Here is a 72,089-nt window from a genome sequence, read left to right as displayed (position 1 = left end):
ATGGCTGCCAAGGCTTTCTGGTTGAATTGTTGGCAACCAATCAGATATCTGCAAAGGGACAGTCATATCTGCATCTCTATATATCTATATATTTTAGAATCCAATTTCTCCAAATCTCAGGCCCTGCTTGCCAGAACAGCCCCAAACTTTCTAGAAAGCAGCTGAACTGACCAAAGTATATGTTTTAAAAAATTTGTGAAGATTCATCAAGCGGCACCAAAGTTGCTGCCAAAGCAAAAAACACTCTGCCTATTTTTTAAAAAGTCCTAGCTATACCTACCTAGTGGCAACTGCCAGTAGGTTATACACACATATATATATGATCCAATGAATCGCAGTCCTCCACAGAGTTCCAAAAACGCTTTATTGGCAACATGAACAGACTCTCAAACTCTATGTAAGAAAACAGACTCCTCACATACTCACTAACAAATGAAATCTACCAACAAAAACCATCATAAATACATGTATAATAGTCAAAGTGCAAATGCAGACATTTCATTATTTCAAACAGATATCAATTAAACACGATAAAGTGCAAACATTTGCTCTTTTTTCATGCATCAGTCATTTCACACTTTTGTAACATGATAGCATGTTGCATGTTCATAACATCAAAGCCAAGTGTCTGAATCTCATCATCTGTATCATGTCTGCAATCTTCTTTTCTTCTTTTTAGTCCTTATCACATAATATTAATAATGAGTATGAAACCAAATCAAAGAGAAAGGGAAAAAGCAATTGAAGAAATGATATCATAGCAATTATCTTCCTCATTTGTTCTCTTAAATTAATCAAATACATCAATCCCCCAATCATATTTATGTAATGACAATTAACACCAGTTCAAATGTGCACAAATGTTTCTTCATCAGAGTTCAAACCTCCTTAGAGTCAGTTCTAGAAATATTCTGAAAGAAGTCTTGAAGGACATCTTTGGACCCTTCCTAAATAATAACAAAAAAATCAATGAACCTGGTCCAAAAGACAATGTGCTTGGTCCACTTTTCATTCACATCAGTCCATACAATCTGTTGTTCCAACCAACCCATGAAAATTCCAGCAAAACTAGCAGCAAGGCACCTGCCCATCGCAGTCCCCGTGCATTGTCAATACAATTGGTCTTTAAAGAGAATTTTTTTATTTTCTAAACAAAATCTTGGAATATCCAGTAACATCATGGAATGGTCATAATAACAAATGGTTTTGTCCCTGAAGAAGTGTCTACATGCAGGAATGCCCTGATCGTGATTGATACACATGTAAAGAGAGGTCACATCCATTGCAATCATGAGATAAGTGCTCTGCCAGGATATATCAATAATCTTCGTGATAAAGTCTGTGCTATGTGGCAATGGGAGGGTAAACTAAGGACATATGATAATAAGTAAAAGTTCAAATACATAGATGTCACCTCCAATAAACTATTATTCATATATATATGAATATATATGTATTTAGACCTGCCATCCTTGGTGTGGGCTTCCCTGTCTTTTTTGCCTCTGCTTCCTATGACTGTGTGCTGGACTTTGTTTTTGCTGGTTTTGGTACTCTGGGCACTTTACCACTGATGATCAGTGCTAAATTGCAACTGCTCCCTGTGTAAACCGGATGTGTAAGTGACTTTTCCATGATTACCATATTTAATTTACTAGTAAGTCGCATGTAAAGTGCACTAGAGGTGCCCAGACCTGTAATTCAAATGCTACTAATGGGCCTGCAGCACTGGTTGTGACACCCACATTAGTAGCCCTGTAAACATGGCTCAGACCTGCCACTGCAGTGTCTGTGTGCAGTTTAAAACTTCCAGTTCGACCTGGTAAGCGTACCCACTTGCTAGGCTCAAACCTTCCCTTTCTATACATGTAAGGTACTCCTAAGCTAGGCCCTAGGTAGCCCCATGGGCATGGTGCAGTGTAAGTTAAAGGTAGGACATGTAGTGATGTGTTTTACATGTCCTGACAGTGAAATACTGGCAAATTTGGTTTTCACTGTTGCAAGGCCTATCTCTCTCATAGGTTAACATGGGGGGCTGCCTTTAAATATAATGTACGTGCAGTTTTTCTTTAGGAGCAGACAGAGACTTGGAGTTTGGGGTCTCACAATTTAAAAATACATATTTTGGTAAAGTTAGTTGTTAGATTGTCGGTTTGAAAATGCCACTTTTAGAAAGTGGGCATTTTCTTGCTTAAACCATTCTGTGACTCTGCCTGCTTGTGTATTCCCTGTCTGACTCAGACTGACAGTTGGCTGTTTTGAATCTCCACTAGACAGTGACACAAAGGGAGTTGGGGTGTAGCCTGCATATTCTGATGGGTCATCTGGGCCAGAGCAGAGGGAAGAGCTGACACTTACACCTGAATGGGCTGTGCCTGCCCTCACACAATGCAGTCTCCAACCCCCTTGGCATGTGTCTGTAGCCACGCCTGGGCAAGGCAGGATCTTGTGAACAACAGAGACTTTCCTTTGGAGTTTACCTACTTCAAAAGAAGAAAATAGTGGACTCAGAACCCCAGATTTTCAGATTTCTTATAGAACCAAGAGGAACCTCTACCAAGGAGAAGAGCTAAAGAGATGGAGGAGGAGTACTGCCCCTTTGCCTGGGACTGTGCTTTGCTGGGTTGGCCTGCAGTTGCTGCTTCTGTCTGAAAGAGGACAAAGACTGGACTTTGTGGTATATATTTCTGCTTGTTAGGTGTCTCCAAGGGCTTGGACTCAGCTTGCTTCCTATTTTGAAGTCTCAGTGCCATCAAGGACTTCCTCTGCCAGCACCTGAACTCTCTACTGAAACTCCTACCTTGCCATGTGGTACACTATCTAGTCCCTGGGCCCTTGAAAGGTGAAGCTGGTCGAACCAAGGTGGAAATCCATGCACGGGAGCCAAGCAGGGAAGATTTCAATGCACCACCTGCAACATGGCTGTAAAAACTATGCACCGCCTGCATCACAGCTGAAATCGACACACCACCTGCATCGCAGCTGGGAAATTGACACATAACCTGCATCCAGCTGGAGAAATGATGCAACACCCACTTGTGGCTGCTAAATGTGGTGCAAACCTACGCAGAGCAGGTTTCCATCACCATGTGGCCGGATTTTGCATGCATCATCGCTGGGCATCAAAATTGGCGTGAACCTATACAGATCTGAGGTGCCCGTCTGGAAATCGGTGCATTGCTCTCTTGCAGGAGAGAAAAACAAAGCATTGCCTTCCCGACTTGAGAAGAAACGATGCACAGCCTCACTTGTGAGTAATGAATCAAACCATTGCTGACTTTTCAAACGCACGCTTGCCCACACAGCTTTATTTTTTAAGCAAAGCAGGTACTTTTTTTAACAACAACGTTTCAATTTTTTTCTATCTAGTAAGATCCTATTATTTTAAAAGTTCATAACTTGACTTGTGTATGTTGGATTTTTTTCATGTTGGTCTTGTTTGATTTAGACAAATATTGGCTATTTTTCTAAACTAGTGTTGTGTCCATTTATAGTGTTTTCATTGTATTACTGTGTGTGTTGGTACAAATAGTTTACAGATTGCCTTTGAGGTAAGCCTGACTGCTTGTGCCAAGCTGCCAAGGGGGTGAGCATGGGTTATCTAAGTGTGTATCTCCATTGCCCTGACTGAGTAAGGGTCCCTGCTTGGACAGAGTGCACACTGACTGCAAACCAGAGACCCCATTTCTAATATAACAATGAACCGGTCTCTTCTCAACATCTCCTCCAGACGGGCGGCACAGGCATAATCAGCACCTCAATCCACTATGATCCGATCAATCCATTTTTTTGCTTTTCTTTAGGTGTCACTGTACAGTTTCAAAAGGCTGCAAAACACATTTAAAAAAAGAAACTGCCTATGTGTTTCGGCCTACGCCTTCAACCAGGCCTTGTAAAACATCCTACCAGGCTTCACAGTGAGCTTTATAAAGTCCTTTCTTCCTTTCAATGGCCCAAAAGACACTACAGCTGTAACATTAGGTACGTACTTCGTGATAATGTGTCTGCCATTTTTTCTCCAGGTAACATACTAAAGTATCATACATTTCATTATTTTAATCTTTTTCCATCATTATTTTCTGACATTTCACCTATTAAATAAATGCAATTCAAAGACATTTTACAAATTACACTAATATAAAGTCTTAGAGCATGAACTCCAATTTCAACAATTATTTCAACGTTAGAAATGCAATAAAACTCCAAATAATGTCCAAATTATTAAACATGTTCAAGAGTATTAATTTAAAGTTAAAGTGCTCATGTGCTTGACTGTTCCTGAGGGTACCAGGTGATGGACCGATTTATCAAATTGATACATGTTTATCTGTTCTTTGCAGCAAATAGGCTCAAAGTAAAGTATTCATGTGCCTTACTCTAACATCCTAGTCATCACATGTTATTATACAGAGATCCAAATATAAATCCACATTTACATTTTTTTAAATTAGAACTGTAGTATCCCTATATCTCGGTACATAAGATAATATTACACATAGGAGTGGAATAAAGTACTAATGGGCAAGAAGACAGAGTAAAGTGCTAATGCTCAAAAATTATAAGTTCCTCATACAGTTGCAACCACCATATGAATTGATCATTAGAAAGAATATGAATCAAAACCTTTTTACTATAATCTCTAAAACATCTCAATTCAATACATACATTTCCTCAACACTATCATCAGGACACATTTATGTCATATGTGTTCAGCCGATATTCAAGTCTTTCAAACTAATTAATCACATTTCCATATTTTGAAAATATAGGTCAATAATTAAATATCCCAGGGAGCCCTATAGAACAAATTCAACGTTTTTCATTCCTCATCAAATTTTCACACTCATATTGATCGATCATATCCAGAAGGTGTATACTACATGTACCCTGAGTCAAGTGCATTAGCATAAAACTGCTCAAAGTGCAATAGTGCATATTGTTACAGGTGTACATATAGTTCAGCATCCAAATTATGTCCATGAGGGGCTTCAGTTTCCAACATTAATATCAACCTGGATTCCTCCCTTCGTAACATTTTCTCCTTATCACCACCTCTTGGATGGACCTTAATATGCTTTATCCCAAAGTACTTGAGTGGTTAGAGAGCAAGCATGGTATTTCTCAAAATGAGTTGGTAAAGGATAGCTCTTATCACCATTCACAATGGCTTTCATAGGTTGGAGAATCCTGATCTTTAACTTTTTAGTGGTGCTCCCTACATGTAACTTATCACATCCACATTTTAAAGCGGTGACCACATAATCTGTGCTGCATGTGATCTTTTCCTGAATTAGTACATTTTGTCCCTCGAAAGTACGATAAATGTTGCAATTTAGACCATATTTGTAGGCTTTACAAGAGAGGCATCTATAAAAACCCAAGGATTTTTTAACTAACCAATTTTCACCCCTCATATTCGTATCTAAGAAGGTTGATGTTAAAATGTCCCCCAACAAATTGGCCTTCTTAAAAGTTATTTGCGGTCCAGCTTGCACTATTGTTTTTAGATGTTCATCTTTGCTTAACACATGCCAGTTCTTATGTAATAATATCTAAACACTAGACTGTGCTAAATCATACTTGAGAAACAGTCTTTTTAATTTGCCTTTATGTTAACCTGAGTCTCCTTCTACTGGATATAATAGTTAATCTCTTAGTTTCATATCTACTCTTTGTTTTGCATCATCAAGTACACTCACTCACACTCTCTCTCCCTCTCTCTCTCTCTATACATATATATATATATATATATATATATATATATATATATATATATATATATATATATACAGTAAGTGTATTTTTTGGTTTTGGCTTGCTAATGACGTTGGTCATTTTGAAGAATTTGGCAGAAAGCTGGATGTTGATCCAGACAGCATGCTGTTTGTGATTTGGTGTAAATCTGTTCAGTAGTTTTTTTTTTTTAATGTAAGGCGCAAAATTTGTTTGTATATTTCTGCTACAGTTCCACTGCAAATCCATGACTCTGGATCATGGAAGTGCAAGCTCAATCATGTGTTGTGATTGGCTAGCCGCAACCTAAAGGAAAAAATGAAGCTGCCCTCTTAGTACTTGGGGATGTAGTCCCTGAGTCCTACAAAATAAAATATTGAAATATCTAAGGTGCAGTGTAGGGGGTACCCTGAAACCCTTGGCTGGGGTCAAGTTTAAAGAAAATGTGTTTTGGGGGTTCCGTGGATCAGCAGATCCACTGTGAGCCCCAGTGCAGTCTCTTGGAGAATCACGGCTAATGCCCAGATACATGGGAAAAAAATAAAAATGGGGGATTTGGCACCCACGGGGTGGGGGGAGGAGTTTGCATAAGGCCTGACTACAGGCCATGTCCTGTGGCCAACCCCTAGGTGCACACGGTGATGGAAATTTAACTTTAAATTTTAAAAAAACATAGAAATTGACCAACTAAAGCAAAGGTTATAGTGACACTATAGTTAGGAGTGGTAATAAGATCTTAATTTATATTTTTTTCAAAACCTTATAAATTCAGTGAAAAAACAAAGGTTAAAGGTTATAGTAGTTAGTTGAAAATGTTCATTAAAACACCAGAAAAAACACCACTTATAATTGTGTCAAGAAACTATTGCTTGCGCCCTAAAGTAACTTTAACTTTCATGCTTAATCTTACAGGCCCTAATCCCTGGGTAAACTTTATACCAAATACTAGGGGATTACAGGTAAGGTGTATATGTCATTTAAGAGTATAGCCAATTTCAACATGTTTTAGGGTCAGATGACATGCATTGGACAGCACTGTCCCAGTTGGCAGAGTCCAAAAACAAGCAATTAAATCTATCAAGTAGTGTGGTTGACCACGCTGAAAGAGGTGTTTTCCATCAGTAATTATTCCTCTTTTTTCCACCTCTCTGCTTGGTCCCTCACACAGTTACAACTAAAACATATACCTTTGTGTGCAGAGATCGCCACCACTGTTGTAGAGAGCTTGTCAGGTCACAAGACACTGTTAAACACAAGAGAAGAAGGACACACCAAATATAGAAGATTTGGCACCCAGGATAATGGAAAGTACACAATGTTATATGTAAAACTACATGTCCCAGATTAAGATAAACTTTGCCAGCCACAACAGGATAAGCAGACCCAGACTTCAGGGTCAACAGCGGCAAATAGGTTGAAGTGAGCTCCCTTGTTTGAAAACAGCAGTTATTGCAACTCCTAATTGCTCGTGTTAGATTATCCTTGTCTTAACTCATTTTTTGACATTTGCTGTTTTCTTCATTGTTTGGTTCCCCATGGTCAAATTGACTGCTGGCTGTTGTTATTTGTTTCCTGCTTTATTGCCATCTTTTTTAGTTGATCTTCTCTGTCTAGGCTTCTTCCCTCCCAGTGCTGCAGCGTTCTCCATCTTTGGCTTCTGAGCCCAGTTTCGCAATAAACCTGGGGTTTGTAACAGTGTGCCATCTGGTTGCACTGGGTAAGTCCCTAACAGTAATACATCCATGTTCTATTTCCCTCCGGTTACGTGACCCTTTAGTAATGTGTGTTCTCTCACTCTTAGGGGGAGCCCCAAGATTGATAGTTTGGACTTGAGATGCTGTGCCTAAGGAATCCAATCTTAATCTTCCAAATACTAACCTGAAGTTGTTGCTTTTCCTCGCTCCCACTCCTCGCCCCCCTTTCTCCTATGTTCGGTCTCCACTACTATCCATGACATAATCCAAGGGAGTGAGTCAACGTCGGGGGAGACCAAGGAATTGGCCCAGCCTCTTCATGCTTGCAGTGTGTGGATGGGGCCCAGATTTACAATGTAGAGGTCAAACTGAAACTCTCTTAAACAAGAGCCATTCAGCCAAGTATAAGATGGCCTGTAGCGACCCAATTTGCCCAAAATGCCCTTTGACTTTCACAAAATAGCATGATAGGAAAGACCTCTTGCAATCTGTGACCACCGTTTTAAATTTTTTTTTATCAACTATTGGTGGACAACCTTGAGTTATAATGATGCCTTGCTTCCAGGCTCAGCTAATCATTCCAGAGAGCCAAGAGATCCTGTAGGTCACAGTAACTGCTTCAAATCCTCAGAAGTAAAATGTATAGTGCACATGGGCCAACCCCATAGCACACGAGCATACTGAATATGCAGCTTACTTTTTTTTATTTATTTCTCGTAGTAAACATGATATGAATTCATTTGTTTTTAATATAACTTTATAAACGAAGCACATTGCCATTTTAAGGATAATTTGAGATTTGTATACCTAAAATACTCACAATTTAGAAAACGCCTCTTTTAAACTTGTAATTCTTAAATGAACAATCTCAGATAAACCTTCCACATAAATAATCACATGTATTTCCACAATCGCCATGTCACCTGTCTCTATAGTTATTTGTTATTCTGTAGTAATTGGGACCGGCGCTGGGAAACTGATGCAAAGCGCTTTCTGTAATTGTCTGAATCGATTGTAACAATGCTTGGTGATTACATTTGCAGCTCCCCTACAAACTGAAATAGCTATTAGTCATTGCAGGTATTGATAATCATGCTACGTTTCAGCCAACCTTAATGATATTACGTTGGATAGCCTGCAAGACCAAGGGGATTATTCACTTACCATAAAACACTGCAGCCAGTGGAGATGCGTGCAGGGGCACAGCATGCTGGAATGCGAAAAGTTATTGCGAAAACACAGCAGTAATTGCATCCGTAAATTGGTTTCAAAGTTGAGAAATTGCATAAATCCTATGAACAAACGTAATGCAAATGTCCGGAAGGAGACCTCTGAAGCCTAACTAGCCAGAGACTTATCACCAGGTGGCAGTATCGGACTGGCCTGTAGGGCAATCCGGCAGTGCTTGATGGGTTGGCCTTACAAGACGGAGGGTGGGGCGGTTTTTACTATTGATTTCCTTACTACAGCCACAAACATTGCCTGCAGCAGTCACTGATGCCTTGCAAAACACATTTAGAACGTGTTTTTATAAGTAAAAAACTAGCTTGATTTGCAAATATGGGCCACTTTATTTAGCTATTTGGTTCACCAGTGGGGCTACATTTATTTTGGTACCCGGGCCTATTTTCTGTTTCAGTCTCTCCCTGCCAGGCGGATGACACTCTGACCACTTGCTGGTGGCCGGGATTAACATGTGCAGGAACACCAGGCCAGGAATTACATGGTGCAGAGACACACCCTGTAACATCACCGGGCTCCGTGGCCAGCAGTGAGCAGAAGAAAAGGCTGGTCCCCAACATCCCATAACCCTGAGGAATGGGGGTACATGCCCTCTTACACTTGCTCCACCTCACCCTGAATCTGAGCAACATGAAGAGCATGCCACTAGAAGCCTGCCCTGCCCGGACCAGCTCCCCACCACCCTCCCAAGATCACGGACCCTGCTTAACAAGCATTACTGGCCCTCACTCTCCTATTTTTCATCTACACACAATTGGTGTCAAAAAAGGATGTTAAACGTCTGAGAATCAGGGAGAACCTGTATAGAAGGGCTTGCTAATTCAGCATCCGACTAGTTATTACACACAAGAGCCTCATTAAATCACAGAAGGAGATGCAGGCCAGAGTCATTAATCGTGCCCTTGGTTATCTCCTGTAAGTGTTACAGGGACCAAGAACCAAAAGCTCTGAAAGACAAGTTCGCCAACACACACGGTGTCCATAGTTAGTTGGCCATCTGAATTTAAATGCTGGGTAGTTTCTCTCCTTTTATTTGGCAACAAGTAATAGTTTACCAACATACCTCCATTGACAAATTTCTAACAATAAGGGAATAAAATGTGTTTGTAACAGTATTGGGTATCTGTAAAACTCAAGCTCTTTGTCCAACCATATGGTCATAAGCGCTCCACAACAGCACAAAATGCCAACATCCATCACTGAATACAACATTCAAGCCATCCAAGAGCAATTCCACCCTTCTCACTCAAAGAACAGAGCAAAATAAAGCACGAAGGACACTGTTTTATCCATAAACTGGTCTAAACACCATGGGTCTGATAAAAAAATAAATACATGTTTAAGTAACTAAAATAGTAGTACAGTAGTACCACTTACTCACAATAAAACGCAGTTCACAAACCTACGAGTGTAAATATCCAACTCCCCTTCTACTATCATTTTCTTTGGAAAGATCCTCCACATATAAGTTTACTATTTAGTAGTAATATGAAGGGACATGGAAGACTAAAAAACTGTTACTAAATTGGATGGGGTTATACAGGAGTAAGGAAGAATTTTTGACGAGTCAGAGAGTGGTTTAGGGAGGGGCACACACCTGCTCACAAAAGAGGAACTCCTTTACTATGCACAAACTGTACTCATTAAGATACTCCAGCAAAAAAGGACCCAATACAATAATAAATGCACTCCATTTCAGAGCTGGAGTAAGTCTTGCACCACCTATGGTCACCCAGTGGTACTACAACACCAGCCCATGGAAATGAATGGAGGTTGGAGGTATACACATGACATCAAACCTCATAGTAAATAATTCAAATTTAAAATATTTCGGCTAGGTAACATATCATTGAAGATTTATTTTAGATTTATAAAAAAAAAAAAAAAATCTACCTAAAGTAAATTATTAAAGTATGAAATATTACAAGAGATTATTTATAGAAATCATTCAAAACAATTATTATTTTGTTTAAAACAGAAATGTGCATTTAGTTTTAAATTAAAAAAGAGTTATTGAAAAATTTTACATACAATAATATTGATTTCTAAAAAATGTTTACATTTTGTAACATTAAATTGTGTTATTTAGATAAATATACATTAAAAATAAATTAATTTAACTTAACATTATTTCCTGTGAAGTTCAATGCTAAGTCTCTGCCTCCATTGAGATAGATGCAGAAACAGTGGCTGGCCATCATCTTTGGATTTCCATCCTTTGCCACCAGACACCATCAAATACACTTTAAGGAAAAGAATAACAACACCCAAATCTCGGAAAGACAGAGCTCCGCTGCAGCACCACCCATAGGCCCACATTTCACGGTGAGTGAGAATACCAACTCAGTATCCCACCACCTCGAATTACTGATACTTTGGTTATCGGTAGTTTTGGGATGCAGGAATACTTCAGGATTCTAATTTGTTCTTCAAGCAAACCCTACACGTTACAGCAGAAATCAGAGTTACCACATTAAACTCTTTGTTAACAACCTCATTGTTATCTCTTCCCATCTGAGAATTACAGCTGCTTTTAAATGGTGAAGTTTCTGGAAGAGAGACAGCCCAACAGCTGGCCCAATGGTGGGCTAGTAATTTGAGTATGACCTACATTTCTAGAAAAAGTAAAACCTACCTTATCCACCACTTAAAGTTGAGACAACAAAACTGGAGATTAGACCTTTTCAATGTTTATTTACCCCTGAGAGGCCAATAAGAGAGTCTCCTGGCACTAAAAACTTTTGAATCATTATTGAAGGATACCCAAATTGAAACAGAAAATATTCACAGCCAAAGGAAACCTTTAAAACAAATGCCATCTCCCAACAGAGCCATAAGACCTCTGCAGAGCTTTTAATACCAGCCTGTACCCTGTCTTGCTAGAACAATCAGTGCAAGATGAAGATAGCGGATGGGGTCTACCGCCACCAGCATAATACAGTTGTAAGCCACTGATAATGGAGAAGTACATATGGAACTGAAAAGTTGATGCACTGCTTAGATCATTGAATGATTGCACAGAATTAGACTTTCCCCAAAAAATCCAAATTTAGAGAGAGGAATCAGGAAAGCTTTATTGATTATGTGATATTGAACATGGAAGCCTTGCTTCAAATAATTGATATGGAGGTGGTGGAAAGACTGGACAGTGAACACACTCGATAGAGCTCCAGTTGTTACTTGCAAATCCCTTATTCAGCCAACTGTAACCCATCCAGTGCAAGATACACCCGGATACAAATAGGAAAAACATCCACCTAACAAAGGGACACTGGAATTCAATCGACTTTCCATTGAACATTAAATGGAAAACTTTCCAAAGAATGTTGACAATCCCTAATATAAAGACCGGACCTACCACATTATCAACCGTTGTCAATGTGCTTGCAGTTGCTAGATCAATCTTAATAAAACAGAAGGGGAATGCAGAAAATAAAGATCACCCCTCTTACATGGATTGGTATGATGAAAATTGCATCATATTAAAAAGAGACTTGGCTGCATCGCTCAGAAACCAACATGCAGGAGTAAACAGGGACCCCACCCTCCCTCTGTGAAGCAAAGAAAGCTTGCAAAGATCTACCCAAATTCTAATAAAGGAACCAATGTCAGAGGGCATGGCGAGCCCTGAAAACAGCAAGTGATGGAAAAAACACCAGGAGATTTTGGGAGATCATAATATGGGGCAGCGAAGGCATGGCCAAAAACATGGAAGCAAACATAAGCCCAGGAATATGGACTCTGCATCTTTCTGCCATGTATCAAAAAATCACTCAGCCAGGATGCGGTGAAGGAGCTGAAGGGCAGAAAACAAGTAAAACCTGGCAGCACCATATGAAATGATACGTAGGACGAATTTCAGGAAAGTGAGGTAGCTGGATCTATCATAACCCAAAAATCACATAAAGCCCCAGGCCTAGCTATAATTCCATTGAGATGCTCCCGAACAATCAAGATATGTGGTTTTAAGGTGGCTTCAATGCAATCTGTATGTAACTATGGGCCAGATGTAGCAAAGGTTTTTACCCATTCTGTGTCTATGGGAAAAAGTGTTCGTGCATATGGCCCTATGACACAAGAGCGACCCAACTGTTCACATCAACCAGGAATAAAATTTCCTGTGTGGATTGCGTTGAGTGAGGCCCTGTGCGTGTCCCTGATCGTTGGTCTCAATTGCTTGCAATGTGAAGCTTTCAGGCTGCTTTTTCATCCAATTAAAAGATAATCTGTGAGTACCTTCAATAGGATACATACTCCTCAAAATGGTGGAATGCATTGAATATCATTGATAATACTGTCCTTATTAAAATGTTGATTATAACTTGAAAATGATGAGACCCTTGTATTCTTGATAAAGGCTTGAAACGTCATCAACATTTAAGAAGACAGACCCTGGTATCATTGGTTCCACAAGGGAGATTGACCCTTTGGATACATTCTTTGGAACAACTAACTGTAGCTGTCTTTGCATTTATAACAATACACCAACAAACGTAATAATAACTAATTCTTGTTGCAAATTGTGGTGTTTTTGTCACATGGAGGGTACATGTCGCACTTTCGTTTTTTTTTCACCAGTGAAGGTGTTTTTTTGTTCTCTATGATTGCCTTGTCTTTTTAACAATAAAAACCTTATTGGGACAACGTAAATCAATTTGTTACTGGTTGTAATATGGTTTAATTTTCACATGTTGAACAGATTGTCAATTGTCTTGGTATGCACACTTTGGATTAATTCAATGGCATGATATTGTTTGTGCCTTACTGGATATTATGTTCAAATGAGCTTCATGTGAGTGTTCTGTTTTTTTAGATGTAATTCAATCTGGTCCCAAGAAATCTAACCTGACTCATGGAAGACCTCCATCACTGTGCCAGTCTACAAGAAATTGAGGCGAAATGATCTGGCCAATTATTGCCCTATCTTGTTTCTCAATGGTAATTACTCCTGCAGCGTTTGGAGAACTGGATGGACGACCAACATATTATATCCCACCTACAGGCTAGATGTCTCAAAGGCACAGTACGCTAGTCAAGGTGATGAGGTTGTACTTGTGTTGCCTTACCTATGTGGTGCTGCAAAGTTCTAGATTATACATGGTCCTCATTCACTTAAAGACTGCTTTTGATAGTGTTGATATACCTACATTGTGGAATATCCTAGAGAAACATAGTCTAACAACCAAACAGTTGATATTGCTGATGGATTTGCACAGTGGCAATAAAGCGAGAATAAAGTACGGAGCTAAGGGAGAATGTACAGATGAATTTGAAATACATACTGGAGTAAGACAAGAATGTTTTCGTGCTACGGCATTGTTCAACATCTATATAAATGAGATATACCAGTCCTTCATCAATCTTAATCTTGATGTGGCAAATACAGAGGATGATTGTATGCCAATGTAACTTTCCTCAGACAATGCGGTAATCATGGTATGTACAGAAAACCAAATGCATGAATTATTATTGGGCTTCTAGCGTTTCTGCTGTAATAAGAAACTAACCTTCAACATGGAAAAAAACAAGTTTATGATTATCAAACCTAGAGTAAAGCTCACCTCCATTTTCAAATTATAGGGAACACCACTCAAACATTTCTATGATTATTTGGTTATCCACATTGATAACCACCTTAAATGGGTGGAACAATTAGCAAAAAGCAAAGTAACCCTGAGCCAACATGAAGGTGCAGTTTTAAGATTACTAATTAAAACTGGTAATCACTTGGTCAATCACTTGGTCTCCTATAAATCAAAAGCACTAGCAAAAAGTATGTATGGTTCAGAAAAATGGGACTATAAGAAGACGTCGTCCTTACAAACCACTAACAATTCAGTTTTGCAACAAATGCTCAAGGACCCAGGAACGCCATTGGCAGCATTGATATTAGAAGTGGGCATGGCCAAACTAGAAGATCACATAACCCTAAGCTTGGTTTCTTATTGGATTTGTGTATGGGCCACCCCCCTACCCTGAAGGTGTTCTGAAAAGATTTGCAGGACTCATGAAGAAGCAGGCAGAATGCCTCCCTGCCATGGTTTTAGCACATTAAGGACATTCACACCGCAAATGTGGGTGAACATCTATGGCTGAACCATGAGCAGATGAAAAAGGATATCCTACTAATTGTAAAAAAACAGTTTTAGGACCATGCAAAACCAGAGAATATGGCTGATAAAAAATGTCTTTAAAATATCTACTGAAATCACAAATTAGATCCTGGTTTTGAATCTTACATTGATAGGATCTTTCCTGCAGAAAATATACCTCTATATATCCAATTCAGACTTGGGGCCTGATTACGAGGCTGGAAGCCATGAGATCGCCAGCCCGCGGTGACTGTTGGACCGCCTCACTCTAGATGGTCCGACCACTACATTACACTACAGGCAGGTGGGACCACCTGAAGATCGACATCCCCACAGGAACATTGTTCCAGATGGGCTGGCAGTGGTCTGAGTTGTGGTCAGCCATGGCGGCCGTGCACTCAGCACTGCTGTGCTGTTTACAACTCAACTTTGCCACAGTGCTGTTTACAACTCAACCTTCCCACAGCCCTTTCATGGCGGGGGCTCTGAAAAGGCTGGTGAAAAGCCAGTGCCAGGTGCCACAGGGGGGCCTCTGTATTGCCATGCCCTTCCCCTTCAGAAAGGCGAGGCAAATACTATAGCACTGTTCCCACCAGGCAACCTAGTGGGAACTTTGTAATACAAAGTTCACGCCGGTCAGCCCAGGGGGAACATTGTAATACGTCTGGGGGATGCCACCGGCATAGCGGTGGTGTCCTCCCCGAGGCATTGGCGGTATTGGCGGTTCCATGGTGAGACTGCCATTGTCAGAAGGAGGCCCTTGGTACATTGCAGGCACTGTCCGTCACTAACAAATTTCAAAGACTGTGGACAATGTTTCAAACACCTGTAACTGTGCCCTGTGAGGTCCAGAACCAATCGCTCACCTCATGCTTTTATGCACCAATGACTTGCAACACAGGAGGCAATTTCTACATCCCTTGTTTTTAAAAAACAACATAGGGCACTGCAAGGAAGGCCTCAAACTCTGCTATGGGATGGAGTCAAGGGAAATATACCACATAGTAACAGCATACATTTACTCAGCATGGAAAGTAACAAGACCCCATCTGAGATGAGCCAGGATTACCTGGCTGCTGCAAGGTATAAACTGTTTTTTTGGTGGCTTTCCTAGGAAATCTACAAATTCCACAGTTAAATTATGAGTATTTTTGTAATGCCACAGTGTTGTTAACCATAATGAGGTCATAAGTTGAACCTTGGTCTTTTAAGGATGCTTTACCTGCTGTTTTATGAATTGTACTGATATAATTAGCTTGTATGAGCTACGGAGCACTGAATGGATTTCATACATTTACATTGTGACAATTGCCACAACAATTTGCACTTTATAAATTATATTCTATGCTCTCATTGTATTGCTAATTTGGCTGAAACAATAAAGGAACTCAAATACACGATTTATAAATCAGATCTACAACCAATATTTGCAATTTCAAAAAGATATGTTATATTGGTGTTAAAAGGGTAAATATGACCTTCTAATATATTTGCATTTTTCCTAATTTTCATTAGGCTAGATTTAGACTAGTAAATCTGACCTCCCTTAATAATCAAGTTCTCCACAATGTTCATTGGATTAGAGTTAGAATAGTACATATGATATTGACCAACAGTTGCCCTTTATATGTTTATTGGATTTCAGTTTGAGTAGCACATGTTACTTTCCCTTACATTTCCATTTGCAGTTTATTCTCTATGCTCAGTGTTTTTTGGCTTCAGTTAGAATAGTAAATCTGCCCCCCTCCAAATTTGCACTTTCCCCAGTGTACTTGGAGTTACAGTATAACTTAACACTCCTAATGTTTGTACATTTCTGAGTAGAAAAGTAAATCTCATCCGTTTAAGTTTTGGATTTCCTCAAATGTTTATAGGGTTTTGAGTTTTGGGGCCAGATGTATGAAAGCATTTTCCATTCGCAAACTGTGCGAATGCCCGTTTGCGAATGCAAAATGCCATTTCAGAATGTATGAAATACATTCTGAACGCATTTTTAAGGAATCGCTAAAATAGCGATTCCTTAAAATCGCGACCCTGCTTAGAGAGTCGCAAATTGCGACCCTCTAAATTAGAAATCGCAAATAAGGATTCCTTATTTGCGATTTCTTAGCACATGTATGAAGCCATTCCTAAATGCGACTTTGCCATTTAGGAATCGCTAATTACCACCAAGTTGAACTTGGTGGTAACCATGTGCAAAATTTAAAAATGCATTTAGAATGCATTTTTAAATTGTACATGTAAAGCACACATGCCCTTTTGGCATGTGTGCACCTTACATGTTCCCCCAAAAACTTTTGGGGTGCAGCAGAGGGGGCCTTAGCCCCCCAGCACCCTGTGATTTTGCATTTCCAAAATTGCGATTTCTGGTTCAGAAATCGCAATTATGAAAACGCAAACAAATCGCAGATATGGGCCAACAGGCCCATAGCTGCGAATGGGGCCGGTATCGCAATTTGCTAATCGGTAATAGCATTTGCGATTTTGAAGAAATCACTATTACCGATTCGCAAATGTGATACATGGCACTATGCGAGTCGGAAATAGCGATTTCTTAAAAATCGCTATTTCCGAATCGCAAAGGGCTGTGATGAAACATCTGGACCAAGATCACTTCACTATGGCCCTCGTTATGTCTTTGGCGGTAAAAAGCTGTGGCCATGCTGGCGGATGGCAGTAAGATGGTGCTGCTGCCACCAGCAGCGCCACACCAGTAGACCGCTGCCAGCTATATTATGACCCATAATACAGCCTGGCGGTGTTCTGCTGGCGGACGCTGCTGTGAGCATCAGCACCCCATCTCCTGCCGGAGGACCCCATAAACACAGGTAAGTGGGTGCTCAGACATGGGAGGGGGTGGGGGCTGTTGTGTCTGTGTGTGGGGGTGTGTGTTAATGTTTGTGCGTGCGTGTATGCAGGTGTGTGTTGCGTGTTGAATGTGTGTGCATGTATGGAGGTGTGAGTGCATGTATGTTGTGTTCTGTGAATGCATGTCTGCGTGTATGTATAAAAGTAAAAAGTATGTGTGGATGTGTGTGTGAATGGATATATGCATGCATGGATGAATGTAGGAATGGGTGTGTGTATACTTGTGTGCCTGTGTGAAGGGGGGCATGAATGTAGGGGGGGTTTGGAGAGGAACGGGGGAATCTAAGGAGGGGGCAGCGCGGGGAAGACCTCTATCAGTGACAGGGAATGGATTCCCTGTCACTGATAGTGCCTACAGCCATGGTTTTCCTGGCAGTAAGGGAGCCACGAAAACCATGGCGGTAGGTGGGGTCATAATCCCGCAGGCGGTACAGTGATGGCCGCCGGGCTGGAGATTGATATCTCTAGCCTTGCGGCCGCTACCACCATGCCAATCAGTGTAGTACATTGGCGGTTTGGATGTCATAATATGGTAAAAAGCACCGCCAGCCTGTTCGCAGTACTTTCTACCATATTACCGCTGACCGCCAAGGTCATAATGAGGGCCTCTATTTGCTGTTTACCCATTGTTTGTTGGTTTGAAGTTAGAAACATCATTTTGACTCCTTTTCCCATTCTCCCTTCAATATGTGGAGTTATTTTATTGTTTACTGTGTGGGAGTTAGAATGGTAAATCAGAGCCACCAAAATGTATAATTTATTAAATATATTTATACCTATAATAGTTAGGGTGATGTAAATTTACACTGTTAGCATTAAAAAAGAAATGGGGGGATATGTGTGAGTGACATAAACAAATATGAAAACACCATTTAATATGAAGCAAGTGTTAATGAAAAAATGTTTCTTCATATTAAATAGTGTATTAGGTATAATAAACTTGGTGTGCATTTCTATAAATTATAAACATTTTTATAGGGTTACAGAATTTAGAAGTAAGGAAATAATATCACATTTTCTAACACTTTATAATAATCAAGGTGAATTAGATATAAATTATGTTGTATAATAAAACATTTCTGAAAAGAAAACATCTTTTAAGTATTTATTAGTATATGACAAATTACATTGCACTTTTACAAATTGTTATAACATTTTAATAAATTTGTAATTAATGTTAAATACAATTATTTCTGTTGAATCAATGTAGTTAAAGTCTCTTTCCATTCCTATTCTCCAGCCATTTTGGTTATATGTTAACTTTATTTAACAGTCTTTTTTCCACATTAGTGGTTAGCAGATGGTTCAGACAGGACTTAATTTGTCTTCATTATTTTTGTAATATTGGGAGTCAATAATGAAATCAGATTTTTATTGCAACCTCATTAGGAGGTACAAAGGCCTGGGTTATATTTCAAATGTTTTTCAGTTCATATTCATCGTTGATCTTAGTTTACTGGGGAGGAGACTAAATAATAAGGCCCTCATTACAAGGTTGGCGGTCATCAGACTGCCAGGCTCGCTGTGGCAGTCTTACTGCCGCGGACCCGGAGGTAAAGACCGGCGCATTATAAGTTTTATAAGTTCTGGGGTTTGGCAGAAGCTAAACCTTCACAACGCCGCCTGGCCCACTGGTGCAGTCTCACCGACGCGGCCGGCGGTGAGCACCTCCAGCCTGGTGGCAGGCCTCAGCCTGCCAGCCAGATTACGAGGCTGCAGACCGCCAGGCTTTCCGTGGCGACAGGAATCCTCATTCTGAACACAAGCACCCACATGCACACATGTCCCCACACCTCCATGCACCCCCCACCCATCCACACACTTCAAAACACCGCCCAAATGGTGCACATCTATCCAAACACCCCACCTGCTCTCACACTGACATACACACACCCCCACTCACACATACGCACCCCCTCAAAGAATATTCACACGCCCCTCCCCCTGCACCACATACATACACTCACCCGCTCTACCCATTCACTCACACAAACAAATGCACACACACATGCACACACAAACACCCCCCACCTCCCCATCCACACTCACTCACCCCCAACCCCATCCACATGCAATCGCTCACACACTCACTACCATCCACAACCAATCACACCCCACCCATCCACACATGCATACATTCACACACACCCTCATCCGCACACTTGCACACATACACCCCCACTCACTCGCAGACTTGCACACATGCGCCCCAGTTTACACACATTCACGCACACACCACACACATGCACCCAACACACCCCATCCCTCCTTTTGGACGATCATTTACCTTTTCCGGCAAGCTGGTCATCCGGGAGCAGATGGGTCCTGGCAGTTTTGCAACACCACGCCAGAAAGACTTTGTCAAGCGGTATTATGGCTCGTAATACGGCAGGCGGATTCTTGCTGGTGTGGTGGTGCTGGTGAGGCACCTGCCTCTTTAACTCCGTCATTTTGAAAAAAAGTGGTCAAATTGTAGGAAAAAATAATACTATACACATGATATGCTTTTATATAATATATAGAAAGGTTCATTATAGTAATTTGAAGCATGCAAACCTTGCAATTTGGAAGTAAAAACACAAATAAAATAAATATTGCAATGAAATAAGCAAATAAAACTGCATGGCTTGACACCAAAAGTGCTTAAGTATTTTAGTGCATTTACTGAAGAGCGGTAGGATGTATTTTAGAAATTAAAAACATGTTAAACCAGTGGTATGAAGGTACATGATTGGCTTAGGTTGTAGCATGCAGCAGATGATTGGAGCTATTGAGAATGAAGAATACATCTAGGGAACTAGATGGTGCATACATCTATATTAAAAACCAGAAACAAGGGGGTGTGATTCCTTAAGAGCCAAGGGGACGTGGTTAGAAAGAAAAACAATACAAATTTCCCTGGGTTAAATATAAAGTCACTTAAAGAGTAAACTGTGCAAAAACTTTCTATACAACAAACATATATATATATATATATATATATATATATATATAACTATATTATTATTAAATGTAAACACATGTAATGGAAAATATAATGCGCATTTCATAATGCACAGCATAAAAAATACTAACTCCATGACAATATGCCATTTTAAAATATAAATAAATACATACCTCATTGGAATTTTCTGTCACACATCAACAGATATTAGATCCATATATGTTTATGAAAATTGCTAAACTCCAATGTGGCAAGAAATAGGCCTACTTTGCTTGTCAATGCATTTAAATGGATACAATCATAGAAACCACCTTCTTCAGGACAATTAACATATATATGTGATTCTTGATTAAAATTCTAGCAAATTATAGGGACATAAATCTGCCAGGTAAAGTAGATCTTCCATTCCTTGTGAAGCCTTCTAGTATAAATCCTCCTAACAAAGGGTACGCCCAGGAAGGAATACACACCATCATCTGATAGAAAATAGCCTCACATAAGGATAGGCAAAATGTCCAGGGGGGACAAAGAGCACCCATGGTCAATCATATAGAAATTGACTTCTACCTGTTGTAAGCCAATAACTCATCAACAACTCCCAAATACAGGGTGCACTCAGTAGTACATAAAGTCAAACCAGTTTTTCAACCTCAGTCTATTTTTGATTCTTAGAAATAATGTTAAAAGAGCATTAAAAACACAATAAAATGCATCAACAGTGAAATACATAAAATAGTTTGGAAATAAAACAAAAAATTCATTGAATTGTGCCAGGGCAGTGCATTCTCTAGAAAGGACCCCACACAGAAACATGCAACAGGATCAGTCAACATACAAAGAAATTAAAAAGCTGGCCTATTTTGTAGGAAACCCTTGCTTTTAAAAAAAGATAGTATATATCTGCATCCAAAAAATTCAAAGTATTTACAGAAAATAGTAAAATGTTTCAGCATCTGAGGAGACGTATCATTGCAGGGGTAGACCAATATGAACATCGGATCATACTGACTTAGCAGGATACAGAGGTTGCATCTAATTGTACCTATCTGAAGGATTACCTTTTCCCAAATATTTTTACCTGGGAAAGATAGGTATCTGTTTCTCCCACATGTTTTAAACATCATATATACTCTCAGAGACAGTTTTCCATTTCATTGGCCTCTTTAGCAGCAGATGCAAACAACAAGAAAATCTCTTGAGCCTATGGCTCTCCCCTTAATCCAGCAAATGTGGAGACAAATCTAACCTGGGCCTTCCCAGCATGTTGGCAGTGCTCCTAATGTAGCACAGCAATGGAATCTTATGACCATCAGTCATGACACCATGGTTAAGTTTTGTATGGTGATTCCCCCACAGCGCAGTCTAAAGGAGAAGTGATACAAGTTTTATACATTCTTCCACATAGGTTAGACACAAGTCCTCATGGAGAAACAAATAGGAGCTATATAGTCCTACACCCAACAGTTTCCTACAGAAATGGTTTTGCCCCAAAAATGGGTGCCCCTCCTGTTAGAAATGGGGTCTCTAGTTGCCAGAGGTATGCACCCTTATCCAAGTAGGGACCACAATTGATTAAGTCACACACAATTAAAATTATCCTGTGCCCACCCTCTGGTAGTTTGGCACTGAGCAGTCAGGCTTAACTTAGAAGGCAATTTGTAAAGTATTTGTGTAATAAATCATATAGTAACACAGTGATAACACCACAAATATACACCACACAGGTTTAGAAAAATATATGATATTTATCTGATTAAATTAAGGTCAAAACGATCAAGATTTGATAAACACAAGTTGAAATATCAATTTTGCAAAGTGAAGAAGAGTCTTAAGTCTTTAAAAATCAGCAATTCTCTCTTGTGTGCATAAAGTACCTGGTTTGCGTCAAAATTACATGCACGGAAACCGCAGAGGAGGAGATGCATGGAAAAAAGGAGGTGTGCCTAGGATTTCCTGGCGGGACACAGATGATGCGTCATTTCTTCACCAGCTGCAAGGGCTTTGTGTTGATTTCCGGGGTGCAGTCTTGGATCCTAACTGTGATGCGGGTCATTTGACGCTCAGGGGTGATGTGTGGAAATCCTGGGTGTGCAGGACAAAGTCACAGGTGCTGCATCGATATGGTGGACGATGCGCTGGAGTTTCTGTCGCTGGGCAGGCGCTGCGTCGATTCTTCTCTCAGGAAGTCGGGCTGAGTCATTCTGGCTCGGCTGTGCATCGATCAAATATGGCTTTGCGTCGAAGTTCTGGTCACAACGCAAATGCTGCGTTGATCTCCACTCAGGGAGCCGGGCTGCATTGTTCCGGTTTGGCGATGAGAAGAGTTTCTCATCAATGGGAAGGCTGTGCACCGTTCCTGGCAGGCTGTGCGTCAATTTTCATCACACAAGGAGTTTCCTTAAAGAGAGGAAGTCTTTTTGGCCCTGAGTCTTCAGAAACAGGAGGCAAGTTCAATCCAAGCCCTTGGAGAGCACTTCTCAGCAACGTCAGAGGCCAGCAAGGCAGCAGGGCAACAACAAGGCAGCAGTCCTTCACAGCAAAGCAGTCCAGGTGAGTCTTTTGGGCAGCCATGCAGTTCCTCTTGACAGGTTGCAGGATCTGGTCCAGAAGTGTCTGGGACCCAGTTTATATACCCAAAAATGCATTTGAAGTGGGGAGAATTCAAAGAGTGGTTTTGGAGAGCACAAGGTCCCATTTCAGTACAGGTCTGTCTGCAGGCGTCCCAGTAGGGGGGTTGGCAGTCCATTGTGTGAGGGCAGGGCACTAGCATTTGAAATGTAAGTGTCAGGCCCTCCACCCTTCTAGTCCAGGAAGTATGCAAATGAGTGCAGGTGTGACCGAGTATCATGTGTTTGTGGTTGCCTGGGTTAAATGCACAAGGGAGCTGTCAACCAGCCCAACCCAGACATGGATTGGAGAAAGGCTGTAAGGCACAGATGGATTTTAAGTGCAGAGAAATGCTCACTTTCTAAAAGTGGCATTTCTAAAATAGCAATATAAAATCCAACCTCACCAATAGGCAGGATTTTCTATTACCATTCTGGCCATACTAAACATGACCTGTTTCTGATCAGAATCTACCACTCAAACAGTAATGAGGGTAGCCCTAATGCTAGCCTATAAAAAGAGCAGGCCTCACAGTAATGGAAAATGAATTTAGGAGTTTTCCACCACCAGGACATATAAAACATACAGGTATATGTCCTGACTTTTACCTACACATCACCCTGCCCAACGGGTCACCTAGGGCCTACCTTAGGGTGACTTATATGTAGAAAAAGAGGAGTTTAAGTGTTGGCAAGTACTTTTAAATGTCAAGTTGAAGTGGCAGTGAAACTGCACACATAGGCCTAGCAGTGGCAGGCCTGCGACATGATTATGGGGCTACTTATGTGGGTGGCACAACCAGTGCTGCAGGCCCACAAATAGCATTCAATCTACAGGCCCGGGACACATGTATTGCACTTTACTAGGGACTTACAAGTAGATCAAATATGCCAATTGGGTATGAACCAATGTTACCATGTTTTAAGGGAGAAAGCATATGCACTTTAGCACTGATTAGGCTGTTGAAGTGCACAGAGTCCTAAAACCAGCAAAAACAGTGTCAGAAAAATGGACGGAGGCAGGCAAAAAGTTGGGGGATGACCACCCTAAGGTGGTCAGGTCTAACAACCCCCACATGGCAGCCCCAAAGGTCAAAACATTTGAGTTCATAGATGTCTAATAGCATCAGGATCAGCTGCCAGCTCTAGCCACTAGCCCACACAGCGCCCTTGCTGAGTGATACAAATGAAAACATGGATTAGAAATACAGGGTAACCAGCTGCCATGAGAATAAAAAATTACAAATATATAAGAAAATTCTCTGACCTTGTAATGCTTTGTCTCTTGATTGAGATAGGTCTAGTTTTGCAGGGTTGCTTCCCACATACCATATAATGCGTCTTTGCAATATTGACTTCTAAATTAATCATAAACATAACAAGGGCATCTATGAGACCGCAAAGGCCTTTTGGTGTGTGGGAAAGTGAGACCACATCAATGGCATAAAGCAGGGCTGGGGCATAACTGAATTTCACTTTAGGTAAATCTTTCCCTGTGTGACTAAAAAAGGAGGCAGGATATTTATATATAAAATAAATAAAATAGGGGCTAGGATGCTTCTTTGGCATACAACCCGATTCACATCAAAAGATTCAGTACATTCACCCTCTGTACCATACCTAACAGAAGCACTAACCCCATGTTGCGAAGTATGTTGAAATGTTACTAGTGGATAAGGAAGGGCTATCTTGGATAAGATGCTCAACTAATAAAAGGCACTGCTAATGATGCACCTGCAAACCCGGATATGCCCCACTAAAACACTTCTGAGTTGATAATTTGCCTTTGAAGGGACCAATGCTTGTTTACAGAGACCAATGCGTGTTTGCAGAGACCAATGCTTGTTGGAACTAATGCTTGTTAGAGACCAATGCTTGTTTGGGAACACGTGTTGCACAAACCTCCAGCACCCCTAGGACTCAGACTGGGTGTGGCTCCCTATGACTCAGACTGGGTGTGCCTGGATGCAGCAGGTATTTAAACCACACCCGGCCTGAGTGAATTGCTTGCTGTAAAGGTCACCTGCTGCTGAGAAGGAGCCTCTGCTCCTCCACATTTGATCCTCACATTATGTTCTGTCCAGCATCTTGGAGGCAGCTTATAGAAGAAGAAGAGACTGAGGGAATTAACCCTTAATAATGCTGTAACACGCTGTGCACGATTTAAGAACATCAATTGCTAAAACTTGATCCTTGCTGACTTGAAACTTGATAAGCGAATGTTCCAGGATGTGATGCACCTAAAAGGGCACATCTTTGGATTTTAAGCTCATTGGGATGTTTGCCACTTGTCATGCTATAATACGTATTGTAGTTGCATGCATAATACCACAGAAAGGAGTTTCTATTGAACAAATATTATGAAAACAATATACTGTGAATACGTTTATTGTCTCTGAGTTTAAGGTGGCATTAGTATTGTTGTTAGTAATACGATGTACTATGAATATGGTTACTATCGCTGAGTTCAAAGTGTCATTTGCATTATTTCAAATTGTTGCTGGTGTTGAGGAACATTCTGGGGGTCATTCTGACCTCGGCGGTAAAAGGCGCTTACCGCCGGTCAGAAGACCGCCATAACACCGCCGCGGTCGCGGTAAACCGCCACGGTCATTCTGACCCGCAACTGGCAAACCGCCAAAAAGCCGACATCCACAAAAGACCGCCACAGCAAAGGTCAGCGAAAAAATGGCGATGACCAAACCTCCACCGCCACGCCAACAGAAATACGCCCATGCCATTACGACCCACGAATCCACGCAGCGGTCTTTCAACCGCGGTATTCCATTGGCGGTACACACCGCCGCGGTCAAAATACACACACCCTTACAAAACACTACCACATTGGACAATTTGAAATACACACACCTGATACACATACACACACCACTCCCACACACCCAATACAATATAAAACACACACCCACATCACCCACAAACCCCTACTTCCACAATTGCGAATCAAGGACAGAGAGAGACAGCACTGCTTAGAGTAGACCATCACACAGAGGCTAATCACAACATCACCCACACAATTACAACGCACAAAACACCATACACCACCACACACATCACACTCCACAACACATAGAACATCCCTCACCTCATCCACACCACCCCATGGCACCCCAAAGACACCCCAGGTTCTCTGACGCAGAACTCAGGGTCATGGTGGAGGAAATAGTTTGTGTAGAGCACCAGCTCTTCGGGGCACACGTGCAGCACACCACAATTGCTAGGAAGATGGAGCTATGGCAAAGGATAGTCGACAGGGTCAACGCGGTGGGACAGCATCCACGCAATCGGGAGGACATCAGGAAGAGATGGAACGACCTACGGTGAAAGGTGCGTTCCATGGTATCAAGGCACAACATTGCGGTGCAGAAGACTGGCGGCGGACCCCCACCTACTCCCCCACAATTCACAGCATGGGAGGAGGAAGTCTTGCACATCCTGCATCCTGAGGGCCTCGCAGGAGTAGCTGGAGGAATGGACTCTGGTAAGTCAAATCTTAACTACTACTTCCCACCCCCACCCCATCTGCATGCCAGCACATACCCCCACCCTCACCCCCACCCCCATCACACCAACTCCTTCCAAATGTACCACCATCACAACCTACCCATCCCAACACCTAGACCTGCATGCGACCACAAAGCATGGACACCCATCACCAAAGAATGCCCACTGCACACACACATCACCCCCACAAGCCACCCTCACAAAAGCCCCCACAAGGGAATGCCTGCACTTGGGTACACGGACACCCATCCATCACACGAAATGCCACACACAGAAGCAATAACCATACCCTTATACCCCTGCAGGACCCGAACGCCACCACACCGCCACGGAGGGTACAGAGATGTCCATCCCACCCCCAGAAGAGGCCCCCAGCGATGACAGCAGCTCTGTCGACCTGGACCCAGATGACCAGCCCGGCCCATCGGCGACCTCTGGACAGTCGGTTCCCCACACACAGCCACAGGCTACAGCAGACCTAACCCCCTCTGGGAACACCAGCACAGCTCCCACCCAGCGGGCCCATGCCTCTGTCTCCAGGACAAGTCAATCAGCGGTGTGTCCACCACTACAGGGCACCCAGGTTGACCCACCACCCCAACAACAACAGGGACCTGGGGGCAGTGGTAGTGGGCACACCGTCCAGGGGACAGAGGCCCAGGGAAACAGGGAACTGGGAGGGCTGCTGTGCGACAGGGGGGGGACAGGCCCAGGGAACCCACTCTCCAAGAGGCCCTCACCACCATCATGGGAGCATACCACCACTCCCAGGAGATGATGGTGACGGTACTGGCCAGGTTCCAGGAGATCCAGGCACAGCAGGAGGAACGGTACATGGGGTTCAGAGAGGAACTGAGGAACATCGGTTCCGCAATGGGGACCATCGTCCTGGCCCTTAACCAGATAGTCACCACATTGCGGGACCATGTGGCACCCCAAAGGGCCCCTGTCACTAGCCTGGACCACGAACAGCCTACCACCTCCGCCGGCGCTAGTGGACAGGAGGCCCCCACACAACGACAGGCCACCAGAACCCCACCTCTTGCTGAAGAACAACCACCCCGCAAGCGGAACCTGAGATCACACAAGAAGACAGAGTAGGATTGCAAGACCCCCGCCAGCATAAGATACCCCCTGATGTCATCCCACTGTCCCACATTGTCACCCTGTCCAAACTTGAACTGCCCCTGCTCCATCCTTCCACAGGCATATGGACAATGCACCTGTGAAACTGAGAACTGGACTCTGCCATGGACATTACTCCACCCCCACCCATCACCGTTTTACTATCATGTACCTATATGTAGCACTTGAAATAAATCACTTATTGCACTCACAATAACAGGAGTCTGCTTGTATTCTTAACAAATGTATTAGACATAACGGTGCAAAAATGTTCAGTTACATTGTGATGACAACATACCAATGACAACAAGCTGTAGTCCATGGGCAAACAAAGCAGAAGTCACGCAGTTGGTCAAACAGCTCTGAAAAGTGAAGGGAAAGTCACAATTCAGTTAAAAGGAAATGGGGGGAAACACAGAAAGTAGAGACGCAGGAGGCCTGAATAAATGTAAAATGGCGTGGGTGAATCTTAACTGTGTGCTACTGAAAATACTGTTGTATAACTGTATCCCTGTTGTCCGTGTCGTCCTCTTCGTCTTCCTCCTCTTCACTCTCCACAGGCTCCACAGCTGCTACAACACCACCATCTGGACCATCCTCCTGCAGGAAAGGCACCTGGCGTCGCAATGCAAGATTGTGAAGCATACAACAGGCCACGATGATATGGCACACCTTCTTTGGTGAGTACATGAGGGATCCACCTGTCATATGCAGGCACCTAAACCTGGCCTTCAGGACCCCGAAGGTCCTTTCTATGATCCTCCTAGTTCGCCCATGGGCCTCATTGTACCGTTCCTCTGCCCTGTTCCGGGGATTCCTCACTGGGGTCAATAGCCACGACAGGTTGGGGTAACCAGAGTCACCTAATAACCACACATGGTGTCTCTGTAGCTGTTCCATCACATAGGGGATGCTGCTATTTCGCATAACATACGCGTCATGCACTGACCCAGGGAACTTGGCATTTACATGGGAGATGTACTGGTCTGCCAAACAGACCACCTGGACATTCATCGAATGATAACTTTTTCTGTTTCTGTACACCTGCTCACTGCCTTTGGGGGGTACCAAAGCCACATGGGTCCCATCAATGGCACCAATGATGTTGGGGATATGTCCAAGGGCATAGAAATCACCCTTCACTGTAGCCAAATCATCCTCCTCAGGGAAAACAATGTAGCTCCGCATGTATTTCATCAGGGCAGACAACACTCTGGACAAAACCTTAGAAAACATAGGCTGAGACATCCCTGATGACATGGCCACTGTTGTTTGAAAAGACCCACTTGCCAAAAAATGGAGTACTGACAGAACCTGCACCAGAGGGGGAATCCCTGTGGGTTGGCGGATGGGGGACATCAGGTCTGGCTCCAGCTGGGCACACAGTTCCTGTATAGTGGCTCTGTCAAGTCTGTAACAAAGTATAATATGTCGTTCTTCCATTGTCGACAGGTCCACCAGCGGTCGGTACACGGGAGGATTCATCCTTCTCCTCGCAAGTCCCAGCGGACGGTGCCTAGGAAGGACAACATGGAGTACAGAGTGAAGCAAGCCACAGGTTCGTTCACACAGCTTGCACAGTAAATGAATCGCAATGCAGTGAAAGGCGTGTATGAGTGGCAATGCACGGCCTAAGCCTGTGTGACGCAGTAGAAACTAAGCCATGTGGGCCTTTGAAATGGCGGCTGCCTGACCTGTGAAGTGTGACAATGGGATGTGAGGTCACTGCGCTGGCGTGGCACACCGTGGCGGTAGGCGGTCGAAGACCGCTGTGCGAAGCCGCCTTGGTTAACATTGAACCCTATGGGTATCAGGAGCCAATGACGATGTGCGCCGGCGGTTGCGATACGTACCGCGGCGGTACGCACCGCCGCGGGCGTGACCGCCATTTTCTATCTCCTTAATCACTCGAGACCTGATCATCCACAGGAGAGGACCTATACTGCAAGTGCTGCTGTGACCTCGGTCTGGGAGATACTAATGCTGCTGCGACTGGGGAAAGGGCCCCTGCCTTCACTTCAGAAGAGTTGGAGAAACTTGTTGATGGTGTCCTCCCCCAGTATGCGCTACTCTACGGTCCTCCAGACCAACAGGTGAGTACACTGGGTGCACGTTGAATGGGCTATGCCTGTGTTGAGTGGGGTGGATGTAAGATGGTGGGGAGGGGAGCGAATGAGGAGTGCAACGCACGACAGATGAGAGCATGTGCCACATGGCAAGGTTGGGGAGGGGGGGCCACTCACATCTACCATGCAGAAAAGTGATGATCTTTCCTTTCCCACCCTGTACATGTCACATAGGTCAGCGCCCATCAGAAGATCGAGATTTGGCGTGCCATCGCCAAGGACGTCCGGGCCCTGGGGGTCCACAACAGACGGGGCACCCACTGCCGAAAGAGGTGGGAGGACATCTGCCGCGGGACCAGGAAGACCGCCGAGTCTCTGCTGGGGATGGCCTCCCAACGTAGGAGGGGTGCCAGTCGTACCTTGACCTCCCTGATGTCCCGGATCCTGGCGGTGGCCTACCCCGATTTGGATGGGCGCTTGAGGACATCACAGCAGACACAAGGGGGTGAGTATCAGCACATTCTGCTATCTTTGCGCGCAGTGGAGGTGTCTGGGTTGGGGAGGAGGGCTGTGGGTGACTTTAGGCCAGGGCGCTTTCTGTAGGCTAGTCCCCTCCTTTAGGCATGGCCCTGTGCCCCCGCCCCCCACCTCTGTAGGATGCCAAGTACAGCTATCCATGGTCCTGCATCAGCCATGTGTGCATTGGTTGTCCATAGATCTGTAGGCCTAGTCACAAGTACTGAGTAGTGTACCCCGATTGCGCGGCGTAGTGCAGGGGGCTTCTGTGTCTGTCCTCTCCGACAACGGTGTTGCCAATGCATGCACTCAACCTGTCTTCATTTCTCCCTCCTCCCATTTTCTTTATCTTCCTGTGCATGTGTGCATTAGCATCATCAGGCGGAGGAGAATTGGCATAGGAGCACGAGGGAGCTGCAACTCACATGGCCCCGGAGGGCCATGCTACAGACACCGAGTTCACCAGTGATCCGGAAGGCGAGGGGAGCTCCACAACGGGGACCCGTGGAGACGTCAGTGACACCGACACGTCCTCGGAAGGGAGCTCCCTTGCGGTGGCGGCAGCATCCGTGCCCACCGCCACAACAGGTACAGCCGCCACCCAGCGCACCAGCCCCGCCCTCCCAGCAGCCCCTCAGCCTTCGCTCCTTGACCGCTCGCCCAGGAAGGCGGGCATCTCCTTCGCCACAGGCACCTCAGGCCCTGCCCCAGTTACCCCTGCTGCCCTCAGTGAGGAGGTTATTGACCTCCTCCAAACCATCATTGTTGGGCAGTCTACCCTCTTGAATGCCATCCAGGGTGTAGAAAGGGAGGTGCATCGGAGCAATGCATACCTGGAGGGCATTCATTCGGGTCAGGCTGCCCATCAACGATCGTTCAATGCTCTGGCCTCAGCACTGACGGCAGCCATTGTCCCTGTTTCCAGCCTCCCTCTACTAACTGCCTTCACCCAGTCCCAGTCTCCTGTTCCTCAGCCTATCCCATCCACACCATCTGACCAGCCTGCACACACCTTAACACCCAAGGGCAGCTCATCCAGACATAAGCACCACGGATCCCACAAGCATTCACCCAAGCAACATCCAGATGAAGACATGCCAACAGTCACTACCTCCTCTGTGTCCCCCTCCTCCTCGTCTCCCTCCTCCCTCCCTGTGACGTCTCCACTCACACCTGCATGCACACCACCATAAGCCAGTACTTCCATCACCAGCACACCCTCCAGTACAGTCCGCACACCTGCAGTCACCACCCCCACTGCATTTACACGTCCCTTGTGTCCTCTCCCAGTGTGTCTGTCACCCCCTCTTCCAAACCACACAAACGCAGGCAGCCACCCACCCAACAGCCATCCACCTCACGACAGCCTCCGTCACAAGCACCTGCACCCAAAGACAGCACACTTGACTCTCCTACAACCACATCCTCTTCCTCCACTCCCATTCCCACTGCACCTACCCTTCCGATTGCTCCTAAAAAAATATTCCTCTCAAAACTTGACCTCTTTCCATCACCTGACCCACCCCTTCCATCTGGTAAGAGTCCTAAGAGCACCTCAGCCACCACCAGCCCTGCATCAAGTGTGACCATTGTGCACGGGTATTGGAGTCCACCTTTTCCTAGTGCAGATACATCGGCCAGCAGCAAGGGGACAGCCAACCCACCCCCTGGGAAGAGAACCCGAAAAACAAAGGGCCGGCGCGAGAAGGCTGAGACGGCTGCCACCAAGGAGAGTAGTCGTGGCCCTTCACCTGCTACAACATCAAGGGGAGGCAAGGGCCAGAGAGCTTCATCGAAGGATGGCAAGGGCAGCAGGGCGGAGAAGTCAGCCAGCAGGCGCGCGGACCAGGAGGGCCCCACCAGCCCCATACCGGGTGTGACGGAGGACACCCACGGGCCCAGGACTCCATCACAGGAGGGGCCAGCAACCGCACGGTCGGAGGGCGACTAAGCGGGGAGTCCTGGCCAGGTCTGGCTCCCTTGAAAGACAGGACAAGCACCGCTGAACAGGGCCCCGCCGTGAAGAGCACCGCTGAACAGGGCCCCGCCAAGACAGGCACCGCTGAACAGGGCACCGCCGTGAAGAGCACCGCTGAACAGGGCCCCGCCGTGAAGAGCACCGCTGAACAGGGCCCCACCGTGAAGAGCACCGCTGAACAGGGCCCCGCCGTGAAGAGCACCGCTGAACAGGGCCCCGCCAAGACAGGCACCGCTGAACAGGGCCCCGCCGTGAAGAGCACCGCTGAACAGGGCCCCGCCAAGACAGGCACCGCTGAACAGGGCCCCGCCGTCTCAAGCACCGCTCCGCTGGGCCCTTCCTGTCAAGCACCGCTCCGCTGGGCCCCGCCGTCTCAAGCACCTCTCCACTGGGCCCTTCCTGTCAAGCACCGCTCCGCTGGGCCCCACCGTCTCAAGCACCGCTCCGCTGGGCCCTTCCTGTCAAGCACTGCTCCGCTGGGCCCCGCCGTCTCAAGCACTGCTCCGCTGGGCCCTTCCTGTCAAGCCCCGCTCCGCTGGGCCCTTCCTGTCAAGCACCGCTCCGCTGGGCCCCGCCATGAAGAGCACCGCTCCGATGGGCCCTTCCTGTCAAGCACCGCTCCGCTGGGCCCCGCCGTCTCAAGCACCGCTCCGCTGGGCCCCGCCGTCTCAAGCACCGCTGCTGGGCCCTTCCTGTCAAGCACCGCTGGCCCATTGACAGTGCCGGTTCTGTGTCGAGCAGGTGTTCACGCTGCACTCTGGGCACCCTGCCTCCTCCAATACCAGTGGAGTCGGTTATCCATCTGATGGACTGTGGCTTTGCGCTCCCCAGGATGGTACAGTGGTCAACCCACCCACTTTTATCGACTTGAGAGACTGTGGCTTTGCACTCCCCAGGATGGTAGAGTGGGCAACCCACCCACTGTAGAGACTTGAGAGACTGTGGCTTTGCACTCCCCAGGATGGTACAGTGGGCAACCCACCCACTGTAGAGACTTGAGAAACTGTGGCTTTGCACTCCCCAGGATGGTACAGTGGGCAACCCACCCACTGTAGAGACTTGAGAGACTGTGGCTTTGCACTCCCCAGGATGGTACAGTGGGCATGGATGCCCCTCGTGGATCTGGCGTCGTGGACTCTTGTGGCTGAGGTGCCCCCCCTTCCCTTCCCCCTGAGGTGCCTGTAGTTTTATCATCTGATGCCCAGCAGTGTTCTCTCCAACCGTATCTGGTCTCCTGTGTGGGCTTTGCCCATGTGTTTGTGGAAATTGGCCCACGGACTGTTGAACTTTAACAAAATGAGCTGGACTTATTGCCTATGTATTTAGATTTGCCACTGTTCATTTTTATTTTTTTATTTTCATATAGATAATTTTCCATGACTTCAATGAACCTATTTTATACATAAATTTTATTTATCATTTTCATTATGTCTTTGCATTTTTCCGGGGGGTTTGGGGGGTGTCACTCTGAGTTGTTGCTCTGCATTGGTGTGTAGATAGTTGGGGGGGTGGGGGGGTGGTTGTGTCGCGTATGTGTGTGCCCGTAACCTTTTCTCCTCCCCCCTCCCCTGTGTCGTAGGTGCAGTACTCACCGTTGTCGTCTGCGCCGGCATTCGTACTCGTGGTAGATGAGCAGGTAGACAATAGCTGGTAGGATGTTTAATTCGGGTTCCATGCTGTCCTCCGTCCTCGTGGAGTGCGTAGAGGTAAGCGTTTTCCCGTTCGTAGTCTGTTTCCGCCGTGTTTTTATCGGCGGGGCTCCCGCCCCGGAAAAGGTGGCGGATTGGTGAGTTGTGATAGGGTGGGCGGTACATTGTCTGCCGCCTGCCTGTTGGCGGTGACCGCCGCGCTGTTTGTCTGTCCCGCCGTGGCGGTCGGAGTGTTAAAGTGGCGGGCTGTGTTGGCGGTTCCCGCCAGGGTCAGAATTCAATTTTTTTTACCGTATGCCTGTTGGTGGGTTGGCCGCCGCTTTATCACCGACCGCCAGGGTTGGAATCACCCCCTCTGTGTCCGGTGCTGAAACGAAGTTGAACCTTATCTTTGCCACGCTCAAAATTACGCTGTGATGTAACAGTGATAAGCCGGTTGTACATGGCACTATTGATTAACCCTATGATTTCATAGTAATGCAATGTGAAACGTAATCCTTGATATTAACCCTATGTTTTCAGTGTGATTTAAACACTAAATTGGGTTCCTCACAATACTAGCACAGTACAATGATTAACCCATGAATATCTGCAGGTTCTAATTCCCTGAGAGTTTGTTTTTATTATTGTTACCTATGTAAATGTCTGTGAGTCGAGTGAGTCAATATCTTCGGAAATCTCATCAAAGTGAAAAACGCAAGATATCCACTGAATGTCAAGGGACATCTAGGTAGGCCTAATTGAGGTGACGAGGCACTAATCTGGGATCACAGTGGGAGTAGTTATACACTGTATAGGAGGTTCAAGGCTCTTATTTAATTACAGGTAATCCACATTGGTTCCAAAAATTCCTAGAGAGAGGGAGAGCCATCAAAAGCAGGAAAGGGGACCCCAACAGGTACATCTAGCTTACTCATCATTGTTTAACAGTATAGTATACATGGGTTACGAGATGTTAGTTATTTGACTGATGTGTAATTTATCATAGTAAAGACTGGCTCTTCAAGAACCATCACTTGAAGTCCAGATCCCGCCTTGCAACTCCAGTGTCTCTCTCCTTCTCTCATCCATCCCCTTTTCCCCAGAACATTGCGATAGTGATCATGTGTATTTAGGTGGGAGGCATGCAATGTTTAGGTGAACTGGGAACAAGTAGCTTGGTCAACATTGTTTCTCCGTGGGACAAACAGGTTAGTGCTTGACAGCTAAGGACCATCAAAGGTAGGTAAGCTCATCCTTTCGTAGCAATTGTGTACTTCCCTATTGTCAGGTGTAAGTTCAAACACTGTTCCTAGGTCCCTAAACCTTCTCTGCACTCACACTGCACAAGGCTGAATATGTTGTTTTGCTCTGTCCAATCTTCCATCTTATGTAGGATGATACACCCCACAATCTTAACCACAGAGCCCAATAAGGATATCAGTCTATAACATTATCAGACTAGTTCAGTTCTTCCCAAATATTTCTCAAGTTCTCATTTAGGGGGGCTGCTCCTCTTACAGAAGAATGTGCAGTCATTGCCATGAGGCAGTGTAGTAACAGAAAATTCTCAATATTTTGAGGCAGCGATAAATCTGCCAGAAGAATGCATTCCATTTAACTTTCTTTAAGGTGGAGGAAATTGACCTGCTAGATTTTCACCTGGATTTAGCACTTTTTCACAAATCACAATTTCCTTTTATTCTCCAACTCTAAATCAGGCTCAGAAATTGTGAGGGAGATCAGACATACTTCTAAAAACCTAATAGAAAGAAAGTTATGGCAAGTTTGCATGGAATAAATGTCACTGGGGGGAATTAGAAAAAGCAGATAAGAAAATCAATTTCACAATATTGTGGTGGTTTATGATGAGGACTTAGATAGAAGTAAAGGACTCTATGTGTGAATCTTTCTCACAAATTTTCCAAATAGTACTGTAAATGACATACCTGAATTAAATCTTTAAAACCTACATCTTCCATGCTAAGCTTTTCTATGTCTTAGAAAAATAACACTGTGGTTTTGATGTACAAGAAGGATGCGCTAGGAAAGCAAATTAAAACAGATCAATAAGCTTCACTGGTTGTGCCGCAGAGTTTAGAAATATTTAGTAAGCCATAGAAATAATTGACCTTGAAGAAGACTCTGTCACCTCACCACTGCTTTACAATTCTGGGCTGGATTTGGGAACAAACAATCAAGTCTTCATTTTAAAGTGTATATTTCCGAGCCGTACAGTATAGAGATAGGTATGGTGGTCTAAAGACTTCTGTGAATTTACCACAGCATTAGCCTCAATTCCTTGAAAGCAGCCAGGTGAAAGAATATCAGAAACCTTCCTATACTAATAGTTAGTAGCCCTTAAGAACTTCATAAAGGTCTAACTAAAGGGCAGCTTATTCAGTCATTCAGAGTAAGAAAGGATGTTTATTGTGATGGGATCCTGTGGGGCAATATTGTGTACACAGTATGGCTAGCTTATCAGAGCAAGAGATCATGCATTGTGCGAGACACCATGTAAAGTAGATTGAAAGTCAGAATACCCTGCAACTCAGCTTGTCAAAATGGATTCATCCAATATTCAGAAATGTTTTACAGTGATCTAGGAGACACAGGCCCTCATTACAACCTTGGCGGGCAGCAAAGGCCGCCCGCCAAGGGTGTACTGGCTAGCGGCCGTAAGTTCAAATGGCCGCCTTTCCTATCCTAACTCCCAAACAGAGTTTCCGCCCGCCGGCCCAGCAGGGATGTCGGCCGCAACATTGGAGCCGGCTCCTAATGGAGCCGGCGGTGTTTCGGCCGTGTGACGGGTGCAGCTGCACCCATCGCGCTTTTCACTGTCTGCGCAGCAGGGTGGGGCTGTGTCTGGGGGCCCCTGCACTGCCCATGACAAGTGCATGGGCAGTGCAGGGGCCCCCAGGGGACCCACGGCTCCCTTTCACGCCAGCCTTTCCATGGCGGTCTCTACCGCCATAGACGAGCTGGGGGGAAGGTGAGTTGTAATCCCCTGGGCATCGCTGCAAGCAGCGCTGCCCTGGCGGATTAAAACAACCAGGACAACCATGCCGGGAAACCGCCGGTCATGGCGGTGCGACCGCGGCGCTACCGCCACGGTCTTAATATGCCAGATTGTACCGCCAGCCTGTTGGCGGTACAATCTCCAAAACAGCCCTGGCGGTCTTTGACCGCCAGGGTTGTAATGAGGCCCACAGTGTATAAAGAGATCAGAACATAAGGTCGGATATTTCAAAGAAAGACTGTAGAGCAGGAGAAATGAGAATGTAAAGGATTACATTGGAGAACATTGAACATGCTGCAGTTCAGCTCTGGAGCAGTGCCATGAACAAAGATTTTTGTTGCTGTTAGAAATGGGGTCTGTAGTTGGCAGTCAGTTAACACCCTGCCCATCTTGAGACCCTCACTCTAGTCACCTAGTCTAGTCTAGTCAGGGTAAGGGAGATACCCTGCTCAGATAACCATTGCTCATACTCTTGGTAGCTTGGCACGAGCAGTCAGGTTTATCTCAGAAGCAGTGTGTAAAGCATTTGCACATAACACACAGCAATCCAGTGAAAACACTACAAAAGGACACCACACCAGCTTTAGAAAAATAGCCAATATTTATCTGTGTAAAACAAGACCAAAACGAGAAAAATCCAACACACAGTAATAAAGATATTCATTTTATAAGAATGAACTTAAAAATACAGATCCTTGAAGCTGATAGCTCCATCTGGGCTATCTATGTGTTGTGAACTACAAATCCAACAGTTCAGGCCAACCGTAGGGTCACGGGCCAGCTGCGGTGTTGGGAAGACCCACAAAAAGTACCTTGGAAATGTAGGCATTGTGGTCCTCATGATGATATCCATAGTGCAGCTTCACAGGCATCGACAAGTGTCGGCGGGCATCAGTTCTGGAGGTCGGTGCAGACTTTGACTTTGAAGTCACATGCGTTGCAGATCGAACTCCAAGCTGATGACAAAGTCTGGAGCGCTGGTGTTGATGGCAAGGGGGCTGCAGTGCGAATTGTGACGATGCGACATGCGGTGACCACAGGTCACAGTGGAGGCAGCGGCTCGGTGACGGCATCATGCAGCATAGTTGAAGATAAGGGTTACCGTGTGAAGTGGGGCAGTGCAACGTACGGTGTCTCCAGATCGTGGTACTGGTAGCGACGGCGTCATTGCTGAAGTGCTCAAGTCAAGGGTACGACGTGGCGCCCACCGGTCGTGGTGCAGGGAAGGGTGTCTGTTGATGAGGCTGGATTGATGGCGACGGCATCGGTGGACTGGGGCTTTGGTGTGGGACGGTATGGTGCTCCTTTTACCTCACAAGCAGTGTCCTCAGGCCATGGTGCAAGCAGTGGCATCGGTGTCAGCATAGAGCTGCAGCCTCGGGGATACCAAGACTGAGGTGTGAGTGAAGCGATGCGGAGTGTGGGGCCCATAGTGCAAGCAGCAGCTCAGGTGGCGGCTTCAGTGAGACTAGGGTTGTGGAGCGAAGTGGGATACAGCTCTGTGAGTCGTTGTCAGGTCACAGTGCAAGCAGCGGCTTTGTTGATTGCGTCGTGGTGGTTTTTCTATGATTGCAGCACAAAACACAGAGTTCCCAGTACTGTAGGCAGATGAACCTGAAGTCTTGGATATCCCTGAGACTTCCAACAAGAGGCAAGCTCTACTTCAAGCCCTTGGAGAAACTTCACAAGCAGGATACACAGCAAAGTCTACTTCTCATGCTCAATTCTGCCTTTGAAGATGGCAATCTTTAAAGGAAAGTCCTTGTTGATCATTAGATTCTGCCTTGCCCAGGCCTGGTTCCAGTCACGCTCCATGGGGTAAGAGAATGCATTGTGTGAGGACAGGCACAGTCCTTTCAGGTGCAGGTGTCAGCTCCTCCCTCCCCACTCTAGCCCAGGAGACTCACCAGGGTATGCAGGATACACCTCAGCTCCATTTGTGTCACTGTCTAGAGGGAATTCACAAACAGCCAATCTGTCAGTCTGACCAGACGTGGATTCCGTAGACAGGCAGAGACACAGAATGGTTAAGCATGAAAATGTGCACTTTCTAAAAGTTGCATTGTCAAACTCACAGTCCAAAAACCAACTTCATCAAAAGATGTATTTTCAAATTGTGAGTTCAAAGATACCAAACTCCACATCTCTATCTGCTTCCAATGGGAAATTACACTCAAGAGGAATTTAAGTGCAATCCCCATGTTAACCTATGGAGAGAAAGGCCTTGCTATAGTGAAACCGAGTTTGGCAGTATATCACTATCAGGACATATAAAACACACCAGTACATGTCCTACCTTTTAAATACACTGCACCCTGCCCATGGGGCTAGCTAGGTCCTACCTTAGGGGTGTCTTACATGTAGTAAAAGGTAAGGTTTGGGCCTGGCAAGTGGGTACACTTGCCAAGTTGAATTGGCAGTTCAAAACTGCAAACACAGACACTGCAGTGGCAGGTCTGAGCCAGGTTTACAGGGCTATTCATGTGGGTGGCACACTCAGTGCTGCAGGCCCACTAGTAGCATTTGATTGGCACCTCTAGTGCACTTTGCTATGGACTTACTAGTAAATCAAGTATGCCAATTATGGATAACCCAATCACCAATGCAATGTATACAGGGAGCACTTGCAATTTAGTACTGATCTGCAGTGGTAAAGTGTGCAGAGACAATAAACCAGCAAAAAAAAACTGAAAAAATAGGAGGAATAAGGCAAACAAATTGTGGATAACTCTGCAAAAAGGGCCTTTTCCAACAGTTGCTGACAATTTTTTTCTTTCTTAACAATGGCTACACCTCCCCTAGCACCCATGAAATATTCAAATGTTTCAAAACTGGTGAGGAGTGTGCGACCCCCCTTCCTCCCCATAGTGTGCTCTTTTAAAATGCCTCCACCACAAAAAACTTTAGAGATTAAGGGAGGTTAATCAATACATTTAGAGCACAATTTCAGAGACATTGGCTAACAACCGATTTTTCAGGCACTTCATTTAATTTGGGTATGCATATGGCTTAGTCTGGCATAATTTTTCAAAATGTTCTTTCTCTCCCGAATTCCATTTACTCTCCTATTCCCATACTGGCCCCGTTCATAGAATAGCAGTCATGGAACATGGCCTGGGATCTGCACTGTTAAGTTACAGATGCCTCACAATCTCAGGCATTAGTCAGCAGAATTACTTCCCAGGTTAGACATGCTCAGACAGCTGAGGTGCTGTTCAGGTTGAAATGATTTTGTAAAAATTGGACAGCTGAAATATTCCGTAGTTAGCAAATATATGCATGGACGTCATTTAGGGGTCGCCAGCGGCCACAGCTGCGATCCCTAGCTTGCCCCTTGCGACCCCTGGCTCAGAATTTGCGACCCCTGGACTCAGAGATGGAAAAAGTCAGTGCCAGAAACATAGGGCCACCTCGTTCTTATGGACATCGGTTGGGGCTCCAATCTCCTTGTACTTTGCGTTTTTATTTTTCCAATAGTGAGAAGCACAATATTATTCACTATTAGGTCAATTAAAACATTGAGTACAATGACCCTCCCTGGCAGCCGAGGTAAGAAATAAAAATGCTCTTAAATGTATGTTGTGTGCATGCAGGTGCTAGTGTGTGCATGAGTGATTGTGTAATAATGTGTAAGCATCTGTCTGTGAGTGAGTGAATGTAGTGGGCAAATGGGGTGTGATGTCACTTCGCTACCCCTGGCCTTTCGGTAAATTGACGTTCATGATCACATGCCGTGTCAGTAATAGTGTGATATCTCGCAATAGAAGATATGAAATACCAGTCATGAAATGACTACAATAGTAGATGCAGTTCCCTTGCGGCAGCCCCAACGGAATTATGCCACGGCTTCAGCAATAAGTATCTCTGACTCAAAATGAATTATCACTGAAGTTTAAACCTTATAACAATTTGTATAAACATTCATTATTAAGTATGAACTAATTTTCAGCAAATATATGTTTGCTTGTCGTGTTCTAAAAATAATTCAACTATTGTCACCTAATATAATTGTTCAACAGTTTTCTGGGTGAAAATAAAACACTATTTCGTCCAAAACGACCAGCTTTCCAGTTTATTTAAGTAATCTATTCTTTTAATAAACATTAATAAACATTTGCATGCTATCATCAGAAAATACATTACAGTTTAAGCCTCAAATACCAGTGTTGAAAATGTGGCAAGTGTACTTATTTCGCCTACAAATAACAATTCACCATTTGCTAATAATACTATCATTTGCCCTCAAATTCATTTTTCCTGGTTAGCACATGTAATAGCGTAGACCTAAATTTCATCATAATTCAAGGTGTGTCCTCATCAGTCCTAGCCTGCGAATCATCTGCACACAATGCACTCCTTTTTTCTGCATTCGCTTCGCGTGGAAATTGGTGACAGCAGCAGTGCGCAGACAATAAACACCAAGCACAATGTGCTTGTACGATCCTGTGGGCAAACTAATTCCCAAACCCAGTTAGTGCTATCAGCTCAGCAATTGAAAAAGGTGACAGTCAACAGTTGTGGCTCTCTGTCCTACAATCTAGTAAGCCATCTGCAATCGCTCTCAGCATCCGCTCTAATAGTTTTCTGGATTCACAATATAGGAAAATACTCTTAAAATCCTTCTGACACATCTGATATTACAAATACAAACGACACCACACGTTCTGCTTATGGTGACAGATATATGGTGATCAGAACATTCGATATCCTACAACCTTTTGATTTCTGTGGACCCCCACTTTATCATTACTGGATCCCGGGAACACCCACCGAGTCATTATTGGAATCCAAGGAACCCCCCTCCCCGAGTCATTACTGAGAGCTGGGGACGAAATCTGTTTATATTTTTTAATTTTCTAAGCAGACGGGGACCCCCCTGAGGAGGCTTTGCCGACCCCCAGGGGTCCCCAGACCACAGGTTGGGAACTACTGGTTTAAAGGGATATCACACTGCATAAAACTTTACACTGGTAGTTACAGGCAGCACTTTGAAGGGATATTCCTCCCTACAGCACTTTACACTAGTGATTATGAGTGGCACTTTGAGAAGATATGCCGCCCACACCACTTTAAACTGGTAGCTACTGGTGACACTTTGAAGGGATATGCCATCCAACATCACTTTACCCTGGTGTGCTTTGAAGGGAGAGTCCATCCTACTTTTAACTAATGGTTATGAGAAACAATGAATTAAATTGTCTGAGCCATGTGAAAATCTAAGCCAAAAGCAAATAAGGATCAGATGAAGGAAATCCTTCGAGAAGCTTTTGCCGTCATGTTGGTCACTGTTTGAGGAATGTTTGGGCAAAGACAAAAGCAGAGCAAAGGGTTTCAAATACAGCGGGGAACACCCACAGGCAGGCCACACACCCAGGCTCCTCTCCTTAAAGGAGCATTTCAACACCCTATGCCCACTGAATGCAGAGACACACATACGTACACCCAGTTATACATACCCTCTTAGAAACAAACACACAATCCCACACACTCCCAAACACTGAAATAGTCTTACATACACTTAGAGAGAAGTACTCACAGGCACATATAAATACACAGGCACACACACACACCCACATTCACACACTCTCTGACTCTCAGGCATGTAGTTTCACACAAGACAATGACCAAATGTTCCGTATCCAGGGAGGGCAAGAGAGAATATTTTATTGATGTGCAGGACACTCTCTCCCTAGTTAATTCAGGTCCACACTTTATTCTATTACCTAATTAATGGACATCAGGTAGATAATAATTAAAAAGTCCAAACAACAGAAACTCTCCTTTGTTGGTTTGTAGGCCCTGACCCAAGCTATTAGTGGTTTACCCTAGACCCTATAAATTGGGGCGGGATCAACTATATTCCAGGGAGTTCTTGGCATATTTCTTAAGCTGGTTCTTAGACAATAAAAATACCTTACGACACCCAGGTATCCCTTTATTTGTGGGTGCCTGTGGTTTAACTAAAACAAGAGAAGGGTGCTTGTGAGAAATAGTCTTCACACCTTCTGCATGGTCAGCATGTTTCAGCCTTTTGAGTTACGCCCGCTAAGGCTCCAAGGCTTTCTTCAGGACCAAGTATGTTGTCCTGTATCTTAACTGCAATCTTGTGTGCAGTCAAAGTCATATGCCTATCACTCAGGACAAACAACAAACAACAATAATCATGCATGGAGGATCACTCGTCCGCTTATTTGGATTTGGTGATCCCCGCAAAGGAAAATAATCATCTAGTCAGTTAAAATTATAGCAACATATGAATAGGTCAGCTCAACCTTGTCTGATACAGACACAGATATAAACGCAGTCACTAGCATGCACAAAAGAGCTATGTTTTATTCAACATTGATTATGCATGCTTTCCCTAGGTTTTCGATATGGCAGTGCAAGAATGACCAAGTTGTAATTGCAAACAAAAACATTTTTTTCTTAAAAATGTGAAATAGCCTACTTTTAAACAGCTCACATGAGGCGTGGTCTGGGGCGTCAAGATGGCAATCGCACTCTAAGAGTGCTCCAGACCCCTCCGTCATCCACCGCCATCCTGATCATCAGCCACCAACCAGCAAAGACTTGAGTACCCTCCTAGGCCTCCTTTCTGGCTGCACCGCGGGCAGGCGGCCCTGGGTGTTAGCAGGTGAGACGAGGATGTAGAATGGAGATGCCGCTGCAGTGACACGTGCACCAGCTTAAAATGCTGGATACGCGATTTGGTTGACACCCTGCATGTCAGAGCAAGGGATCTGGATCCAGGGCTCCCTGCTGCATACTTGAGGACACATTGGTGGGGTCTCGGCATGCAGTGAGGAGGGGCGCCTCAGTCTGGAATGCTCAACCACCAGCATCCGCTTTGGGTGGATGCTGCTCTTCTCTTCTCTGGCCCATGGCCCACCTGTGCTTTGAGCAGTCCAGATGTGCTCCTCTTGTTGTGCTGAGGCCTTGGCTTGGCCCTGGGCCCTTGGCACACCTGGGCTGTGGCTGTGATTCTCTGGACTTATTCCAGGATGGTGACCCCTCCTTGGCGCCCTGAGTTCTACAGAGAGCTGCAGGGGTGCGTCCAGCCGTCAAGGGATAAGTGGCCTGGGCACCTGAAAAAGACTAGCACCGCTCTCTTTACACAGGGTGGCTGGGTACTGCCGCCTAACCCGCATACGATGATGGAAGATGAGGTGAACATGTTGAAATCTCATGTTTTGGGTCTTCTCTCTCGCTCCTCTGAACTCCATTGCCACACTGAGAATGCCGAAAATCATTCTTGGTGCAACAATATCCACCTCATTAGCCTCCCAGAGCCACAGCGAGTTGCTAACTTCTTGGAAACATGAATAAAGTTGCGGATGCCACGGGATCGACTCTCACAGTGGCGCACCATAGAGAGATCCCACAGGGCTGTGATGCTGAGACCTACCCCTGGAGAGCCCCACAGACCGAGCATAGCACGAATCCTGAGCTTTTAGAGACAGAGATCTAATAATGAGTGAGGCATTATCCAGAATAGAGTTCAGATGTGTGACCCCAAAGTATTAATCTTCCCAAACTACATAAGAGAGGTCCAACAGCTGTGCAGGTCCTATGTGGCAGTCAAGCATGAACTCCATGCCCTGGACCTCCCATACCAACTTGCATTCCCAGCCAGGCTCTGAGTTGTGTTCGCCAATAAGGCTCATTTCTTTGATACTCCTGAATTAGCCTAGACCTAGTTTACAGACGAATGCCCACTGAGCAAACCCCACACATCCTCCACTTGTGAGGGCAATCCTCCTGCATCTGGGGAGACAGAAGTGGCCCGTAATGGAAGGAGGGTTCACAGCCGCTCGTGGCGAGCCCGCAAGTCCAACAAATCCAAGTCTGTGTCCCTGACACCCTTGCCTTATCCATCATCTGGGGTCCTGGGCTGAACATGGTGAGTCTGCAGAACCCTCTCTGGTGGCAGGGGAGATATGGCCTGAAACCAAGGTTCTGGCTGAGGTCTTGCTGACAATCACTGATATCTCACAGAGCCCTCACCTTTAGGCCCGATGCATCAAGGAGATGGAAGGGTGGGAGGTGAGAAGTGGCCAGCCCCTGAAGATGGGCTTCTCGCTAACTCCCCTAGTGGTGCAATTGCTCTGTCTCCAATGCTGATGGCAGACTCAGATCCTACATCATGGAGAGGTCCACCACTCCAATCCTGTTGACGCAGTTGTAATGGGTTTTAGTTTTAGCTTTCTGGGCAACAAATGCTTCTGGGGTGGAAGTATGGGGTTGGGAGCTGTTAGGATGGGGCAATGTTCTGTTCATTTTTTGGTTTTTAGGTTTGCACAGAGCACTTGGCTATGGGACAGTACTGCTATGACATGACACACATTTGACACACTACATTCCACACTCCGACCATGCTAGGTCACCGCAGGCATGCTGCACCAGAATCCACTCCAGATATTCCCCCGCCAGTGGGAGACCCTGGCTGCCTCCACTCACTGCTTACACTCTCCCCCTTCATACACACAACATGACATTTCAAATTCTTTCGTGGAATGTTAATGGACTACTGGATCATATAAAACGTGCTGTGGTCCCTAGCTACGCCCACGACTATCTCCAGAGATTCTGATGCTCCAGGTAACTTATCTCTTGGGCACAAAATGCACCTTTTTGGCCCACAAAAGATTCAATAGAGTCTTTCATTCAGGTTCTGTCCGTGGGTCACTCGGAGTGGTCATCCTGCTGTGCCACCACTTTCCAATGGTAGTGAATCCAGAGGTGCGAGATCCCCTGGGTGATATCTGGCTATCAGAGGTATGGTCAAGCTATTGTGCTGTCCATAGTTAATGCCCCTTCAATGTCCCAAGATGCCTTCCTGCAAGAACTCTCTGTAATACTGCTGGTTCTCACGCTGGGGTGAGCATCATTGGTGGTGATTTTAACACAGTACTGGCTCCTGACCTGGACACAACTGAGCTCTTATCGATGGCTCATCAGGCAGGTGCTATCCAGCTCATGGAATGAACTGCTGAATTGAGCCTCTGTGATGTTTGGCGGGGATGGCACCCTCCTCGGAACCAATTTACTCATACCTCTGCCGCTCACCATAATCACTCTATAATCGATTTAATTTTTCTGCCGGCTCCAGACTGCCATACAGTGACTAATGTTGAAATCTTATCTAGAGGTATATCCAACAACACCTCTGTCCTCCTCCCGTGCCCCGCGGAGAGGCCCACACCTCATGTGGCGGCTTAACGCATGGTTCCTTCAAGACAAGGCCTTTACCCGTGAGCTTGGTGACAACATCGAAGCGTGCTTTCAGCATAATGCAGGATCTGTGAACTCTGTCAGAACCCTCTGAGTTGCTAGAAAAGCAACAGCCTAGGGTCATGCTCAGGGGCAGATATGAGCAATGGAGCGTGCCTTCCTCTTCCATGTTACACGCCTGGAGGCACGTGCCTTTCACTTAGAAAGGGAACTGCCTACAGGTCGTCTGAGAGAGGTCACCTGATGCCTGGACCTCGTCAGAGAGCAGATCCGGCTCCAATCCTTCAAGGCCACCAAACACCTCTGGTGCACCTCGGTAGTCAGAGTGTATGGCTGGGGTGAAACAAATGTGAATCTCTTATATTGGTTGGTCTCCAGACCGTTGACTAACAGAATTATTCCCAAAATCAAGCACAAGTCTGGAAGAACTCACCATACCTTACCTGACTTTGTTAACACATTTGTGCGCTACCATTGTCTCTATACGCATTCTCACCAGCCTGATCTTGAAGCAATACAGTAATTCCTCACTGATGTGCCCCTCCCGAGGTTGCCCCGAGAAATAGCCCAAATTCTTGACAAGCCCATCATGGCAGAAGAAGTAAGAGTGGTCATGTCGGCCGTTAGCGCTGGGAAGTCCCAGGGCCTGATGGCATTCTGTTGGAGTACTATGTCAAGTTTGGAGAAATATTGATTCCTTGTTTGCTCGCCCTACATGAGGAGGCTGAACTAAAGGGTGCCTTTCCCCCAAGCTCGGTGCAGCCACCATTGCAGTTATGTCTAAACATCAGTCACCCTCCAATTCCTGCACAGATTACCGCCCTATCTCCCTAATTAAGAGGGAAGTCAAAATATTTGCCACTTTAATAGTCACTAGACTCAAGAAGGTCCTTGACACACTCATCCATCCAGATCAATGTGGCTTCATGTTGGCCCACAGCACGTGGCAGTGCCTCCATGCTGCTCTTGTGCATTGCCACCAACTGATGCCACCCCTGGCCCTGCTTTTTGTTGATTTTAAAAAGCCTTCAATTTGGTGGAATGGGTGTACTTGAGCCACATGTTGAGGCACGCCAACTTGGACCCCACTTCCGAAGGCTTATTCAGATTCTGCACACTCACCCCACTGTGTGGGTTCAACTGAATGGAGTACTCTCGTCGGTCTTTCCTATCAGAAGAGGGACACAACAGGGATGCCCCCTTGTCCCCTTCCTTTTTGCATTGGCCATTGAACTCCTGGGTGTCTTCTTTGATGCAACATGCAGATGCATGGAGGGAGGTGGAATGCCAGTCACAAGGACCACTTCACACTGTATGTGGACGATGTCTTTCTATATGTGTCGGACCCAGTGGTCACCAGCCCTCAATGCCTCCAAATATTTTACCACTTTGGAGGCCTTTCTGGACAGTTCCACTAGGCCCAGCAAGAGACTGTTTTCACTGGCAGGACTCTATCCCCATCAGACGTCTTAGATTCCTCTACCTAGGTATCTGGGTGGCACTTCACCCAGAGCTCACTTGGTCCCTGAACATGGGGGGACTCACCAAAAAGGTACAGAAAGACCTTGTTCGATGGCTGCTTGGGCATGACTGGCATGTATTTGTATTACCTTGTGTTGGACTTTTTTGCTTATGCAGGGTCATCCCCTGTCTTCTTGCCTCCTACCTCCTATTATTTCTGACCTCGCACTGTTGGCTCTAGGACTCTGAACACTTTATCACTGCTGGAACAGTGCTAAAGTGCAGGTGCTCTCCCATCTAAAGTTGGTATGATTGGCTTATCCCTAATTGGAATATTTAATTTACCTGTAAGTCCCTTGTACAGTGTTAGAACAAAGGCACATAGGAAGAAAATCATAGGATTTGGGCGCTCACAGTGAGTCCATATGGTAAAATTCGAATTCTAAATGTGGCACGGTGCTCCTGGCAAGAGGATCTTCCTTACTCCTCCAATGTTTCAAGGGAAACTACCAAAGAAAAGGCCAGCTGTCAGGGCACTCATGATTAAAAGTTAATACGGTATAGAGACTTTAGCTTTGGAATGGCAATAACACCATAGAGAGTTCATACACCATTTATTTTTGCAGTACAAAGTTCGCCATCAATATAAAACAAATCATCCTTAAATTCGGATATTCATGCAGTAGCCAAAGCTTTAATGTTCATGTAGCAACCATAGCCAACACGTGTTTCGTCCTATGAGAGAGTATTCTCACGGACTTCATCAGGGCTCAATGGATCCCAGTTATTTCAGTGTCTGCTGCCCCATTTTTTGATGGATTTTCAAGACAACGTATATGAAGATGGTGATATAAGCAGGTCGTGCGCCCATCAACAATCATGAGAGCATCTTTTGTTTCTGGCTTCAAACAGGACCGGAGCAGTGAGGCAGTCAATAAGCATCACAAAATGGGGCAGCAGACACTGAAATAACTGGGATCCATTGAGCCCTGATGAAGTCCGTGAGAATACTCTCTCATAGGACGAAACACGTGTTGGCTATGGTTGCTACATGAACATTAAAGCTTTGGCTACTGCATGAATATCCGAATTTAAGGATGATTTGTTTTATATTGATGGCGAACTTTGTACTGCAAAAATAAATGATGTATGAACTCTCTATGGTGTTATTGCCATTCCAAAGCTAAAGTCTCTATACCGTATTAACTTTTAATCATGAGTGCCCTGACAGCTGGCCTTTCCCTTGTACAGTGGTATCTCTATATCCAGGGCCTGTAAATTAAAAACTACAAGTGTACCTGCAGCGCTGTTTGCGTCACCCTCTGAAGAAGACTTTCAAACCTGTCTCAGGCCTGCTAGTGCAGGGCCTGTGTGCGCAGTTTTCTGCTACTGGGACCTGTGAACTAAATTTACTTGCAGGCCCAGAACCCCACTTTTACTGCATGTAAGTCACCCCTAAGGTACGCCCTAGCTTGCCCTATGGGCAGGGTGCCATGTATGTAGAAGGCAGGACATGTGCCAGGTTGTGTGGCCTGTCCTGGTTGTGCCAAACAGCCTAACCTGGTGTCTCACTGCTGTGAGTGCTGCCTTCTCATAGGATTGCACTAGAAATGTCCTGTCTTATGTGTAAATGGTACTGTCTGATTCATGAGGGGTAGCGTAGGCGTGTTTGGTATGGTTGTGATGGTGATAATAAATGCTGCTTACTGGTGTAGGTGTATTTTTTATTACTATGACAGAAATGCCACTTCTAGAAAGTGTGCATTTCTCTGTGCTTAGTACTCTGGTGTTTTGCAGCTTGACTCCAATCCACGTCTGGGCAGAGTGACAGTTGGAGCTTTGTGCATACTTTTCAGACATCCTGTACACAGGGAGGATGGAGGTGTCACAGAGGTGCATCTGCATACTGAAAAGTCTTCCTGGGCTGAGAGAAGGGAGAGGTGGGGCAAACCTACATTTGTAAAGGCTGTGCCCTGGCCTCACACAATAGGGTCGTTTACCCACCACTGATGTTTGGAGCCTGTGCTGAAGGAGAGAGTGGGCACTCCCACAACCATTTGTAACCGGTTGGAACCTCCTATCCCCACCATTTAAAACACTGCAAGGTCTGGGTATAAGTACAGGGGAATTTTCCCCACAACTGGGAGACTCTTGGAGACTTTGAAACATCTTGGAACTGGACACCGAAAGGCTGGAAGGACTCACCAGGAACCGCCATGGACTGCAGCTGCTGCTTTGCTGATCTGTGAACTACTTGGTCACTGAAAGGACTTGCCACCTGCTTGTATCCTCTGTGTGCTGGCCTGTTGCTGGGCCCCTCCACCTGTAGGCCTTTTTCCTTGGACTATGTCCCCCAGGGGCAGGACGCTGTGGCCCCTGCAGCAGGTTCCAGCACAAGGCGTACTTTGTGTTCACCCAGTGCCCAGTTTATGGCTTGCTCTGCTTCCCCCACAAAGTTAGCGCTTTGAAAGCGCTTGTTGCAGGATTCACCGCCTTGACCCAGATTTGCCATGATGTCCTAGGCGCTTTTTGGAGAAGCGCCTAGCTGAGCCCCGTGTTCACCGCCTCAACCCGGGCTGTTTGCTAAAGAGCACGAGTGTCGCGCTGTCCCTGGTACCCCAGGTGCACTCAGGAAGTTAAACTGGAGCGAGGGCACTCCTAACATGCCCCCGGGGAGAGGTACGCTCTGAAGAGCGCCCAAGGGGCACAAGCAGGCACCTGCTTCGGTGCCTGCACACCACCGCAGCCCGGGCGGGCCTCTCTACTCTTGGAGATCTCCAGCGGGGAAGAAGGCCTCATCGGAGGCTCTCCCACCCCACTGGGCCCCCAAAAGGATTACCACAAGACCACAGACGGGGCGGAAGCCTCGCCAGAGGCCCCCACGCTGCCGGTCTTCTGTTGTGGCCCTCGTGGGCTTGTACTCAGGTGTGTCCCCCTGAGTGGAATGGCCAGTGGAGGCCCGGGGGGGGGACCCCTCGAGATCGCAGGCCCCAGGAGCAGCCCATCACAAATTGGAGGGGTTGCATGGCACCCCCCTGCACTACTTTGAGGATTTTGGCCCTCCTCTTGAGTGGCCCGTCAATAGCATAGAGGAGGCCACCTTCCTCTGTCTCAGAGTAGCAGAGGCCCCCGTTTGGCGCAGAGCAGCACCGGGGGCCCCCATGGTTTCATTATCTAGGCACTGGAAGTGCCTTCATCATCAGACCAGGTACTCCCAAAAGGAACAATATATATATTCTAAATTCTTCCTATAGACTTTGCTAATTAAATATTGCCTACGTGTTTTTTATGCCTTTCTATATGTATGTAAATGTTCTTATTATGGGCATACCATACTAATATGTTTCTATGACTTGCCATGTGTTTTATAATGTTCCTACTATGGGCGTTTATGATATTCTTATGACAAGTACTCTGGTGTAATACTGTGTTTCCTGACTACTGCTTATGGTGCTGAATACTGAGTAACCTGTGTGATATATGTGACTACTGCTAGTTTGCAGAGTAACTGATGTGTAACTTTCTGACAACTGCTAAGATAGCAGGATACTAATGATATGTGATGTTTGGTCTAATGATTGCTTTGTGTACAATACAGTATATTTTCAGATAACTTGGTGTTGTGCTGGGGATAGTGCGTCACATGTGTTGTGTGTGTTGTGCAAACGCTTTACACATTGCCTCTGGGATAGGCCTGACTGCTCGTGCCAAGCTACCAGGGGATGAGCAGGGGTTATCTTGGGCGTGTAACTCCCTTGCTCAGACTAGAGTGGCTGGGTTCTGCCTGGCTGAGGTGCATACCCTTGCTAACCAGAAACCACATTTCTAAAACCTTGCTTCCCAGCTTTTAGTAATTAATGATTGGTTTACCGAAGGGTGGTCTGACCCGGCTTACTGCTTGGAGGTATTGACGCTGGGATTCCCCCAGATCTTGGCCCTGATGTATGCTTCCTCAATTCCAACTGAAAGAAAGACAGAGTGGTCCCTTTATCCTGGTGAGCATTTCTCTGTCAGGTCCGGTGGAAGGGTGGCTCACCCAACAGACCCCTTTGTGGCACGGAAGATGGCTAGGTGGAAGGTTCTAGAGGCTGGGACTCCATAGGAATTACTCTCCTCGAAAACATGTTGGCTGGCTCGCATAAGCGCTCCTTTCGGGACTTTTGAGGCACTTACGAACACAAAATTATACAGATACCTGCAACTGTGCCACGCTCACCTGACACATGATCCATGCAGCCCCTCTCCCTGACTTTAGCCTGCTGGAGGCCAAACTACTGATGGGTGCACTGGGCAAGGGAAGAACGTCCCAGATATACCGCACCCTGATGACTAACTCCCAGGGATGCTTGATCACCTCCAGGCTCGATGGGAGGGGTGGTTGGCACCAATAGACGATGAGGACTGACAAGATGCATTGATGGCTCCCTGGGCTCTTCCAATCTCTTCCAGGCTCTGTCTGATACAGACGTACTATCTTCACTGTGCATATATGACCCGACCTGACAATTTCATGCTGGAATCCTACCCTCTCCTGCCTGTCTGCGCTGTAGGATGGAACCAGCTGATTTATTTCTTATGATATGGTCCCGCCACCACATTCAAAATGACTGTATGGCCATAGTGGCAGAATTGGCTGATGTCTTGGGGTGGGAGGTGGACCTCTTGCCTTTAATAATTTTGCAGGTGGTGATGGAAGGCGTGGGTGACACAGGAGGAGACCGGTCCTTCTTGGGGTAACACTTCTTGTGACCAAGAGTGACATAGCAGCCAGAAGGAACAACCCTGTCCTTCTGACCCTGTCGCATTAGCGGAGAGGAATAGACTGGTGTGTTCAACAGGAAAAGCCTGTATGTGAGGCCCGTGGTTGTTCAAAAAACATGGCAGGGTGTGAGGGAAATGGTTGGGTCGGGTGGGAAGAGCTGTAAGTCTACCAGATTACGACTTGTAATGACACAACTGCCTTACTTGCCACCTACATGGTATGTCCCTGTAGTTACCTCAGTACGAACTGTACACTGCTCAGAATGGTGCTATATTCTACATCAAGGGCATAACTTGTTGTCCTTGTTTCCAAAACTAAATAAAAATTGGTTTATAAAAAATATAGCACACAAACTAAATACAAGAATTTTGTAGTACATAATCATATTTAAATGTTATAGGCCTTCAGGTGAAGTAACAAAGTAAATAATAAGCCTATCTGTTGATGCCATTTTAATTCAAAATAATGCAATAACATTTAAAGGCCTGTTTTTACATTGGGAAGCGCCACAAGCGCAATTGAGCTGCGCTGTAGCAACATGGGGCCCTTTGGGAGCATCTATAACTACCCTTACATCCAACTTACTTCCTACAGAGTATCCTCGGATATCATATTTAGACTGAGATGCAGCACTATTTCCGGTTGCGCCAGTGAATGAAATACCATTTTACTGCAACCATTTCCCAGTTCACTGTTTGTCCTGAAGAGACCTTAATATCCCTTACAAGGGTCGAAATGTTGTTGACAACTAACAAGACAGACCTTGTGTTCATTTCATTCCATAGATGAACTGCCTTATGGATATATTTGTTTGTAAAATAACTATACGGAGGCTGTCGGGATGATTATATATCAACACACCAATGAATGTTAAACAACAGTGATTTTTTCTAATTTATGGTTTTTGTGGTGTCTTTTATCACCTGGGGAGCACTTCCATCACCATGTATTGTTTGTCAGTGCTTTTGAAAAACAATATGTTTGATTCTCATGATGATTTGCAATAAATGTCTTTAGTGCATTTCAGTCCTGGTGGCATGATATATCATTATGATAACGTTGACAGAATTATAACTGTCCAGATGAAAGAGTTGCTTTGTTGATTAAATCAGTTGCAGGAACTCCTGCCTCATTGTACAATATTTTTTAATGAGTCTCACATGAATGTGTGCTCTTTTTTCAGATCCGGTTTCACATTGAATCATCATTTTTCACAAGATGTTTTTCTCTTTTGCTGCAGATGTTGTAACTTTCCAGAAGCCTTCTGTTAGTTAGCAAACAGATATTCTTTTCTGTATTAGACTGTTGATAAAGAGCTTCTCACCAGGAGGATAGGAGACAACAGGAAAGATAATTCATGAGAAGGAAGGTCTGGACTGCAGAATGTGAATGATGTACCATTGTACGACTATGAGGAAATGGGGTGGCATAATACATCATTATGATAACGTTGACAGAATTATAACTGTCCAGATGAAAGAGTTGATTTGTTGATTAAATCAGCTGCAGTAACTCCTGCCTCTTTGTACAATATTTTTTTAATGAATTTCACATGAATGTGTGCTCTTTTCAGATCTTGTTTTACATTGAATCATAATTTTTCACAAGATATTTTTCTGTTTTGCTGCAGATGTTGTAACTTTCCAGAAGCCTTCTGTTAGTTAGTAAACAGATATGTGTTTTGTATTAGACTACTGATAAAGAGCTTCTCACCAGGAGGATAGGAGACAACAGGAAAGATAATTCATGAGAAGGAAAGTCTGGACTGCAGAATGTGAATGATGTACCATTGTACGACTATGAGGAAATGGGGAATTTGCTTTTTCCCAGGAGTTTCTGAAACCCTATTGGAGAATGCAGGAGGGTGAAAGAAAATAATGTTGCCACTTAGGATATTGAGAGTTTCTATCAGTGTGTGTTCCTAGAGCAGGGTAAGACATTCTCCTGGGACATTTCCTTTGAACTTTCCATTCAGGAGGACTTTCATTTGAGCTTCTGCCAGGGGAATCATCACTGAGTTTCCGATATGTCTCTGCATGAGGGGTTGCTCAGCTTATTTTCTCTGATGTCCACTGATTTATAGCTGGGAATACCTTCCAGCTTGACATGCAAAGGCTTTATGCTTATGTATTTATTCTCTCACTAGAACTCTTTATTGAGTATCATAACTGACACCTTATTTTACCTCTTGAAATGTATTTAGATTAGGAAAGCTCTTTCATGGAACGCATGTGTTGCATCATGACAATATATATTATAATTTTGATCAATATTCTATTTTACCTTATATTGGAATATCAATGATTGGATTATATTCATTTTAATGCTGATGCTTCAGAGACAAATTCTCACTGAATAAATTATTAAATATTAAAAGAACTGAGAATAAAACTTTTTAACTCACACAGTTTCTCTTTATTAAGTGTACTAAAAGCCAGTAATGATTTAACATGCTGTTGGATTGCTGTGGATGTTTGCTTCATTTTATTTCTCAATGTCGACAAAGGTCCATACGATCAGTGGTGGGGTTATTTATGCTGGCACCTGAAGAATGAGATATAGAAAACTCTACTCCAGCAACAGAGAAAGACAAATAGTGTTCACAAGCAGTGAAATGCTTTAAAATATGAAATACCCGCGTGGCATGGGCGTCAAGATGGCGGTCTCACTTTCGTAGTGCTCCGGACCCCGCTGTCATCCGCCCAAGCAGCGCCTATCGCTCGCCCTCCCCGGCAGAAGGAGAGACTTCGGGGGGGTGCTGGGGGTCCCTGGGACGCCCCGGCCGTGCTCTGGGTCCCGCTGCTCGGCCAGGAGAGACGAACGCGCTTAACGGCCCGCGTCCAAAATGGCAGGCGCACTCACAAGAATGCGGAGATGCACCGAGCCGCGGGGAGAACAGCGGCGATCCGCGGGTGGAGGCTGTGGTAGGACCTGGCCTCTCCCGGGTCGAGGAGGGTGCCAGGGGAGGTTGCCGCTCCAGTTCTGTGCTGGAGGAAAGTCGCTGGATGACTCGGGGGAGCAGAGCTGATGTGAAGACTTGCCCCGGGGGGGAAGAGAAACAGGAAGAGTCAGGGTGCCTCCCTCCCCTCTCCCTTTGTCCCCCTTGACGCGGGGGGCTCCTGGAGGCGAATAGAGCTAGACTGGAACCGCCAGGCACCCGGAGGCACAGAAGCATTGGAGGAGCCAATGGAGGGGGTATGGAATGGAATGGAATGGAAGCTGCTGGAGGGGGGAGCTGGACCTCGGGTCCAAACCTGGTGACTCCCCCGGTCGCTGTTGGTGGTCTATGTTGAGAAAGAGGAAGTTGAGACCTCAGATACTGAAGGGTGAACCTTGCCGGACATATTTTGCAGGGGTGAAGATACATTTACATAGGTGCCCACGGTCATAGAGCTGTGGACACAGGTGGTGGTTTGGCTGAAGCAGGGACCTAGCCCCAAGGACTATCGGGGGCTGGTCCGTGAAGTGAGGCACAGGAACAGGCTTGACGGCAAGTCCGGTTGCCTCTGTTGTAATGGGCAAAGACAGACAGACGCGTCCGTCCACTGCGCAAACGTGCGTAGACAAGTTTGCCACTGGCCCAGGTGAAGCTCGAAAAGAGGATCAGGCATCGGATGGAGGCGGTGGGAAGCAGGCGGAGACCGGCGACCTGGCAGCCATCCTTCAGGCTATTCAGGCATCGCAGACAGCGGTGGAGGCTAAGATTGGAGAAGTAAGGGTGGATGTGGCTTTAGTACGCCAGGACCTCCGCAACGCAACAGCCTGGATCACGAAGGCGGAATCCAGAATCTCCACTGTGGAAGACGACCTGACTGCCCTTCAAACACAGGTGTCAACGCTAACAGCCCGCACTTCAGAACTGTACCGCAGGGCCGAAGATGCTGAAAATAGGTCCTGACGCAACAACCTTCGGATCGTGGGTCTTCCGGAGAACACAGCGGAGTGGTTCTTGTCCTGGATGCCCCGGGACCGCCTCACACAGTGGTTTGCGATTGAACGAGCTCACAGGGCGCTACAGGCCAGGCCTCCATCGGGCTCTCTGCCAAGGCCAGTGATTCTCCGTCTTTTCAATTTCAAGGACAGGGACGCAATACATCAGGCGGCGCGCTCAAGGGGCGACTTACAATGTGAAGGAGCAAAAGGCGATGTGGTCGTATTACGTCTGTTTATTAATTAACACTCTTTAATCCGCAGAAATGGAAGGGTCCACCACAGCTCAGATAATTGGTGTTTTCAACTCACTATGTTAGGGAGTGAGCTGTTTGATAAGGGCAACAGATGCTTCTCGGGGGAAGTATGGGGAGGGGTGGGAGTTGGGGGGTATGGGAGTTTTTGCCCTGCCACAGGGCAGCTGTTAATGTTATCTGAATTTAACGTTGATTTGTTTTGTCTCGCACCTGCAAGGGGTAGTAGAGCAAAGAGGTCATGGCAGGGAACACACAACACAGGGGGAGGTGGTATTTGTTTCAGGATATGCAAAGGGAACTGAGTGAGAGGGGCAAGGTGAGCGTCCACAAACAAACGAGATGACTGGGGTCGACTCATATCATATCTTGGAACGTTAATGGTCTTCTAGATAAGATCAAAAGTGCAGCTGTATTTACACATGTCCACCGACACAAACCCAATATGCTCCTGATGCAAGAAACTCACCTCCTAGGGAACCACTGCCCCTTTTTAGCCCATAAAGGGTTCGACAGGGTATACCACGCAGAGTTTGTAAGGGGCTCGCGGGGTGTGGTGATACTGCTTTACCGCTCACTGCCCATGGTGGTGGTCCATGTATGGAGAGACCCACAGGGGCGCTATGTGGTGATCTCAGGGACAATAGAGGGTCACACGCCGAAAGTTGTTAGCGTATACGCTCCACCGACAATGGTGCGCGGGACCCTAGGGTATCTGACTCAACTGCTGCTGGACTTACCCCTGGGGGTCACGGTGTTGGGGGGGCGACTTCAATGCAGTTCTGGACCCTGGGCTGGACGCGAGCGGGGTGCCATTGGCACACAGACAGGCAATGGCTGCTAGTCTATCTGGGTGGATGTCAACGGCGGGGCTCTGCGACGCTTGAAGAATATGGCATCTGTGGCGCAGACACTTTACGCATATCTCAGCGGCCCACAGTACGCAATCTAGAATTCCCCTTGTGTTCATGCCGGCCACTGACTGCTGCCACCTCTCACACATTGATATTGTGCCACGGGGATCTCTGACCATGCTCCAATCTGGTTCATTGTGGGTCCTGCGAACTCGGTGGTCCACCCCATGTGGCGGTTGAATGCATGGTACTTGCAAGACGAGGCTTATGTTAATCATCTAAAAGGGACACTGCGCAAGTACTTTAATATTAATGAGGGCTCGGTGGCGTGGCCAGGAGCCTTGTCCGCTCGCAGGAGCGTTCCTTGACTTCCCGCGTTGCCCAGCTTGAGGCACGGGCCCTACACTTGGAGGCAGAGCAGGGGGTCCACCCCAATAAAAGGGTAACCAGACAGCTCTTGCTGATACAAGAGGAGATCTGTAACCAATCTTGAGATGTGGCTAACCACCTGTGGCGTGCATCCATGGCCCAGGTTTATGGTTGGGGAAATAAGACTGGGAAATTGCTGTACTGGCTGGCATCCCAGCAACAGACCTCCCGAATCGTCCCCGAAATTTGTAATGAGCAAGGGGAACATGTATCCAAGCTCCAAGAGGTACCTGAGGCGTTTGCCGCATATTACAGGGTCCTGTACCAGGCTGCGGGTGAGAATGTTCCGGGCCACACCGATCAATTCTTGGCAGATGTTCCTCTCCCAGCACTGCCCTTGGGGGAGGTCTGGGCGTTGGATGAATCGTTCACCGAAATGGAAGTTAGAGAGGCCACTGCTGCGACGGGAGTGGGCAGGACTCCTGGGCCTGATGGGTTTCCACCAGAATATTACAAGGTGTTTCGGGATGACCTGGTGCCCCGTCTTACGGCTTTGTATGCGGAGGTGGGCCACCTAGGCTCCTTCCCAGAGGGGTTGGATGTAGCCACAGTTGTCGTTTTGCCCAAGACTCAACCCCCGTCCCTCCATTGTGCTGACTACAGACCCATATCCCTGATTAACAGTGAAGTGAAAATTTACACCACGATCCTTGCCTCCCGCCTTAAGAAGGTGATGCCCCTGCTGATACATCCAGACCAATGTGGCTTCATGGATGGCCGCAGTACGCGCCATTGTATACAATGTCTTCACGTGGCCCTTGCGAGGCGTCACCGGTTGCCCCGGAATCTGGCCCTCCTATTTATAGACTTTGAGAAGGACTTTGACTTCGTTGACTGGGGGTTCCTCTTCTTGGTACTCCAGCGGGCGGGCTTCGGGCCAAGGTTTCGGCGAATGGTCCAAGCCTTGCATGCTAACCCTACGGCACATGTACGGGTGAATGGGACCTTATCTTCAGTCTTCTCTATCCATCAGGGAACGCGCCAGGGCTGCACCCTTTCCCCTCTCCTTTTTGGCCTGGCCATCAGGCCCTTGGTACGACTGATAAGGGGAGATCCAATATATCGCGGGTGGAGGTGGGGCCCTTGAAGACCAAGTGGCCCTACATGCTGATGATGTCCTGCTGTATACTGTATGGAGTATCCTAGTGTGATGGGACCCTGAAGTTTTCATCTCCTTCGTTGTTTTGAGGAGGCCTCTGGGCTCAAAATGAACCCCGCCAAATCGGTGTTGGTCCCCCTGGCGATGTCACGAGAATGTTTCGACTGGCAGGAAGTAGTGCTCTTGCACCAGTTAAATTTTAAATATCTTGGAGTATGGGTCGTGTTGCTTCCGGAGCTATCCTGGGCTCTGAACCTGACGCCGCGTGTGTCTCGCGTCAGGGCAGATCTCCAGCAGTTGCAAACATTGCCTTTAAATGTTTTGGGTCGTGTAGCCCTATATAAAATGATGGTCTTGCTGTGACTCCTATATGTGCTCCAAAACTTACCGTTTGTGATCCCTCGCTCCTGGTTCCGGAAATTAGAGGGAGCCGCCACCTCATTTCTGTCGGGCGGTGCGAGGCACCGGGTGGCATCGCAAAGCTGTCGTAGAGGGGTGTACGATGGGGGACTGGGCATGGCCGATCCATATCTGTATTACTTAGCGGCTCAACTCCTGGTTGCTCATGATTGGTTCAACAGGGGATGGACGGACCCATCCTATCAGGTAGAGCTAGAGGCGTTGGGGTTTCCTCGTATTCTAGACTTTCTCTACGGCACGCCAATTCCCTGAGACTTAGAGCCAATAACTAAAGCGGTCTTTATTGCATGGCACGCAGCGCTATGGCACACTGGATGGAACAATGTCGTCACCCAGCAAACTCCACTGTGGCAAGGTAACTGGCTGAGTGAAACAGCCACACTGGGGGGCTTCACGAGGTGGGACACACTGGGCATCTCCTTGGTGGGAGACGTCTGGAAAGGGAACACACTGAAGTCCTTCCAGGAATTACAGTATGAGTTTCAGCTGTCCCCAACTCAGTTCTTTAGATACCTTCAACTCGGGCATGCCCTGAGTATGCACCTGACTGGCGTGGACCCAATACCGGAATTTAACCCACTTGAGTCTAAACTGCTTATGGGTAGCTTGGGGAGGAAAAGTATATCCCAAATTTACAGAATGTTAATAAACAACGCCCCGGGGACCTGAGTCACCTTAAGAGTGGGTGGGAGGTGTGGGCGGGGCCGCTAGATGAAGCCAAGTGGGCGGAGGCTTTGATGGCTCCTCGGTCACTGGCGGTGTCAGCGAGGTTGAGGGCGATACAATTCTACTTCCTACACAGAACATACTTATCTCCCGACAGATTGCATAAGATGGGCCTCCAGACCTCTATCCAATGCCCTCGGTGCGCTCGGGGCCTGGCCGATTTCCTCCACATGGTATGGTTATGTTCTGTGATACAGGTGTATTGGGGAAAGATAAATCAAGAGTGGAACAAAGTACTAGGAAAGGCACAACTGTTGTCCCCAAAAATGGTCCTGTTGGGTACGATGGAGGAGCTGGAGGTCTCTAGAGCGGAACGAATATTTGTTGGAACGGCCTTGCTGGTGGCAAAGAGGGACATTGCAGCTGCCTGGAATACCGCCAGGGGTCCTTCCCTCCAGAAATGGAGGCGTGGAGTGGACTGGTGCGCAGCACAAGAAAAAGTTGTGTATGAATCAAGGGGGTGTCCCCACAAACATGGGAAAGTGTGGGGGAAGTGGACGGGCTTACTCATTTGAAGCCGAGCCAGTGGTTGTGCGTTCCTGCATTTTTGTTTTTAGTATGTTAAGTAGCACTAAAAATAACCTATGTGTTCTATATCAAATGGATGCATACCAGAATTGGTAATACCCCCTTGCAACGGTGCAGGTGGTGTTGAGTTTTTCCTTTTTGTGTAATTTATGTTTCTCTAGAAAAGCAATAAAAATGTGTTTATAAAAAAATATTTATATCAAATACAGCAAAATGTGGTAGGTGACTAATTGCCTCTTGTTAAATTAAACCTCGCTGAACATTGGGATGGTATAAAGCATCATGGGCCAGATGTACAGCTGTTGTTAGTGGTTGCAAATGGAGATTCTGCCCTGTTCCAACCACTAAAATGACCTCTTGCATGTACAAACCCTATTTTGTGAGGCAGTAATCTATTACCAACTCGCAAAATATGGTAAGCCAGTCGCTATTAGGAAGGGGCGTGCCAAGAGTGTCCCTCCCTATTAGCGAATGGCAGGGGGGTGTACAATTGTTTTGCATCCAAAATGTGATTGCTAAACAATCACAGTTCACAGCCTACTTCAAGTAGGTGGCAAGCCAGTTGCCCCTGGGGACCCCATCCCTTTTGTTAATGACAGCGCAAATGATTTTTAAGAGCAGGCAGTGGTCCCACGGATCATGCCTACTAAAAAAATGAAACAGAAATGTTTCATTTTTCTTTTTGAAACACATCCTGTTTTCCTTTAAGGAAAACGACTGCATTTAAAACATACATTGCTCTATTTAAAAGCAGATACAGACATGGTGGTATGCTATCCCTAGCAGGGCACCATCCCTGTGTTATTGCCCATTCACAATGGGTCACAAGTTGTGACCTGCCTCATGAATATTTGTAAGGCATGTCAATTGTGACCCCATTGGGAATCGCTAAATGTGTCTGAGACAGATTAGTACATTTCCTTTTGCAACGCACAAATTGTGAGTCGTAAAAATGCGCAATCTATGAGTCACAAAAAGAAATGGTCGGACATCTGACCCCAAAAGTAGAGGGGGGAACATGCTGCTGTAGTCACACAGTGTGTAATGCCCATCCGTCATTATTAGAGGTAAAGGAAATTGAATGAGTGTAGTCCTTCATATAATTGTAATCCTAACTTAGTTGAAAATCCTATATTACCTGTGCTTACTTCCTCAAGGGTACCTTGTCAATATTAGCAGTTAGTGCCTCTGTGTCTCCTAGTATCAGGATCACGAGGAAAACCCAGCAATACTTTATACTCCAGTACTTGAAATATGCAAGAGGTGGACACCTCAAAGGGCATTGTGATGTAAGTTGGTAATACAGATGGAAGGAGGGCAACCCAATAACCCCTTTGGAGCTTGGGTATCAATTTAAACTAAAGCAAATGACCAACGATAAAAAAATATTTATGCATTTATTTACCTATGACTCACTGAATGAAATTCACAAGAATTAATCAAATATCTCATATTAAAGAGTCACACAGAGAAAAACAAGAAACAGGTGTACCAGCAATGTAATGAGAGTATGTATTGGAACATGAGGTATTAAGGGGTTATTTTAACAACACAACACACAACTTCAGCATATTGTTTGTACACATGTCCATACAATGATTTACTGGGAAAATAGTGTGAGATCCAGTCTTAATACATGGAACATTATTGGACTGTGTGTCCCTGTGGTGTGAGAAATGTCCCATGATGATTGTTCTATATGACAGTAGTGGAATGTATGTCGATGTTTCAGTCTCCTGTTGTACAAATACGTCAGACCATCTTCAGGACTAAAAGTATAAGATAGTTAATTTAGAGGACCCCTGAAAAGGTCCTAAATGAAAACAAACTGAAACAAGCATTTGCAATGCAGTGGGGCTCGTATTTGCTTGAGCTAGAGCTATTAACGTTTTAAATTCTGGACTTTTCTTGCCACATAAACTGCAAAGTGAAACAGTTTCACACAATCAAGCTGATGGCTGCCATGGGTGCAAAGCAGACACACAAAAGGTAATAGAAGTTTGTTCGCAGTGAAACATATCAGCAAAAGTGAAATTATCCATGTAACCGGCAAAAGTGCAATTATCCATGTAACAGGGTCGATATCATGCAAAGCGCTTGACAACTGCCCAGCGATATCGTGCTGATTACAAAATAAAGAGAAAAAGTAGTCCAGAAACCATACCAAAAACATGGAACCTCAAATGTTTTCAGTAGTTGTTCAGTGCGCTCGGGGAGGGCTAAATACCAGAAAAGGCATGATGTGTGCATGTCTTTCACTAATGAACTCAAGTTAATTTTAAAAGACAAGCCTGCGTACCAGCCAAACTGATGGGCATGACATAGGTGTGGTTACACAGTCATGTATGTAGAGAGATTACAACAGGGACAGAGTGCTTTGCGTGCTCGACCCTAAAAATGAATTAACGGTATGCCTGAAAGCATGTATTTGCCAGTGATGGTGTGGGCACTGCAACTATGAAGCATGCGTGTAGTAGCACACAAGTATGTGTGTGAAAAAAATTAGAGCATAACATGTGCTGATACAAAAACATGCACAGACTTAAAAGCCATAAAAACATACCTTCCATTAGGAGGAAACAAGGAATAAGCTTAATTTGAAATACAAGTAAGTCAATTCAGGACTCCACGTCAGATCAAAACTAAAAGAACATGATTAACAAACATTATCTATACTCTCTATTCTGCTACGTATGATGTTATAATAGAAAGACTCTTGAGATTACTTGGAGGGGCTATGGTTCTGCAGCAATAAAATAAAACATTACAAATCTATGTCCAAACAGGCTGAAAATCACTAATAAAGACTCATGGCTGATCACTTATGTATGCACTATTCAAGTTGCTACCTCAGCGTGAAACCGTGACTGAAACAGGATTAAATTGGTGATGGAGTGGGGATAGTTGAATCTCAATTTCTTGGTTAAATTACCTCACAGTATCCCCCAATGGTCGTGTGGACCTTTGTTTGTTAATTTTAAGTGTTGAGAGGGAGCTACCATCGGCAATACATTTCATAGACAGTAAAACCAAAGACTTCACAGTAGCAACAGAGAAGATGGTATTTGAATTATTAAGATGTATTTTTCAGATTACTAATCAAAAATCAATGAACAAATCTGGAAAGAGTTAAGAATAGGGGTGGGCGGTGAGCTCCGCTCCGCTGGCGGAGTTAACAGATTTTTTTGCACTCCGCTTGGAGCATGGAGTTCAGACAAAAATTCCGCTAGCAGCGGCAGTGGAGCAGAGCTCACTGCCGTGCTCACTGCAGCCAAGTTATGGGCCACACAGCACAAGCGCAGTAACACGCAGTCTGTACTTGCGCTCTGTATCTCATAACTGGGCCGCGCTTACACACGCCCCAAGCTTTCTGCTGGTCAGCGGCGTGGAGCTGCTGCTGAGGGACTGCACCGGCACCAGCTCCGGATCCAGGCTTACATCCTTCCACGTTCCTCAGCAGTGTGGGAACAGGGGGCAGAGGAAGGCAGAGAGCCAGGCCACTGGCTACATGGACCCTGGACCCTGGACCCAGACAGACAGCACTGAGGTAAGGCCCTTGTTTTGCTTTCTCTTCCATGTGCACACGGGGTGGCACTTGGCATGGACAGTATTTGCATATGAGGGGGGTCTGTGCTTGTAAAAAAGAGAACTTGCAGTCAGAGCTCCACTTCAAAAGAAGAGAACCTGTCTCTCCAGAGTCCCTGGGAAAGGAAGTGGTATTATGGGGTATGGTGCTGAGGCTAGCAGGAAATGCTGGAGACCGGGGAAGCATCACCTGCTGAGTGGTAGACCGGCAGCCCCCACCAGATAGAGATGTGCATGACAGGGGGTATGCTTGAACCTCTGTAGCAAGTTTGTGAAGGAGGGCAGTTGGTGAAGGGCAGTGTGCAGGTGTGGAGAACAGCAGCTCCAGGCTGATGGGCTCTGTCAGCACAAGAGGCCTGAAAAGCCAGCTTTCGCTGCCTATGACATACCATTACCACCCTGGCCTGAATGCACCCGTTCTCGGAATTGCTAAGCAGGATCAGGCCTACTATCTGTCAGGCCCAATACTGCTTAGCACTTCCGAGATCAGGAGTATTCAGGCCACGGTGATAGTGGAAAGGGTGGCATTCCATCACATGTGGAACAGGGTGGTAGTAGGCAGGCAGCATTCCACCGCATGCAGAACTCCGTGGAATTCCACAGAGTTTTTAGCCAACTCTGCAGGATTATGCGGAGTAGAACTCCACCGACCCCTAGTTAAGAACGTGTACAGTCATAATATTCAAGTGCTCAACTAATATGGATCTGAGTATTATGCAGTACAGAACAGTATCAAACAATATACAAAGAATGTACAATATCCAAATAATGTGTTCCATAAAGAAACCCACTCTGTCTAAGTAAAGAATAAAAAGGTTGGGGTTTCTAATGAGGAAGGGAAGAAGGTGTCCGCATCTTGTGAAACTCAGCAGAAGTTCAAAAGGAAATGAATGAATTCCTAGTGTAAAGCTTTCCACTCAAGAAAGACCCAACAGAGAAGTCTGCTCTCATCTAGTTCGGGGAGCAGTCTGCTTGAGCCTAACTATGGACCACAAATTAAAAGCAGAATTAAAGGTTCCATAACATCCGTATCTCACTCCCCAGTCCAAGACTAATCCTAAGGCAGCATTTGTCTGGAAACGATATGTTGTCAATGCCCCTTTCTGCAGGGTCATCCTCAGACCTTTTGCCTTCATCCTCCTTGTTTTTCTGGCTCATTTTTACTGACTTTTACAATTCTGGGCACTTTACCACTACTGACCAGTACTAAAGTGCATGTCCTCTGTGCTCTAAAACATGGTAACATTTGTTTCCCCACAATTGGCATATTCAATTTACTTGTAAATCCCTAGTAAAGTGCACTATATGTGCCCAAGGCTTGTAAATTAAAAGCTAGTAGAAGAACTGCAGCTAGGATTGTGCCACCCACTACAGTAGCCTTTCAAACATGTCTCAGGCCTGCTATTACAGAGGCTGTGTGTGCAGTTTAAATTGCCATTTTGACCTAGTAGGTGTACCCACTTGCCAGGCCCAAGCCTTCCTTTTACTACATGTAAGTCATCTCTATGTTAGGCCATAGTTAGCCCCGAGGGCAGGAGGGTGAGTAAATGTAAAAAGCCAGACATTAACTTTTAGGTTTGACATGTCCAGATAGTGAAAAACTCTTAAATTCATTGACTTAAAACTTCTTTTCAGTGTAATTTTCAAATGGGAAAAGGTATAAATCAGGTGTTTGGTGTCCATTGAATCTCAATTTAAAATCACAATTTATGGTGAAGTCAGATTTTAAATTGTAAGTCTGACAATGCCATTTTTAGAAAGTTGGGATTTTCCTATTTTAACCATTCTGTGCCTCTGCCTGCCTCTGAATACACATCTGGGGTAGATGATGGCTGGACTTTGTGCATTCACACTAGACAGTCACACACAAAGGGACTTTGGGAATGGTATTTGCATATTCATGGCCCATCACCAGGCTGATGGGTCTTCCTGGGCTAGATTGTTGGGTGGAGCTGTCACTTACTCCTCAATAGGACTGTGCCTCTCCTCACACAAAGTGCAGCATAACTCCCTGTAGTATGTTTGGAGCCAGAGAGGGCAGGTACCTTGTGGACTTCAAAGGAAGGTCTGGAAGTTTTTCCCACCTTCAAGAACCAGGGTACCTCACCAAACCAGATCTCTACTGGAACAAAGGGCACTCTGCCAGGAAGAAGGACTGCTGTACTGCAAGGAGGGACTGCCACTCAGCAAGTGCATTGCTGTGTTGGCCTACTGCTTGCTGTGCTGTATGAGGGATTGATACTTTGCTAGTTGCTTTGCTGTGTTGGCCTGCTGCTTCTGCCCTGCATTGAGAAGGACTGGACTTATTCTCTGCATCCTTGCACCCAAGAGTCTCCAAGGGCTTGCTGGCTTGCCCCCTGTTCTCTTGCAGTCCCAGGGGCATCAAAGATGACTTGCAACTCTCCTTGTGCTGCTGGGCTTTGCCATCTGAGTCCTACCCTTGCCTGAGGTGCCCCCCTCCAGTCCTGGGCCTCAGAAGTGGGTTCTGCAGCTGCAGATGTCACAAAGCAACGCATCACCCCGAATGTGGCAGAAAAATTTACATTTAACCTCAAGGAAACAATGCATAGCAGCTACAGCTACAAACCTCAAGAAGAGACACATCGACCCAAGCACAGTAGAAAAATGGACCAATCGCATCCCTGTCAACAATGCACCGGCTACCTGACAACAGCCTCTTAACCACTGTGTGATCCGATGATGATGCTCTGCACGGCCTACCACCGACGCAGCGCATCCACTTCCACAGACCCAGACAACGATGCATCTCCCAGGTGCCGTGGAAATATCGACACATTGTCTCCCTGCCGTCGACATAATGCTCTGACAAAGGTACTGTTTAGTGGACCCTGCGTGGGTTACATAGCCAGCCTCCCCTCCATCGCAGTCAGCTTGAATTTCAAATTTGTACAGGCTTCCCATGACCTCAAGTAACCTTACTACTGCTATTGACTTCTATGCACTGGTTTTCACATTTAGGGGGTCATTACAACATTGGCGGTATAAGGCGCTTACCGCCGTGCAGAAGACCGCCAATACACCGCCGCGGCCACGGTAGACCACCACAGCTATTATGACACACATCACGGAATCCGCCGAAGTTCAGACACCCACACAACACCGCCACACCAAAGGTCAGCGATAAACTGGCGGAAACAAATCCTCCACCTCCACGCCAACAGAAACACGCCCATGCTATTACGACCCACGAATCCACGCGGTGGTCTTTCAACCGCGGTATTCCATTGGCGGTACACACCGCCGCGCTCAAAATACACACACATCTCCAAAACACCGCCACATTGGACAATTACAAATACACACACCTGATACACATACACACACCACTCCCACACACCCAATACAATATAAAACACAAACCCACATCACCCACAAACCCCTACATCCAGAATTTCTGAGAGAAGTCCAGAGACAGCACAGCTATTGACAACCCCATCACACAGAGGCACACAACACCATCACCCACACTACATCCACGCACAAAACACCACATACCACTACACTCACCACACTCATCAACACATACACCACCCCACACATCACACACAACACCCCATGTCACGCCAAAGACACCCCCGCTTCTCTGAGGAGGAGCTCAGGGTCATGGTGGAGGAAATCCTACGGGTAGAGCCACAGCTATTTGGCTCACAGGTACAGCACACATCAATAGCCATGAAGATGGAGCTATGGCGCAGAATAGTTGACAGGGTCAACGCCGTGGGACAGCACCCAAGAAATAGGGAGGACATCAAGAAGAGGTGGAACGACCTACGGGGGAAGGTGCGTTCAACGGTATCCAGGCACAACATCGCGGTGCAGCGGACTGGCGGCGGACCCCCACCTCCTCCCCCACAACTAACAACATGGGAGGAGCAAGTCCTGACCATCTTGCATCCTGAGGGCCTCGGAGGAGTCTGTGGAGGATGGGACACTGGTAAGTAAAATCTTATCTATCATATCCCCCACCCTACCTGCATGCTATCACACACCCCCACCCTCACACCCTCCCATATCACCCCAAATCCTCACTAATCTACCCATGACACCAACCACCCATCCCAACACCAAGCCCTGCATGACACAACTAAGCATGGACACCCCTCACTAAAGCATGCCCACTGCACATACCCAGAACACCCCCCAACCATCACCACACAAGCCCCCACACAGGAATGCCTGCACTGGGGATCACGCACACCCAACCATTTCACACCATGAAACACACACATGCAATAATCATGTTCTTATACCCCTGCAGGAACCTGAAGGAACATAACCACACCAGAGGGTCCAGACAACACCACTCCACCCCCAGAAGAGGCCCACAGTGACGACAGCAGCTCTGCCCCACTGGATCTTGATGACCAGCCCGGACCATCGTGGGCCTCAGGACAGTCGGTTCCCCTTGCCCAGCCACAGCCCAACACCGAGCTTCCACCCTCTGGTTACACCGGCACAGCACCCACCCAGTGGGCCCAAACCTCCCTACCCAGGACAGGTCAATCAGCGGTGTGTCCACCACTACAGGGCCCCCAGGGTAACCCACCACCCCAACATCAACAGGGACCTGGGGGCAGTGGCAGTGGGCACACGGTCCAGGGGACGGAGCCACAGGAACACCGGGGAACTGGGAGGGCTGCTGTGCGACAGAGGGAGGACAGGCCAAGGGAACCAACTCTCCACGAGGCCCTATCCTCCATCATGGGAGCATACCACCACTCCCAGGAGACGATGGCGACGGTCCTGGACAAGTTGCAGGAGACCCTGCGTCTGCAGGACGAACTGTATTTGGGGTTCAGGGAGGAGCTCAGGACCATCAGCTCTGCCCTGGGCACCATCGTAGGGGTGCTGACGAACATTCAAAAGACATTGAGGGACACCGTGGCACTCCAAGGGGCCCCTGACACTAGCCAGGACGACGAACTGCCCACCACCTCCGCCGGTGCTAGTGGACAGGACGCCCCGCCACAGGACCACCACACCAGCACCCCAACCCCTGCAGACGGACAACCACCATGCAAGGGGGCCCTGAGATCCAGGAACAGGACACAGCAAGATGGCAAGCCCCCCGCCAGGAAATAAGACCACCCTGATTGTCCCCCCACTGTCCCACATTGTCACCCTGTCCAGATTGGAACTGCCCCAGCTCCACCTCCAATGCCCAGATGGGCAGTGCACCTGTGAGACTAATAGACTGGACTCTGCCATGGACATTCCTCCACCATCACCCATCACCATTTTACAACCTTCCTTGATTTTTTTTGCACTTAAATAAACACCCTTGAAAGGCAAAAAAATCTGGAGTCAGTCTATGATTTGGAACTTTGTATTATCAATTACAGTGTCATAATGGGTTACCCATTGTAAGGCTAACACACCAATGCCACACATCACAAGCCCTTGAAGGATGCAAGCAGTTGACACGTAGGTTACCACATGTGTGAAACTGAAATGGAAGGGTACAACTCAATTAACAAATAGTGAGTGAAATGTAGGTACAGGATAGAGGTAGACGTGTGAAAGTTAATGTAATGTTAAACCAGAAAATGTTCTCACCTGTGTCTCACTGGAAATATAGCTGTATAACTGACTCCCTGTTGTCGTTTTCTTCATCCTCAGCTTCATCCTCATCACTGTTCACTGGCTCCACAGGTTCCACAGCTGCCACAACACCGTCATCTGGATCATCCTCCTGCAGAAAAGGCACCTGGCGTCGCAATGCCAAATTATGGAGCATGGAGCAGGCGATGATGATGTCTCACACCTTCTTCGGTGAGTAGAATAGGGATCCACCTGTCTTATGGAGGCACCTGAACCTGGCCTTAAGAAGGCCGAATGTGCGTTCGATCACACTCCTAGTCTGCCCATGGGCATCATTGTACCGTTCCTCTGCCCTGGTCCTGGGATTCCTCACTGGGGTCAATAGCCAGGAAAGGTTGGGGTAACCAGAGTCCCCCAATAGCCATACACAGTGCCTCTGGAGTTGACCCATCATATCAGGGATGGTGCTATTCCGCAGGATGTAGGCGTCATGCACAGAGCCAGGGAACATTGCATTTACCTGCGAGATGTACTGGTCTGCCAAACAGACCATCTGTACATTCATCGAATGATAATTCTTCCTGTTCCTGTACACCTGTTCACTCCTGCGGGGGGGGACCAGAGCTACATGGGTCCCATCAATGGCACCTATGACGTTCGGGATATGTCAAAGGGCATAGAAGTCACCTTTCACTGTAGGCAAATCCCCCACCTCAGGGAAAATGATGTATCTCCTTACGTGTTTCAGCAGAGCAGACAACACTCTGGACAAGACGTTGGAAAACATAGGCTGGGACATCCCTGATGCCATGGCCACAGTTGTCTGAAATGACCCACTTGCAAGGAAATGGAGCACTGACAGCACCTGCACGTCGGGGGGATTCCAGTCGGATGGCGGATTGGTGACATCAGGTCTGGCTCCAACTGGGTACATAGTTCCTGGATTGTGGCACAGTCAAACCTGTAGGTGACGATGCTATGTCTTTCTTCCATTGTCAACAGGTCCACCAGCGGTCGGTACACCGGAGGATTCCGCCATCTTCTCATATGTCCCAGCTGACGGTGCCTAAGAAGGACAACAGCGAAGAACCAGTCACTATTCCTCCAGGTATGTACCCACAGTTACACACAAGACTACACCAGACAAAAAACCCTTCCTGTATGTGTGATGAGTATAGGCCTAGCTATGCGTGACGCAGTAGTAAATTAAGCCATGTGGGCCCCTGAAATGGCGGCTGCCTGACCTCTAAACTGGGACAATGGGATTGTGGGGTAACTGCGCTGGCGTTCCACACCGTTGCGGTAGGCGGTCGTAGACCGCAGCGCAATGCTGCATTGGTTAACATTGGACCCTATGGGTCCCAGGAGCCAATGAACAGGTGCGTCAGCGGTGATGATGCGCACCGCCGCGGACGTCACCACCATTTTCTATCTGTTCACTCACTAGATACCTGACCTTCGACAGGAGAGGACCTACACTGCTAGTGCTGGTGTGAACTCGGTCTGGAAGCGACAATGGCTGCTGAATCTGGGGAAAAGGCCCCTGCCTTCACTGCACAGGAGTTGGAGAAACTTGTGGATGGGGTCCTCCCCCAGTACACGCTACTCTACGGTCCTCCAGACCAACAGGTTAGTACACAGGAAGCACGTTGTATGGGCTACGCCTGGGTGGAGAGGGCTGGGTGGAAGAGGGAAGGGGGCAGAGTACATAGAACAGTTATGCATGGGAATGAATGGGCCACATGGCCAGAGTAGGGAGGGGGCCACTCACATTGACGGTGCAGTTGGTAATGACTGTTCCTCTTTCCTTGTGCATGTCATGTAGGTCAGCGCCCACCAGAAGAGGGACATTTGGCGTGCCATCGCCAAGGAGGTCCGGACCCTGGGGGCCCACCAGAGACGGGGCACCCACTGCCGTAAGAGATGGGAGGACATTCGCCGCTGCAGCAAGAAGACGGCGAAGGCTCAGCTGGGGATGGCCTCCCAACCTGGGAGGGGTGCCCATTACACCATGACCCCCCTGATGTTCCGGATCCTGGCGGTGGCCTACCCGGAGTTGGATGGGCGCTTGAGGACATAACAGCAGACACAAGGGGGCGAGTACAGCCTCATTCTGCGGACTTTGCGTGCAGTGGAGGTGTCTGGGTGGGGAGGTGGGCTGTGGGTGTCCCTAGGCCAGGGCGAGTTAGGTAGGCAAGGCCCCTCCATAATGTAGGCC

This window comes from Pleurodeles waltl, chromosome 6 (assembly GCF_031143425.1).
Source record: "Pleurodeles waltl isolate 20211129_DDA chromosome 6, aPleWal1.hap1.20221129, whole genome shotgun sequence".
Lineage (NCBI taxonomy): Eukaryota > Metazoa > Chordata > Amphibia > Caudata > Salamandridae > Pleurodeles > Pleurodeles waltl.
The sequence above is the reverse complement of the archived record's forward strand: the minus strand, read 5'-3'. Positions refer to the sequence as shown.